This window comes from Nomascus leucogenys, chromosome 17, assembly GCF_006542625.1.
Source record: "Nomascus leucogenys isolate Asia chromosome 17, Asia_NLE_v1, whole genome shotgun sequence".
NCBI classification, from domain to species: domain Eukaryota; kingdom Metazoa; phylum Chordata; class Mammalia; order Primates; family Hylobatidae; genus Nomascus; species Nomascus leucogenys.
In genome coordinates, this window is record NC_044397.1 from 48,366,731 (window position 1) to 48,438,819 (window position 72,089).

At 40.9% G+C, this 72,089-nt stretch overlaps 1 protein-coding gene and 1 pseudogene across 2 annotated transcripts; both read right to left on the reverse strand.

The window, feature by feature from the left end:
* Window positions 1-5,572: 5,572 nt before the first annotated feature.
* Window positions 5,573-49,061, reverse strand: ZNF736 (zinc finger protein 736). Of its 2 annotated transcripts, none has more exons than XM_030797559.1 (4): window positions 48,864-49,061; window positions 25,709-25,835; window positions 25,111-25,206; window positions 5,573-14,107 (listed from the first exon to the last, which is right to left on the reverse strand). In XM_030797559.1, the coding sequence occupies exons 1-4, from the start codon at window positions 48,864-48,866 to the stop codon at window positions 13,050-13,052; spliced, it is 1,284 nt and encodes a 427-aa protein (XP_030653419.1). In that variant the 5' UTR covers window positions 48,867-49,061; the 3' UTR covers window positions 5,573-13,049. The 2 variants fall into 2 exon arrangements, with proteins under 2 accessions (XP_030653419.1, XP_030653420.1); XM_030797560.1 differs by having other exon boundaries at window positions 12,232-14,083; window positions 48,864-49,022.
* On the reverse strand, window positions 5,981-6,553 carry LOC115831008 (annotated as a pseudogene).
* Window positions 49,062-72,089: the final 23,028 nt, after the last annotated feature.

The following is a 72,089-nucleotide window of genomic DNA, read 5'->3' on the forward strand; positions in this document are numbered from 1 at the left end:
GCCTAATCTTTCCTAGTCATGTGACAAGAACCCATTTTTGCTGAAGGAAAGTTCTGCAACATGAGGATTTGGAACCCTCATTTAAGATAAGCTTAGTATATGCATGTGGGTCTCTTTCTGGCTTCTGTTTCAACATTTTTCTGTCTTTATGCCAACACCACAGTATTTTGATTACTGTAAATTTGCAATATATTTTTAAACAAAAAAAGAATAATGCCTCTGAGTTTATTATTCATTTCCAGGTTGTTTGGCTACTTGTGGTTTTTTTGAGTGTTTATAGAAATTATAGGGCAATATTTTGGTGGCTCACTCCTGTGATCCCAGAACTTTGGGAAGCCAAGGCAGGTGGGTTGCTTGAGCCCAGGAGTTTGAGACCAGCTTGGGCAATATGGTGAAACCCCGTCTCCACAAAAAATACAAAAACTTGCTGAGCCTGGTGGCATGCACCTGCAGTCCCAGTTACTTGTAAGGCTGAGGTGAGAAAATCAATTGAGCTTGAGAGGTCAAGGCTACAGTGAGCCACGATTATGACACTGCACTGCAGCCTGGGTGACACAACTAAATATTGACTCAAACATTCTAGAATATTTTAGTACTTCTGCAAAAAGTACCATTGGTTTTTTTTGAAAGAGATCTCATTGATTTGTAGATCATTTCAAATACCATTAATGTCTGAAGAAATCTGCATGTTCTAACTCTTGAAAAATAGTATGCTAAAGAATTTGTCGAGTTTTCATATATATGCAGGCATGCTAGTTTTCTTTTGGCTTTTAACCTCCAGTTATATTTCATTGTAGTCACAAATAATACTTTTTATGATTACCATTTGTTTATGCTAAAACTTGCATTCCAGCTTAGAAGTTTGCCTATCTTAGAATACGTGCCATATGCAATTAGAAATACTATGTATTATGCTATTGTCGAGTGAAATGTTTTGTAGATTATTCCCAGGTCTTATTTTTAACTTTTTATTTCTCTCTGCATTTGCCTTTATCTTTATTTTCTCTTTTTTATTTACTTTCTTTTCTATTAATTTTATTTCTATTTTTTTCTCATTACATTCTAATTTCAAATTTTCTAGAATTTTTCATTTGTAATGTTTTAATTTCTTGTATCTTTTATTTCCATTCATATCCCCTCATATTATTTTTCTCCATGTTTTTCTCATTCTTAAAATCTTCTTATTTTATTGCAAATTATTCCATTTGTTCACTTCTCTTGTTTTTATTGTATTTTATCTTCATCTTCATTTTATTTTCACTGATCTTAATTACATTTTTCTTTATTTCAGTTTGTCCTTACTATTTTTCAATTACTTTAAATTTATTTTTAAATTTTATTTTCTTTCTCTTGATTTGTTTCACTTTATTTTTCTGTATTTTGCTTTGTAAAACAGAAGGGATGAGCTATTTTAGATTGACCTAGCCATAGTGGTCAAGACTCATTTGCTGAGGCTCTCTGGCAGCCACTCTACCCCAGGAGTCTCCAACCCAGGGTATAGCCAGGGCCTCCTAGCGAGATTGCTAAGATCCCTCAGCAGATCTTTCATTGCTACAGGCCCATCTAGCATTCAGTGTCACGGGCCATTTCTGCTGCTTTCTGGAGCCCCCTGTAAGCCTTAGTGTTGCTAGGCCAAGACCCTGACTGCCTCTTTGTGTCCCAGTGGATCCCCCACACATAATCCAGGGCACTGACTTCTTTCCCAGGAGAGGGCCACACCCACTCCACTGCACCAGGGCATGTCTGGACCATATGTGTGTCTTTTCTTTGTTATAATTTTTTTGTTTTTTGAGATGGAGTCTTGCTCTGTCACCCAGGGTGGAGTGCAGTGATGTGATCTCAGCTCACTGCAAACTGCAATCTGTGCCTCCCAGGTTCAAGTGATTCTCCTGCCTCAGCCTCCCAAGTAGCTGGGATTACAGGTGTCTGCCACCACAACCAGCTATTTTTTTTTCTTTTTGTATTTTTAGTAGAGACAGGGTTTCACCATGTTGGCCAGGCTGGTTTCAAACTCCTAACCTCAGGTGATCCACCTGCCTCAGCCTCCAAAAAAAGTGCTGGGATTACATGTGTCAGCCACTACGCCCAGTTGAGAAAAAAAAAATTTTTATCTTGACATATAACAGACTTATTATGAAAACGTCAGCTTTATTGGTAGATATACATGCAAATATATGCAAAAATGCTAATCATGTGAGATGAACATTTCTACATTTTATTTAATGATTTCATAGAGTTGCTATTTTACCCTTTCCTGTCTTTATATGTTCAATGGGAAAATCCTCAGTGAAGACTCCTCAGTATGACAGACAAAATGTGCAATCTAATCACTGATAGATGCAGTGAAGTAACTTCTGGTTTTCATTTGGAGCTCTCACAGCTAGGATTAAAAACCCTTGGTTGTAAACTCACATGATGAGGAGTTATAGTATGCTGTCCTCTTCTGCACATTTGTCTGCAGTCATAATTTTTTCTACTTGCCAAGGGAGAAAGTGGGAAATTCTTTCCCTCAGACCTACTCATCTCCCTTTCATAGGTTTTCAGGTTGTGTACTGTCCAGATTGCTTAGAAGCTCATGATCACAGAGGTCGTCATTTGTCAAGAGAAAGCTTTGTTGCAGGATTAAGTGAAGGTGTTTACCACTCAGGGCCTATGGTTCCTCCAGAGGCAGGATGAACTTAAAAATCATTCCTGAATCCAGAAAGGAATGACAGAAGTTGGGGGCTGCCCACAGGAGAAAGAAAAATGCTCCCTTTTGCTTTCCAAGTGGTCACTGCTTATTCTGGCATTAATCATGCTTCTGACCACGATGTGTTTCTTAGTCATCTTTCTTGGTATTCCACTGATTGTGCATCTAAGGAAAAGAGGCCTGGATGAGAGTGGTAAAGAGAACAACTGCATCCTTATATAGCTGATGCCTTGGTGAGCTTTGAAGCACACTGAGCAGAGTCTGAAATCCTTCCTCACTATGGGGTAAGTTGTGTCAAATTCGACTCCCATGGAAATGGCACCAGGTTCAAGATGTCAAAGAAGAGACTCAGAACCAGTGAATGAGATATGGAGTTTTACTGGGGACTTACATAGAGAGAAGGTCCAGTGTCAGCGGGCTTAGCAGGATAACCATGCCCACATGCAAAAAGCATGCAGTTTCTATAGCATTTTTATTTAGCACTTTTTTCTGAATAACCTTTCACCTGTCAGACTTCCCTTAGCAAAAAAGGAATGGCCTCAATCCCGTGTGGCCTGTGTTCCATGCCACAGGATGGGAAAGACCAGGGGCTCAGATGTTCCTCATAGATAAAAAAAATAATCTCCAGATTGGCCCCTACTAAATTTTTTAGCTTAAAACTCTGAACATTCAGAAGCATTTTTTTATACATGGTCAGTCTCCAGGTATGCCCAAGTCAAGTTAACACTGTCAGTTGCATCCATCATACAGGCTGATTCAGGCAGTAGAGGTTCTTCTTCCTGAGACTCTAGATTCAAAAGTTTTTGCTTTTTCTTGAATCATTGGGTTGACAGTTTACTAAAAGGCCTGATGTGTGTGCCCATTGCTGGTACAGTTGTCTAAGTTAATGAGATGTCTTCATAGTTGGTAGGGCCTGTTCCTGTTACAGGTGTGACTGGGTGTGTACAAGCTGCTGGGGTGCCTCTTCTCCACTTTCATTGGACCATGACATTCTGGGGCCCTAGTTCCACTATTTTCCAAGGTGGGACATGCTGAACCAGACCCTGGAATTGTGGTTCAAGGTGACCAGGCTGAGGCTGCTCTTTAAAAGGCAGAACTGCCAGGTCTGTGTCTTATTTTCCTTGTCATTCTAATGTATCTTTTGGCATGGTGACCAGAAAAGAGTCTGTGACAGCCCTCCTGCTAGGGTTGGTACTATTTATACATGACTCTTAAGTGTCAAGGTAGGTTGAGAGATCTCTCTTCCTGGCACAGCCTGAGTAGGCTAGAACACCGTGACCCTTAATGCTTGGTTCATACAGTCTTCAGAGGAATTTCAAAAACCACAGGATGTGGGGGGCAGAGAAAGAGCTGGTACAAATGACAAGTTGCAGGTGAAATAATTGGAGCCAGGAAGAGAATGGGACCTGCTTGGGACAGTACACACACTGCCTGGGTACAGCTGAACAGTCAAGCCAGTTCTCTGATTTGGGCCTTGTGCAGTGGGATTAACAGGCCCACTTCCGCTCTGGCCTGGATGCTGAACACTTTGGTTCTAGGCCAAAAGTGAATTCTGGACTCAGGAATTCCAGTTGGGTTTCACAGGCCAGTGGAGTGAGGAGGCCCAGGTGGCCCCACAAAAGTGGCTGTGGGTAGGCTTACCCACATGACTGGTTGCTTCTGTGCCTACACTCACAAGAAAGAGAGATCTTCTTCCTCAAAAGCAAGCCCAGGGAGATTTGAGGCTCATGGGAGCAAATGAAGAAAACAGGTGATGCCTTAGCCCAGTGCTTTTGCCCCTCCTGGCTTGTGGCTTTGGGGGCTCAAATTGCTCATCAGAAAAATAGGCAATGAAAGCCTCTCAGTGATTGGCTGCTCATCCCTTTTACCAGGACACTGCACAGTGCTCACTCTGCAGCTCTAGGTACAGCCTGTGCTTCAAAAAGCTGGGGGATCTCTGGGCTGAGTTCAGGGCCGAGAGGGTTCTCCCCCTCAGGGACTCCTCCTGTCTACCCCTCTGTGCCCACCTGACAGCTCACCATGTCTGCTGTATGCTACCGTTATTGCATGCTCTTTCCAAGCCCATGTCTCCCTGGGTTGGCTTGGGGCACATGCCCACTGAAGCCCAGGTGGCCTGACCATCCCTCCTCCAATGTACAGCCTCAGGCAGATGCCACCCAGGTTTTCTCCTAGAATGTGATCTCAGGGGATCGCAGTAGCATATTCTGCTCTAACTTATTGACTAGTTAATCAGTAAGTCACTTAATGTGCCAAGATGGGTGTGGGCCTTGACACTCTTGATCTCCTTCCTCTAGTGGGGCTGCACTGGGGGTTGCCATCCTGATTTCTTGGTGGAAAAAGCTAGCAGGCGAGGCAGGACTCAATGGCCAGGGACAAGACAGAGCACCGTGGCTGGCCTCACCCAGGGCCCTCTGAGGCTCCTGCATGCAGGAGGGCTCCATGGAGCCCCAGACCCCTTTTCTAGGATGGTGCCCACAGCCCCTTCCTGGACCTTCAAGAAGGGCCTACTCTTTCTGCAACCTGTACCTACTGGTCTCTAGAAGGTGAGCATTCATTTATCTTTGTGGACATGGCCTTCTGCTTCATTTCCATAAGAAATGCCTAGGGAATCCTGGGCCTGTGCCAGAGGTTCTCTAAGTGTCAAAGTCAGTAAGAGTCTCAAGAATATAATAGTACTTTCTGCACATTACTATCTCAGGGTTACTTTTGCCCAAAAATGTGTAAAAACAAATATTAAGATTTTTATCCTTTACATTATCTTAATTAGGTCATCATACAAACCTTTTATTTTCCTCCCAATCATTGAATTTTTGTTTTCTTCTTTGTTCAAATCGTTATCTGCTTTAGAGGAAAAAACTTAAAAAAAAAATGCTACACAAATACTAACAGCTAACAGCAATTTATTTAAAATGTAATTAGATTTCTTAAATAAGTAAATAATTTAAGTAAACTTAGTTTATATTACTTGTATAAATTATTTTACATCTCACCCTCAATCTTAAAAAAAAATTTAGCTAGGTATGCAATTCAAAATTGATAGATTTTTTTAAAAATAGGCAACTTAAAAACATTTTATTGGACAAGATGGGTAATATTAATTCTCAAATATTTTATCTTAGAAATCAACACACTTGACAATTGATATTCATAGTATCTATGAAAGCGACATTCTGAACGTGCTTTTATACTTGCCAAAAACTTAAGAGAAAAAAATCTATTCTGGCCTTCAGTAGTAAAACTTAGATTAAAGAAATAACATTAAATTTACTGGCTAAATTACCCACAAAAACTGAAATAGATTCATTTACTTGTTCTTTATCTTTCAGCATCTGATAATGAACAGATTTTAAGACGTTCAGAATCTGCTTCAGTATAGCAATAAGGCCAAACAGCTCTTGTGAAAGAATCATTAAAATACACAGAACAAACCTATCATTTATATTACTTTAAAAAATCACCCAATTCATAGTCCAAAAGAATACCAACCTTACTGGATTTTACTACTGGCAGAAGGTGGGTTTTCTCAGGACCTGATGCAGCATAACCACTCTATATATCATCCAATTGCCCCCAGATTAATCCAGAACTGAAGGCTGATCCTGCCAGGTCCTAAGAAGACAGTCTTGACACACACATAATTTCCATTTAGGCTTGTTTCCCACCTCTACCTCCCAGTAATGTCTGTCAGAACTACACTTCTGACAGCCCAGGAAAGCAGGGCAGAAATAAAATCTCCTTGGGTTATAACATACATTTGGTTTTGTTCTTCCATCACACAGCTTTTCTATCCTCGGAGACAGTAAGTTGAGGATGTGCTGTGTTAAGATCTAAAATCGAGGACAGGTGCGGTGGCTCACCCATGTATTCCCAGCACTTTGGAAGGCTGAGATGGGTGGATCATGAGGTCAGGAGATCAAGACCATCCTGGCTAACATGGTGAAACCCCATCTCTACTAAAAATACAAAAAATTAGCTGGGCCTGGTGATGGGCACCAGTAGTCTCAGCTATTCGGGAGGGTGAGGCAGGAGAATTGCTTGAACCTGGGAGGCGGAGGTTGCAGTGAGCTGAGATCATGCCACTAAACACCAGCTTGGGTGACAGAGCGAGACTCCATCTCAAAAAGAGAAAAAAAAAAAATCTAGAATTAAATCTACTTGAAATGGCTTGATAGTTCTGTCTAAGACAGAATATAGAGGAGGAAGACTAAAACCATATTTTATATTTTGTTAATCTATATGAAAAGAGTTAGGGCATTTTAGGTTTCAATACCTGTGGTGCATACTCTTAACGTGTCAGCAATTCCAGGTTTGACTGCATAGAATTGGCCTCTACCTCCTCCAGTAGATGTTTAAATGTAGAAACATAATCTGAAAATTTTACAAGGTTTTCACTTAGTTTTGCTAAAATGTCCATCTCTTCATCTTGTTTCAATTGTGAGAGTCAATTGTGCGGCATGGATACAATTATGCTCTCTTCATATGCAGAATTAATGTCATTTTTTTTTACTATAGATATTTTCCATTTTTCACCTGAGACCACAGGCTAATTTCAAAAAGAATATTTACTTCTAATTATGTAGCTTCTATTACATAGCTAGTATTGTCTGTTTACTTCATGTATATGCTAAAAAGACCTCATGAATTATGAAACGTTCAACTGTTTACTTAAATTGGCCCAATAAATTTAATAAACTCAATTATGTCAATTTTATAAAGTAAAATGAACAATAAAAATTGGAATAGCATTCTCTAAATGAAACAAAATATAAAATATACTAAATAACATACAATACACGCACTATGAAATTACTCACGTGAAAATTATTTTGTGAACACCATTAAATTTTATCAAAGTCACTTTTATAATCTCTGAGGGGATTATACAAAGAATGTTTTATGAAATTAGATGAAAATTACATATTATGTCTATGGTGAGCAACAGACAAACAGACAAACAACAAAAAAAGAGAATTTGCACAAGACGATTCTAAGCCAGGAGCAATAACATTTTAGATAAATCAATTTAATACACAGCAGAGAAAACAGATTTGCTTTCAAAATCTTTGAAGTTTCTGGTTTGCTGGTAAGTGATCAACACTTGTAAAATTATCTGTTTCATTCTAATATTTTTATTTTCTTCTCAAAGTAGGTACACAACCATAAACACATAAGATTACTTTCTCTATAAATCTGTTACATTTAAAGTTTATTTTACAGTTATATATCTATACATTTAAATCCATGTAAACCAAAACTAAAGGTCTGTATGTGTTTAGCAGACCAGAGAAGTCATATGTTCAACAGAAAAAAAGTAGGATAAAATTTTGTAAATAGTTGTTCAGAATTCAGAAACATATAGCTTCAATTATAATCTTGGTTATAACCATCATAATAACCTGTAGTTACAAGAAAACAAAAATGTAAGTTGTAGAAACCATATTCTCTAAATTATTTTAAGTTAAAGACCACTGACAAAGGGATCACTAGAGATGTTAGTCCACTGTCACCCAATAGTATATTGTTACCTACAACCTTGGGTTAAGATGGGATAAATTAACATCAATGGCAAGATACACATTCAATGTAAAATAGCCTTAACACAATAACAACAATTTTGGTTTATTAAAACAAATTAAGTTCACACATTGTCATTAAAAAGGCATTTTGAAATTCACTGTATTTTAATTACCTTAATTTGCAAATGGTAAGGCAATTTCCTTCTAAAATTCAAATTGTTTCTCTTACTAAGCAGATTATTATCCTGATCACTTACCACACTCCTATCATCCTGTCACTTACGATACTGCTGTAAACTAACTACTAAGTGGCCTTTCCACTTAGAATTTCTTCATGTATCTTAGATTTCAGTTTACTTAATCTTCCATGGAAAAGTATATAAATCTGTCCATCTAATATAGAAGAACCTCTCATAACTCTGGTGCAGCAACCACTGACCATGTTCTTTCACATAAATTCTAGAAATGAAGACACAGCATCAAATGTAAGAGTTAAATTACATCAAAATTTGCTTTTGAAAAATACTGAATCCTTTTAATATAAAAAAGTAGGTTCCTTTTAGAGAAAAGTGATCGAGATTGCTGATTAGAAGCAGCTAGACTGTGTAGTTCTCATAGACAGTAATGCAAGGTATACATAAATACAGCACCTGCAACTGAAACATCCAGGTACTTACATTGAGAATAATCAAAGAAACAACTTATGGAGAATGGAGTAAAGCCAGGCAGGACAATGGGCCACTGGGGAAGAACATGGAGCCAAGGGAACCTCCCCACCCAGTAAAGCAGTGAGTGCATGTGTGACCCTAGAAACCCATGATTCTCCCACAGATCTCTGCAACCTTCAGGTGAGGAGATACCCTCATGAACCCACTTCACCAAGGCCTTCAGTTTAACACACAGAGCTACATGAAGTCTCAGAGCAGCCACTCAGGCCTGTGCAGATTCAAGAGCCTTAGATACTGGCTTTCCAGAAAAAGTAACTGCAACTCGAGCAAAGCAGGAGGTTACACCCCTGAACATACCCATAGGAAAGAGGCAGAATCCAGGGGGCTGATAGTGATGGTCTGTGGGACTCACTTCAACAATGCCTCACACAGTAAGACCTACTGGCTTAGAGTCCAGCCAACCATTGGTAGCAGCACTGCACCTCCCTGGGATGGAGCTACCAGAAAGAGGAGTGGGCCACCATCTTTGCTGCTTGGGCAACTTAGCCATTCCTGCCTTCAGGCTTTGAAGAGCCCAAGCTGACCGGGGTGCAGAAAGGATCTCCTAGCACAGTACAGGTGCTCTAAAAAGACATGGACAGACTGCCTGTTAAAGCAGGTCCCCCGTTTCCTTCCTTCTCACTGGAAAGTACTTCCCAATGAGGGTCTCCAGCTACCACCACCAGTGCTCTTTGGTTGATGGAGTTTTGAAACCCCTTTGGGATACAGTTCCTAGAGGGAGGAGTGAGCTGCCATTTTTGCTGTTTGTGTGAGTTAGCTGTTCCAGCCTTCTGGCTTTGGAGAATCCAAATAAACTGGGGGTGGAAGTGGTACCTCTGAACAGCAGAGCTGTCCTACAAAAATATGGCTAGACTGCTTTCTTAAGTGGGTCCCCAATCATGTTTTCCTCACTGGGTAAGACCTTCAACAGGGGCTTCCAGCTACCTCCTACAGGTGCTTTTGGGCTGGAAACAGGTCTATACCTACCTGGGATGGCACTCCCAGAGAAAAGGGCATGCTGCCATTGTTGCTGTTTTGCAGCATTTAGTGGTGATAACTTCCAGTACTGGAAAATCTGAGGTGAGTAGAAACTGCAGTGGACACCCAGCATACTGCAGCAGCCCTTCAGAAGTGGTCAGACTGTTACGTGAGCGCCTGTTCTCATATATTCTCATGAGGCAGGTTCGCCAGGCCTGGGCCACTAGCCAATCATTGCCAGAGCTATCGAGCCAGTAGCAACTTAGCAACTCCCTGGACAGAGCATCCAGGGGCCTCTGCAGTACAACTGTCCTTGCTACCCTCAGACTAATAAAAAATCCAAAACCCTAAGTGCCTTACTCACACCTCAAACTGCAGTTTACTCAAGGAGAGGAAGCCAGCCCATTGTCCATGGGTCCCACAAACTACCCACTGCTCCTCACCAGACAGTAAAATCCTAACTTAGCCAAAAGTAGAGATCCTCCATCCTGGGCTGGCTGCACTGAGTAATTGCTGACCTACAGCTCTCTGAGATGTAGCCCCCAGAAGACAAGAAAAGAGATGAGGCAGCAAGCCAGCTCATGTGGTGGCCAGAGGGTTTGGTGCAAGAGCTTGTGCCGTAAAGTGTGGCCAGTGATGGCCATTTCTCTAGGCTCAACTTTCTCCCATAAGAGACTTTAGCCCTAGGGGAACTGTTGGGCCTAATTTCTGCAGGATGGTCTTGCAAATCAGAAGAAGCTGGTCCAACTGAGCACTCTTTGGTCTGCTGGCCTCTCCCAGGGACCCAGTCTGGCCACAGCTGCTTACGGGGCAGTCTCAGGTACCCTGGAAGCTCATACCAGAGCATCTGCACTGGAGGGACATGCCTGACTCATGAAGAGCTCCAGCAAGGCAGCCCCTATGACTGCACCAGCCCACATTTCTTCCCCATACTGCAGCTTCCTGCAATACCATGGCAACTCCCCATATTTCTTTGCTGGCACATGTCTGCAAAGGAATGTTTGGCTTTGCTTGCCCCACGAGCAAATGGGAATGCAATATGCCCCGCCACCCCCAGCAACTGCCATTGTAGATGAAACTTTGGTGGGCAGAGAGCCAGAAAACTCCACCCCTGCCTTTGTGCTAACACTGTGCAGAGAACAGGGTATCCTCCCACACTCTGAACAATCACTCCTTCTTGGGGGGCACAGAGAAGGCATCAAAACCTTTACTGGCTAGTATCCTGCCCCAAGCCAACACCACCTTTAGTGCAACAGCACGCAGTCTCCAACAGGTATCCCCCACTCCCCTCCCAGCTGCTTTGCTCCTGCCACTGAGGTGAATACCCAAAGACAGGCAGAAACCCCATATCCCCTAGCACTCTGCTCCAGCAATAGCACCTTAGTCCCACAGAATCGCAAACTCCAAATCTCAAGGAGCCAGAGAACACAGTTGGGGCACAAAACAAGTCCCCCGGAGTTAGAGTATGCAGACTCGGGTTGTGAGCTGAGCACTGCCCACCCACCACCACCATCAAACAAAACAAAACAAATAAACCTCCCAGGAACAAAGCCTGTTGGCTGCATCCATCTTATACCACAATCAAATACTCAAGACCATCAAATAGAATTAAAAAAAAAAAAAAGCCCATTCAAAGGTCAGCAACCTCAAAGATATACCCACAAAGATAAGACAAAATCAGTGCAAAGATAAAAACACAAAAAGCCAGAGTGGACTTCTTTCATCCAAATGACCAAATTACGTTTCCAGCAAGGCCTAAGATGACAGAAGTAGAATTCAGAATATGGGTAGAAATAAACTTCACTGAGTTACAAAAGTAAGTTGCAACCCAATGCAAGGAAGGAAAAAAAAATTGCAGGAACTGATGGAAAAAACAGCCAGTCTGGAGAAAAAATGTGGCCGACCTGATAGAACTGAAAAACACAATACAAAACCTTTATAATGTAATCACAAATATTAACAGCAGAATAGGTCAAGCAGAGGAAAGAATCTCAGAGCTTCAAGACTGGCTTTCTGAAATAAGACAGATAAGAACAGTGAAAAAAGAATAAAGAGGAATGAACAAAACCTCTAAGAAATACGGGATTATGTAAAGAAACCAAATCTATGATGCAAGAGATTGCCTGAAAGTGATGGGGAGAATGAAAACAACTTGAAATACATATTTCAGGATAACATCCATGAGAACTTCCCCAACCTAGAGAGGCCAACATTCAAATGCAGGAAATGTGGAGAACCCCAGTAAGATACCCCACGAGAAGGTCATCCTCAAGACACATAATCATGAGATTCTCCAAGGTCAAAATGAAAGAAAAAATATGTTAAAGGCAGCTAGAGAGAAAAGCCAGGTCACTTCTAAAAAGAAGCTCATGAGAAAAACAACAAATCTTTCAGCTGAAATCCTACAAGTCAAAAGAGATTAGGGGTCAATATTCAACATTCTTAAAAAAAGCATTCCAACACAGAATTTCATATCTGACCAAGGAAAGCTTCAGAAGTAAAAAATATATATGATCCTATTCAGATAAGCAAATGCTGAGAAAATCTGTTACTACAGGATCTGTCTTAAAAGAGCTTCTGAAAAAAGCATTAAATAAGAAAAAGACTATTACCAGTCACTACAAAAGCACACTAAAGTATACAAACTGCGGACACTATAAAGCAACCACAGAAACAAATGTGCAAAATAGCCAGCTAAGATCCTAATAACAGAATCCAATCCACACATATGAATACTAACCTTAAATGTAAATGGGCTAAATACTCAAATTAAAACACAGATGGCAAGCTGAAAAAAGAATCAAGATCTAATGGTATGCTTTAATCGAGACACCCATCTCAAATAAGCTCAAAATAAAGGGAAAAAGAAAAGCCTACCAAGCAAATAGAAAACAAGAAGCAGGGGTTGCAATCCTAGTTTCTGACAAAACAGACTTGAAATTAACATAGATTAAAAAAAAAAAGAAGGGCATTACATAATAGCAAAGGGCTATATATGCACCCAACATATAAGCAACCAGATTATAAAGTAAGTTCTTAGAGACCCTCTAAGATGATAAATGTTCTTCCACTGTCATTACATTTATACTGCATTTGTTCAGTATTAAATTTCAGATGTTGAACACAGTATGAGGACTTGGTAAAGGCTTTTCCACATTTTTAACACTTGTGGAGCTTCTCTCTAGTATGAATTCTCTTATGTCTGATGAGGTGTGAGAACCAGCTTGATGCTTTGCCACATTCTTCACATTTGTAGGGTTTCTCTCCAGTGTGAATTCTCTTATGATTAGTCAGGTCTGAGAAGCACTTAAAAGTTTTGCCACATTCTTCACATTTGTAAGGTCTCTCTTCCATATGAATTCTCTTGTGGTTAAAAAGGGTTGACGAGCGGGTAAAGGCTTTGCCACATTCTTCACAGATGTAGGGTTTCTCTCCAGTATGAATTCTCTTATGTTTACTAAGGGCCGAGAACCACTTAAAAGCTTTTCCACATTCATTACATTTGTAGGGTTTGTCTCCAGTATGAATTATCTTATGTTTAGCAAGGTCTGAGAACCACCTATAGGCTTTGTTACATTCTTCACATTTGTAGGGTTTCTCTCCAGTATGAATTCTCTTATGATTAGTAAGGTCTGAGAAGCACTTAAAGGCTTTGCCACATTCTTCACATTTGTAGGGTCTGTCTCCAGTATGATTTCTCTTGTGCTTAATAAGGGTTGAGGAGCAGGTAAAAGTTTTGCCACATCCTTCACATTTGTAAGGTTTCTCTCCAGTATGAACTCTCTTATGTTCAGTAAGGTTTGAAAACTTTTTAAAGGCTTTGCCACATTCTTCACATTTGTAGCATCTCTCTGCAGTATGAATTTTCTTATGTCTAGTAAAATCTGAGAACAACCTACAGTCTTTGCCACATTCTTCACATTTGTAGCATTTCTCTCTGCTAAAAATGTCTTTTTGTTCAGTGAAGATTGAGCACAACTGAAAAGCTCTGCCACATTTATTACATTGACAGGTTTTGCTATGGGTAGTTGATAAACATTGATGAAGGCCATTATAACTGCTTTTCTGCCCCTTGCAATTACCCACACTTTGGTTGTCTTTCTTTAAATGTAAATTATTAAGGTCACAGCTTCTATATTTTCTCAGAATCACTTTTCGAAATGCATCTTTCATGTCATGCTCCGGCAATATCTCTGCAGTAAAATGGAAAGAGCCAGCTGGAGAAAAAAAATAAAATTCTCCCTCATTAGACTCAGGTGAATATACTTCACAAATACATAATTATACAAAGCGCATTAACAAAATGACAATAAAATACCACAGGCTCTATATTCTTATAGACATACAAACCTAACAGAAATATACTGACCAAAATGCCTTTGCAAGAAGTCTAAGAACCAGTTAAGCATTTGTGGCACACCAAGTGAGCAAAATGCCAAGAACCACATAGAAATGTAATAAAAGTATTTCATATTTACCCACCACAGCCATTCTTCATCCTATGATGACTCTAACTATAGACTCCAAACTCCTGTCTTCCCCCTCCAAAAATAAATAAAATAGTGGCACATGTGTCCATGCTTCTGGCTTATTGAGATCTTACCAAAGACTAATTTCTATATTCCATGACAGTGTTGAAAGGAAAGGTGGTATACATTGACAGTTTCAGAGAGCTGAGACCAAAGGTAAATGACTGTTAAAAGAGAAGAAAGACTTCAGTATCATAGACAGACAATGGGTATAGCAAGTGACTAAGGGATCTCAATAAGAAACATAGTGAATGGCCATGAGTGGTGGCTCACACTTGTAATCCCAGCACTTTGGGAGGATGAGGCAGGTGGACCACCTGAGGTCAGATGTTCAAGACCAGACAAGCCAACATGGTGAAACCTTGTCTCAACTAAAAATACAAAAACTAGCAGGGTGTGGTGGCAGATGCCTGTAATCCCAGCTACTTGGGAGGCTAAGGCAGAAGAACGGAGAATCGCTTGAACTCAGGAGGTGGGGGTTGCAATGAGCCAAGCTCGTAACATTGCACTCCAGTCTGGGCAACAAGAGTAACACTCAAAAACAAAACATGAGGAATATTTTTTAACTAAAAAACACACAAGCTCAGAGAAAACATTCACAGAACAGGCTTGAGAGACTCCAAGAATCTCTAGCCTAAAAAATTGGTATCATATTTGCTCAGACAAAAGTCACTTAATACAGATTTTGACATGTGGCTTTTTATTATACAAATTGCAACATTACAACATATACAAAACATCAAGATAATATGGCTCAAAGATAAAAATGAATATCCAGAAATCAATTTAAAAAAGGAGATGTAAAAATTACGTGAAACAATTTGAATTAAAGTCTTGATCTATTTTTTAAAAGAAAAAAATAAATTACCCTAGAAAATCAAAATTACATCTCAATGATGCTCAATTAGTAAAATAGAGGTTAAAAAAATGAAATAACAAAAATGAAACCAACAAAAAGATAAAAAGCACAGAAAGAAATAAAAATTGTGTAGTGGAACTACAAAAAAAGACTAATATGCACTTCAACATTAGTAAAAAATATAAGAAAATCAAGAAGCTCAGCAAATTTCAACTAAGATTAACACAAAGAGATTTCTAACAAGACATAACATAAGCAATGTTTTAGAAGTCGCAGACAAGAAGAGAATCTGGAATTCAGGAAGAAGAAAGAGATGTGGTATTTATATGCATGCTTCTGCAAGATTACGAGTAAATTTAACAACATAAATCTTTCAGGCAAGAAGGGAGTAGGATGACATAGTTAAAGCACTGGAAAAAAAAAAAGTCTAAGCAAGAATACTATATCCAGCAAAGGTATCCTTCAAAATGAAAAAAAAATCTAACTATATCATGATATATATCAAGATCTATATCAAGATCTAACTATATCATGTCTTCAAGAGATTCACTTTAGATCCAATAAAAAAACGACTGAAAATGGCAGGATGAAAAATAGATTTTATGCAAGTGTTAACCAAATGAGAGGAGAAGAGGCAACAATTAAGTTGAAAACTGTCATATTTCACATAATTTACTTTAAGTCAAAATTGACAAGAGACAAAGTAGGACATTCAATTATAGTAAGAGGGTTCATTCACTGAGAACCTATAAATACAAGACAGTTTTCCCAAACACATAAAATACACATTGACGGAATTGAAGCAAAAATAGACAGCAATATAATAATGGAAGGATACATCAACATCCCACTTTCACTAATAAATAAAGCAAGACAGAATATCAATGAGGGAACAAAAAACTTGAATGCACTATAAAATAATTACACCTAACAAATGTATACAGACAGCAGAATACACATTCTTTTCAATAGCTCATGAAACATTTTCCTAGATGGATGACCTGTGGCACCACAAAAGTCTTAACAATTTTTTTAATTGAAATTTTATGGACAATTATTTATGGTCCAAATGGAATGATTTGAACTAGTTAGAAATCAGTTAACAGAAGAAAAGCTGAAAAATTCAAAAAGCATAAAAATTAACACACCTTTTTTTTTTTTAAGATGGAGTATTGCTCTGTCACCAGACTGGAGTGCAGTGGCACGATCTCGGCTCACTGCAACCTCCACCTCCTGGGTTCATGTGATTCCCCTGCCTCAGCCTCCCCTCCCAAGTAGCTGGGACTACAGGCACGCACCACCAAGCCCAGCTAATTTTTTGTATTTTAGTAGAGACAAGGTTTCACCATGTTGGCCAGGATGGTCTCGATCTCCTTACCTTATGATGTGCCCAACTTGGCCTCCCAAAGTGCTGGGATGACAGGCATGAGCCACCGCACCCAACAAACACACTTTTGAGCATGCTCTTTTTCAAGGGTTGGAAGACATAATATTGTGAAGATGTCCATGCTGCTTAAAGTGACCCACACGTTCAACACACCCACCCCTTTTTCAATTTTAAATTTTACTTTTCCTGGCCGGGCATGGTGGCTCACGCCTGTAATCCCAGCACTTTGGGAGGCCGAGGCAGACGGATCATGAGATCAGGAGATTGAGACCATCCTGGCTAACATAGTGAAACCCCGTCTCCACTAAAAAAAAAAAAAATTAGCCAGGCGCAGTGGCGAGCACCTGTAGTCCCAGCTACTCCAGAGGCTGAGGCAGAAGAATGGTGTGAACTCGGGAGGCAGAGCTTGCAGTGAGCCGAGATCATACCACTGCACTCCAGCCTGGGCGACAGAACGAGACTCCATCTCAAAAAAAATATATAAAAAATAAAATAAATTTTACTTTTCCAAAAAGAAAAAAACCCCACAAAATTACGTAAGGTCTCAAGGGAACATGAAAAGCCTGACAATCTTTAAAAAGAAGAAAAATATTGGAAGCCTTATGCTTAACAATTTCCAAACACAAAACAAACCTACAGCAATCAAAGCACTTTGGTACTGGTATAAAGGTAGAACACCAAAGTAATGAAACACAATGCAGCACAGATATAAACTCTTTAATATATGGTCAAGTGAGTTATTTGTACACCATATTGAAGCATTATCCACAAAAGCCAATAGGTAAAAGCAATTTAAACTTTCCTTACCAAATGAATTGATAAATATAATTTAAAATACAAAAAAGGGAATATTAATCAGCTTTTTAACAGCAGGAAATCTTCTAATATTTATTATAAAGACAAATTTTGAAGACCACATGCCAAATTAGTAAGCCAGCCACACACACAAAAACACTGTATGAATCTACTTACATGGAATATCTAAAATAGTTACATCCTTAAAAACAGAAAATAGAATGATGTTTGTAAAGGGCCAGACAATGGGAAAAATGAGTAGTGGATTCATGTGTATAGCATATTTCTTTTACAAAAATAAAATGTTCTAAAGATATGTTGTTAAAAATGTCAATATACTTAACAAAGCTGAACTATATACCTGAAAATATTAAAGAGTATACATTTTTTATTTTTTAGACAGAGTTTTGCTCTTGAAGCCCAGGCTGGAGTGCAGTGGTGCCGTCTCGGCTCACTGCAACCTCTGCCTCCCAGGTTCAAGTGATTCTTCTGCCTCAGCATCTGCAGGAGCTGGGATTACAGGTGCACACCACCACACCTGGCTAATTTTATACTTTTACTAGAGACGGGGTTTTGCCATGTTGGCCAGGCTGGTCTTGAACTTCTGACCTCAGGTGATCTGCCCGCCTTCGCCTCCCAAAGTGAAGGGATTACAGGTGTGAGCCACCATGCTCGGCCCTTGTATTTCTTACAATTAAGAATAAAACAATCATTGACTACTAACAACAACAACAAAAAGCAAATATACAAGTCATAAAATAGGGGTAATATTTACACAGGCAAACAAACACAGAAATAATTATATTGGCAACATATGTATGATTGATTAATATCTGACTTTTGTCCAAACGTTTTAATGTGTACAGAGTTGAATTATTGTCATACAAAATTATGATACATAAATAAAAACTAAAAACACAATTAATTAACGTGACATAGCCTACTGTAAAACATAAGCCACTAAAATATAAAATGGTGGAACAAAATTTAACAAAAAAATTAACCAAAAAATATTGAATCAACATAGTGTACTACTAAACAATAATTATTCTAGATAGCCATGCATTTTAACTGTGACTGCACATATTTTGGTATTTTGTTTAATTTCAACTTTTCCTATAGATTCAGAGGCCACATGTCTAGGTTTGTTACATGGGTATATTATGTATTGCTAAGGTTTGGAATAACTGCTACTACTACTCAGGTAGATAGCACAGTACCCCATAGGTAGCTTTTCGGGCCTTGTCTCTTTCCTCCCTTCCTCCTCTAGTGGTCCCCAGTGTCTATTGTTTTCATTTTTATATCCATGTATACCCAATATTTAGCTCTCACTTATAAGTAAGAACATGCAGTATTTGTCTTTCTGGGGTTTTTTTTCCATTAATTTACTTAAGTTAATGGCTTTCAGCTGCATCAGTGTTGCTACAAAGAACATAATTTTTTTTGGCTGTGTAGTATTTCAATGTGTATATAGGTACCACATATTCTTTATCCAGTCCACCACTGGTGGGCAACTAGATTGATTTCATGTCATTGCTGTTGAAGACAATAAAGTTTGAATCACTAGTATACAGTGAAAGCAGTAACATTTTATAGAAAATGCATTATAATCATTCATAAAAAGCTTTGATGAGAAAATATGAATAGGTACTTAAATAATACTAGACATACTTATTATGTCATTAATGTATAGCTGCTATTTTTGCACAAAATGTAAAGGCAAGGCGACCTTTGGAAGCAAAGCATTACATACTAAATAATATAAACAACATAAATACAGTACAACATGGTATAAAATAAAATAATTAGAAATAAATTTATACAATCACATAAAGTTTGAGAAAAGTTGATGAAAATGCTAGTAACTTTTTGTATGCAGTAAACTTAAACATATAAATCAAAGATTATAATATATGGTGTGCCTATTATCTAGTTCACTTTTTATATAACATGTATTTGAGCACATTACTTCAGAACTTGTGAAATTACAGGCATAGTTGTTACACACAAATCAGAAAGAAAAACATATATATAAGACACAGCCCTAGTAGTCTTCATAGTAAAGATAAAATTATAAAATAATAGTTATTAAGAAATAGGTAACAATTTGGAATTTATTATGTGCTGGACAGTGTTCTAAGTAACCTATGGTATTAGTGTTTTTAGGAATTCTGTGAGGTGAGTAGATAAAATCAACTATTCCACAGTAGAGGCATTTGTCATATAGAATTTAAATTTCTAAGTTTAGTTCCTGCTAAGAAAAATATACTTTTGAAGTAAAATAGATGTTTAGATTTTCTTGTACTTAATCAGATGCTTTGTGCTCTGATAAAAGTTCTCACTTTCATTTTCTGTATGATCAACTGACTGGAAATTATAAAGCAGAAACATGTAACATCTGTCCCGGGCCTCTCTCAAATCTCTTAACCAAATCTCCCTACTCCTCTCACAGATGTCTAACATAACTATGCACAGATTTTTAAAAAACAGCTCCAAAAATTTGGACAAATTTTCCAGATCCCTCAAAGCAATAGAAGAGCAGTTAGATTATTTAGATCCTTACAACATAAAAAGGAGTTGTCTCTCACCGTGAATGCACCAGCAGATTAAATGGATAGAAGACTTAAAGAATTCAAAAGCTTAATAAGCATACATCAAAAAATTGTCCTCCATGACAGTAAGAGGCTTTTCAAGAATAGCCTCCCAATCCACATTTTAAACTCTTGTTTTCTCCTTCACTTTTGGACCTTTCATATGTGTTATCTGCTAAATCATTCATACCTATCTGAGTGTATGGCTATTCTTTCCACTCATTTCACATTCCAGTCCAGTAATACTTTCTATGCTGCAAAAGGTAACCAGGTCTAGCTTAAAGACTTCCAACACAACTGTTCTTTCCTTCAACAGCAATTGGTCTAAGTAAAACACAATCAACTCCCAGTATTATCCTCAGGAGAAATCTAAAACAATGGGTCTGTTTAAAGTTCTGATTAATAGAGTCTGTCTCCCTTAATATGAAAATGATGGAGTAATGAGAATTATAGTTTGTATCTGCTAGAAGGTGAATGTTGTTATAATACTAGAGGAACTGCCATGCCACAGTCATCTAAGGAAGCAAAGGATTATAGAATCTGACAAGAAAATGAGGAAAAATCTCTTTAACTTAGAAATTACACACAAAAGTCCAAAGACATAACTGAGAACATGTTTGTGAAGCACTAAAAAATCTATAGCCTGGCTCATTGCTACAGCCATTCTTGAAGCAAGTCTTTATAGATTAGATGGCTGTTTTTAAGCTTTCAAATTTCATAAAAGGATCACATAACATAAAAAAAAGACAGAAAACATACCCCACTTGAAGAAATAAATTTCCAAAACTCAATCCTTAAGAAAAGATCTTTGCATTATCTGACAAAGATGTCAAAATAATGAGACTAAGTATGCTCAATAACAAAAATAGAACAAAGATTTTAAAAAAAGAACCCAGTAGAAATTGTGGCAGAAAAATAATTGTTGAAAAATTTTGTAGAGTCACAACAGAATTAATGATCAGAAAACAAAAATCAGAAAACTAAAGACATATTATTTATAAACATTGAGTCATGAAAAAAGTAAAACAAAAAAAGTTGAAAAACATCAACATGGAATATGTAACTTATTAGATATGATTAAGGAGACCAATGTATTCATGAAAGGAGTCTTTGAAGAAGAATGCAGGGGAAAAGTCATAGAAAGGTTATTTGAAGAAAAAAGGGACTCACTAAGAACTTCCTAAATTTCAAAGTGATGAAAAAAAATGCTACCCCAGGGATACTTAATCTGGGAGAAATTTACTTTAAAAATAAGACAAAAATAAAGACTTTCTAATATGAACCAAAGGTAAGGGTATTCATTACCCCTAGAAGAGTCTTATAAGAACTACTACATGGAGTCCATTATGTTGACAGACATGGTGGTTCACACCTGTAATCCTAGCAACTTTGTAGGCTGAGGCAGAAGAAGAATCATTTTAGGCTGCGAGTTTGAGACCAGCCTGGGTGATATAGTGAGACTCCTTCTCAAAGAAGAGACCTTGATAATAATTTTGTTTTTCAGGGACAGGGTTTTAAAACCTGCTAGAACTAAAGATTGATTGGAGTCATTTTGAAAAGGCAGGTCCTCATATAGGTGGCAAACTTGAAAACCCTTGGTCTTTGGCTACAGGTCAAGAAATGGTTCAACTATTTTGACTTAAAATTCTGTAGTGACTCCATAACCATCTCTAGCTCCTTCCAGCCGTAGCCTAGGAGTGGTTCTGCATATCCAGAGACCCAGGGAAAGATGCCTATTTGTGGTTATAGCAGTAGGTCTGCAGAACTTGGCCTTTACTGTGCTCTCTGAAACAGTTCAGTGACTCAGTTTCAGCACTGAGAGTCACAGTCTGTGGCAAGTTCTGCCAACCTAAGTATTCAAAGAGTTACTTGGGGAAATCTTGCCACATACTCAGTAAGAAACACACATCAGGCACACCATATACCAGCCGTACTGCAGAACACTGCCCTAGTGCTGGCCCTACAGATCAAAGTCCTAAAGGCAATTCAGTCTGCCAAGAAGTAAGACAGGATTAACAACTATCCAGTCTCCTGGTAACAAACCCACTAAAGGCAAACTCCACAACAGACCAAGAAGCAGTCAAGCAACCCACGTATAACCCCTCTCCACTGCATACCCAAAAAGATTCTATCAGCTAATTGACCCAAGAGAAGATTTGTACCTGCTGAGAGCAGTCTATAAAATTGGAAAATTTAGATTCAATAAATGCCCTATTAAAATTTTAGTAAAATTTTTCAAAGTAATAGAAAATTCAATCTTAAAATTTATATGGAATTACAAGAAACGCTGAATATCCAAAGCAGTTTTGAGGATTAAAAACAAAGCTAGAGGCATTATACTTTCTGATTTTAAACCACATCTGAAGACTACTGTAATAAAAACAGGATGATGTGTGCATAAAAATGCACACCGACATCAGTGGAGCAGAATGGAGAGCCCAGAAACAAATCCATCCATGTAAGATCAACTCATCTTTGACACTGAGCCACTGAGAATGCATAATGCAGAAAGTACAGTCTCTTCCATGCTTGGGACTGGGAAAAGGGAATACCCACAAGTAAAAGAATAAAATTAGACCACTTTTCTTATAATATTTAAAAATTAACTAAATATAAAATAAAGACTCTAATGCTAATGACATAAATTCTTAATAATCCTAAAAGAAAACATATGAAGAAACCTTGATATTGGTCTTGAAGTGAATTTTTGGATACGACAGCAAAAGTACAGCAATAAAAGCAAATATAAACAAATTAAACTGCATCAAACTAAAACACTTCTGTAGAACCAAGAAAAAATAGAATAAGAAAACCATATCTGGTAGGTGGTTAGTATCAAAAATATATAAGAAACTCATGCAAATAAAAGGCAACAACTATAATAGTAATAATAACAAAATTTAAAAATAAGCCAAGGACTAAATAAATGTTTACAAATGAAAACATACAGTTGGGCAACAGGTATATAGAAAGGTGCTCAATGTCACCAATCCGGCAGATGCAAATTAAATTCATTGTGAGATATTACTTTATACCTGTTAGGACTGCTAATATCAAGAAGAAGATGTATAACAAGCGTTGACAAGAATATATTAAAGAAAAGATGCTGTACAATTTTGGTGACGTGCAATTTTTTTAGAGACATTATGAAAGCTAGTGTGTACGTTCCTTTGAAATTTTTTTAATAGTACTACTTACTATACAATTCAGCTATCTCATTTCTGCATATACAATAAATTTACTATCTCAAAGCAATACCTGCACCTCCATGTTCATTGAAACATTTTTCACAATTGTCAAGATATGAAAGCAATCTAAGTGTTTGTGGAAACTGACTGTACAAAAAAAAAACATGGTATATATACAAAATAGAATATTAATCAGCCATAAAAAATAATAAAACTCTGCCATTTCTACAACATGGATGGACCTAGATGACGTTATGCCAAGTGAAATAGCACAGAAACAAAAATACTGTATGATCTCACTTCTATGGAGAATATAATAAGGTTGGACTCCTAGAAGAAGAGAGTATAGAGGTGAGTGCTAGGCCCTGGAGGTGGAGAAAGTAGAGTATGTTGTTCAAATGGTACAAATTTTCAGTTAAAAGGCAAACAAGTTATGGTAACCTAAGGTACAGCTTTATGACTACCGAAAGTAATACTGTTATGTATGCTGAAAATTTGCTGAGAGATCTTAATTGTTCTCACTACAAAAAAGGTAACTTGTAAGGTCATAAATGTGTTTGTTCATTAATTTGACTGTATTAATCATTTCTTTATGTATACACATATAAAATCAATACATTGTATACAATACATAGGTATTCAATTATTATTTGTGAAAAAATTCGCGTTACTGGGATTATATGTGTGTCATACACATGCATATATAAATGTGTTTATATATATACATATGAATGACACAATCACAGTAAGCTTTATACTAAATAAAATCACAAAATGATGTTATTTAAAATAAAGTTAAAATTGAGAGTTTAATATGGACTCAGCAGGCCGGGCGCAGTGGCTCATACCTGTAATCCCAGCACTTTGGGAGGCCAAGGCAGGCAGATCACCTGAGGTTGGGAGTTCGAGACCAGCCTGACCAATATGGAGAAACCCCGTCTCTACTAAAAATACAAAATTAGCCAGGTGTGGTGGCACATGCCTGTAATCCCAGCTACTAGGGAGGCTGAGGCAGAAGAATCACTTGAACCTGGGAGGTGGAGGTTGCAGGGAGCCGAGATCGCACCATTGCACTCCAGCTTGGGCAACAAGAGCAAAACTCTGTCTCAAAAAACAGAAAACAAAACAAAACAAAAAATACTCAGCAATGTTTTAAGCTCCCCAATGACAGAGTATATTTAATAAACATATGAAGTAGATACACTGAACTATATTACATACAGTTGAGGAATTTGGCCATATTTCCCAACATTTGTTTATATGAAAAGAACAACATTTGAAGTAACACAATTTTAGAGTTTGTTTCATTTAGGGAGATGCTTAGTGTTTTGATATAATTACTGAGCATAAATTTCTGTAAAATCACATTTGAAGGCTCCATAGAATAGAAAATTATAAAGCAGGAAGTATACATCTTTTTGTGGTGTTCCTGGGATTTCTGATCCAAATTGTAATACCACCAAAACTTATATATTTAGACATTATCCAAAAACAGAACTTAAAAAATGGTTTAATATAGTTTCTCAAAAATACAGATATTGCTGTTTCCCCAAAGCAATGGAAAAGCAGTCAAATCACACATTTTCTGTCAAGCCATGAAAGACTTTCATTATTGCTGTAAACTAAAAACAAAACAAAACAAAACACACACACACACACACACATATTACTGAAGGGAAGTACAGTGCTTGGAAAATTCACAAGAATGGGACAAAAAATGCCCCTATGTTAAAGCAAAAGAAAGAAATGAAGGTTTCTCAGAAACCATTTCCACTGGAGCAGAGCTTCTGGAAGCATGTTTAAAGGTCTGGCTTCCTCCTTGACATTGGAAACTGCCATTTGTGTCATTTGCTTCATTCACTCCCACCTACCTGGGTGTTTGGCTACTGCCTCCTGTCTCTTCACTTTCCAGGGCTCTTTTCTTTGCTCCAGACAGGTCATCAAGTCTGGCTTAAAGATAGCAAGACCTGTTTTATTAGAAAAAAATAACATGACTCTTGCTAGGATAATCCGATTACCAATCTAGTACTGTGCTCAGTAGAGAAGAGAGAACATTATAGAAGACTCTAGAAAATTAATTTCAATATACTGTTTCCTAACAGAAACTTTAGAATATTTAGAAAGTATTTTAAATTTGTGGTTCTTAGCTCTATTACCCAGTAATACTGAATCAAAAATCAGCTGTGAAAATTGCATTTTTAGGTGTGGGTAACAATATTTTATGCTACTAAATTTCTGATATTACCACTAATTTAGACTGAAGTATACAGATGAGCTCAAAAAAGGGAAAGATTAATGTTAAGATGAAACATCTTGAAAATTATATTTTCTACCTCAACAGATACCCAATTTTTTCTTTTTGAAGCAGGATTCTGAAACTCATTTATGCAAAGCAGAACCTCCAAAAGAACCAGAAGAAAATAAAATATTTAATGTAGAATATGAGTTGTATATTGAAGTTATTCTCACCCAAGGAGACCAGGTTTCCATAGTTCTCTAACATCACATCCCTATACAAACGCTGCTGAGCAGAGTCCAGGCATTCCCACTCTTCTGGGGAGAATTCTATGGCCACATCCCTGAATGTCAACACTCCCTGGAAAACAAAACATATTTACCAAGTGACCATAGAAAGAATTCTTGATTTGACATCAGGTAAAATGACAGTAAAGAGAGCTGGTTCTGACTGATGTGAGTTACTGGAGTTATCCAATAGGATACTTTCTAGCACAGAAATATTCTCTAGTGTATTTTTAACTCTGAGAAAAGATGGCATAAGATCATGAAACCAGTGTATGTGCAATACTTTTCTTGATGATACAGTATAAAATAAAGGACATTAACACAGGCATGTACATTTCTTAATGCTGTATTTACATAATACAAGAAAAGTTGTCTATAGCTCCCATATGGAAACTTCATGGTGAGTTAAAAGCATACTTCTCAAATCTTATTGTGTACAGCAATGAACAGGAGATCTTGTTAAAACCTAGATTTTGACTCTGAAGATCTAGGGTAAAGCTTGAGTTTCCAAATTTGTAAGAAGTTTGCCAGTGGTATCGTTGCTTCTGGCCCAAGGAGAATATTTTGTCAAAAATTCAGTAAGTGGCACAGCCTAGGTTTTTTTGACCAATAAAGAAAGACGAGAGTCTTCATTTTCCATAGCAAACGATATGCAAAGAGAAGGTAGGAAGAAAGAAGAGCTGTCAGATTAAACATGGCTTAACCTTGTTTTTGCACATCACTTGATAAAACTCCCCAAGGTACCTATTAATAGAGAAAAATAATTAACTGCAGAGTGAAAAGTATCTGTCAGAGAGCATATTTACCAAGTAAATAAATTAAGATCAACTATATTAAAAGAAATTTGTATCAGGTGCTGATTAACAAAGAAGGATACAAGACTACTGTGCTATTATTAACATTAACACAAAAAAGGGTCAACTTAATCTGAGTCGAGTCACGAGGAAACAATCAGTTTTAAGCAAAATGTAAGCTACAAATATCTCCCATGTTCTGTAAGCTCTAAGTTTTGGTTAAACTTTTTTTTTTTTTTAAACTTTAAGTTCTGGGATACATGTGCAGAATGTGCAGGTTTGTTATATAGGTATACATGTGTCATGGTGGATTGCTGCACCTATCAACCCATCATCTAGGTTTTAAGCCCCACATGCATTAGGTATTTGTCCTAATGCTCTCCCTCCCATTGCTCCCATCTGCTGACAGGCCCTGGTGTGTGAGGTTTCCCTCCCTGTGTCCATGTGTTCTCACTGTTCAAATCCTACTTATGAGTGAGAACATGCGGTGTTTGGTTTTCTGTTCCTGTGTTAGTTTGTTAGTTTGCTGAGAATGATGGTTCCAGCTTCATCCACGTCCCGGCAAAGGACATGAACTCATTCCTTTTTATGGCTGCATAGTATTCCATGGTGTATATGTGCCACATTTTCTTTATCCAGTCTATCATTGATGGGCATTTGGGTTGGTTGCAAGTCTTTGCTATTGTAAATAGTGCTGCAGTAAACATACGTGTGCACGTGTCTTTATAGTAGAATGATTTATAATCCTTTGTGCATATACCCAGTAATGAGATTGCCGGGTCAAATGGTATTTCTGGTTCTAGATCCTTGAGGAATCACCACACTGTCTTCCACAATGGTTGAACTAATTTACACTCCCAACAGTGTAAAAGCATTCCTATTTCTCCACATCCTCGCCAGTATCTGTTTCCTGACTTTTTAATGCTCGCCATTCTAACTGGTGTGAGATAGTATCTCATTGTGGTTTTGATTTGCATTCCTCTAATGACCAGTGATGATGAACTTTTATGTTTGTTGGCTGCATAAATGTCTTCTTTTGAGAAGTGTCTGTTCACATCCCTCGCCCACTTTTTGATGGGGTTGCTTTTTTCTTGTAAATTTGTTTAAGTTCCTTGTTGATTCTGGGTATTTGCCCTTTGTCAGATGGATAGATTGCAAAAATTTTTTCCCATTCTGTAGGCTGCCTGTTCACTCTGATGACAGTTTCTTTTGCTACGCAGAAGCTCTTTGGTTTAATTAGATCCCATTTGTCAATTTTGGCTTTTGTTGCCATTGCTTTTGGTGTTTTAGTCATGAAGTCTTTGCCCACGCCTATGTCCTAAACGGTACTACCTAGGTTTTCTTCTAGGGTTTTCATGGTTTTAGGTTTTACATTTAAGTCTTTAATCCATCTTGAGTTAATTTTTGTATAAGGTGTAAGGAAGGGGGGTCCAGTTTCTGTTTTCTGCATATGGCTAGCCGGTTTTCCAAGCACCATTTATTAAATAGGGAATCCATTCCCCATTGCTTATTTTTGTCAGGTTTGTCAAAGATAAGATGGTTGTATATGTGTGGTGTTATTTCTGAGGCCTCTGTTCTGTTACATTGGTCTATATATCTGTTTTGGTACCAGTACCATGCTGTTTTGGTTACTGTAGCCTTGTAGTATAGTTTGAAGTCAGGTAGTGTGATGCCTCCAGCTTTGTTCTTTTTGCTTATGACTGTGTTGACTATATGGGCTCTTTTTTGGTTCCATATGAAATTTAAAGTATTTTTTCTAATTCTGTGAAGAAAATCAATAGTAGCGTGATGGGAACAGCATCGAATCTATAAATTACTTTGGGTAGTATTGCCATTTTCATGATATGGATTCTTCCTATCCATGAGCATGGATTTTTTTTCCATTTGTTTGTGTCCTCTTTTATTTCCTTGCTTTAGCATCCTAGAGAGAAGTCTCTTCTATTTTTTATTCAGAACTTTCTGAGTTATCCTGGGCAATAAAGACCATTCTCATTAAATGTGCATTTTTCTAAGCAGTTTCGTATAGGTTTAATGGAAGCTAAACAGTACATGGTCTCCTTCTTCACTGATAACCGAAGACCTGATCCCATCTCAAACAGGAATCTTGGGCCTCCACGCCCTTCCATGTTGGACAGCCACAAAAGAAACATTTGTAATGTTGCAGGTATAAATTCATGGTGACAATTTTTTCACGGCTTATTAAAAGCTGGGATGTAGGGAATAAGGAGAAGGCTCTGGTATATAAGGAAAATGTATTTCTCAGAGCCCCTTGACTATCATGAGAATAAAAAGTGAAAAAGGAGTTAAACTGATAAGGCAAAACATCACAAGTAGCATGTTGCGTGAAGTCAGGGACCCTGAATGGAGGGAACAACTGGAGCTGCGGCAGAGGAACATGAATTGTGAAAATTTCATGGACATTTATCAGTTCCCAAATAATACTTTTGTAATTTCTTATGCCTGTCTTTAATCTCTTAATCTGTTATCTTCGTAAGCTGAGGATGTACGTCACCTCAGGACCACTGTGATAATTGTGTTAACCGTACAAATTGATTGTAAAACATGTGTGTTTAAACAATATGAAATCATTGCACCTTGAAGAAGAACAGAATAACAGCAATTTTTAGGGAACAAGGGAAGACAACCATAAGGTCTGAGTGCCTGCGGGGTCAGGCAAAAAGAGCCATATTTTTCTTCTTGCAGAGAGCCTATAAACAGGCATGCAAGTAGGAGAGATATCGCTAAATTCTTTTCCTAGCAAGGAATATTAATACTAATACCCTGAGAAAGGAATGCACTCCTGGGGGGAGGTCTATAAATGGCAGCTCTGGGAGTGTCTGTCTTGTGTGGTTGAGATAAGGACTGAGATACACCCTGGTTTCCTGCAGTACCCTCAGGCTTATTAGGGTGGGGAAAAACTCTGCCCCGGTAAATTTGTGGTCAGACCGGTTCTCTGCTCTTGAAACCTGTTTTCTGTTGTTTAAGATGTTTATCAAGACAATATGTGCACAGCTGAACCCAGACCCTTATCGGTTCTGTTTTGCCTTTTGTCCTGTTGCGTCAGAAGCATGTGATCTTTGTCCTGCTTTGTGCCCTTCGAAGCATGTGATCTTTGTACCTACTCCCTGTTTTACACCCCCTCCCCTTTTGAAACCCTTAATAAAAACTTGCTAGTCTGAGACTCAGGTGGGTATCACAGTCCTACCGATATGTGATGTCACCCCTGGTGGCCCAGCTGTAAAATTCCTCTTTTTGTACTCTTTCTCTTTATTTCTCAGCCGGCCGACACTTATGGAAAATAGAAAGACCCCATGTTGAAATACTGGGGGCAGGTTCCCCCGATAGTAGAGAAGTAAACATTTGCAAGTTCTACACACATGATATTTCAGAAGAAAAAGTGGACAGTCTCTGACCTGAGCCACATTCACCTCAGAATAAGCCATTTCTTTCTTTTTCTCCTTCTCTGTGATCCCTTTCCAGTGTGATTATCTGCACAAATTACACCTGTTTCTTGAGAATATGCCTTTGAAGTATGAGCAAAACTCCTTCCCCTGAAACCACCACACCCACAGGCAGAAGGACCTAGAATTGCAGATAAAGTCTGCCTTTGTCCTTTATCACAAGAGAGGTTCAGAACCAGTAAAGTCCTACATAAAAACCAAAATGTGAGTTTCCCCTTTCCAACACTCAGTTGCCTTTCTCTGCCACAGATGCCAGAAATTTCTACTGCAGTAATGGGAATATGGGCCACACTGACCTGCCCCTACCAAATCCAAGCAGAGCAGTCTCTATGATCTTCATTTGGAACTAAAGCTAAACTCACCTCTCGTGAATGTATCTGAAAGCACTCGTGATTGACCCTGGGCTCACCTTAGCCTCACTAGCCTCACATGTGGCACTTAATTCAAACAACATGGCTGCAGGGGAAGTGGAGCAAGATGACTAAATAGCACCCTCCAGCAATCATCCCCCAGATAAAACACCAAATAGAATGACCATCCAAATAAGAAGCATCTTCATAAGAGCAAAAAACTCTGGGGAGTGCTCACAGGACCTAGTTTTAGCATCAAATCAAAGAGGCATTGAAGAGGGTAAAAAAGAAAGCCGTTAATTGCCAACAGCAGCCCTCCTCCATTCCCTGGCAGTGCAGCTCGGCAGAGAGAGAAAATCCGCACTCTCCCTTACAGAAGGGAGAGTGCGGTGATTGTGAGACTGTGCAGTAAAACTCAGTGCTGCCTGTCATAGCAGAAAGCAGCATGGGGCAGAATTCAGCCAGAGCCTACAGACGGAGCACTCGGACTAGCCCTAGTCAGAGAGGAATTGTCCATTTCAGTAATCAAAACCTGAGTTTCAGGTAGCCCCACCACCATGGGCTAAAGCACTCTGGGGTTCTAAATAAACTTGAAAGGCAGTCTAAGCCACTGGGACTGCAACTCCTGGGCAAATCCTGGTGCTTTGCTAGGCTCAGAGCCAGAAAACTTGAGGTGCATGTGACCTTGTGAGATGCCAACTGGGATGGCCAAGAAAGTGCCTGCATTACCCTTACCCTAGGCACAGGCAGTGCAGTTCACAGCTCCAGGAGAAAATCTTTCTTTCTACTTGAGGAAAGAGAGAAGAGTTAAAAAGAAACTTTGTCCTGCAACTGGGACATCATCTCAGCCACAGTAGAATATGGCACCAGAAAAAGCCCTGAGGCCCCTATTCTAGGACTTAGTTCCTGAGTGACAGTTCTAGACATACCCTGGGCCAGAAGAGAACACACTGCCTTGAAGGGAAGGTATCAGTTTTGGCAGGATTCATCACCTGCTGAGTAAAGAGCCCTTGGGCCTTGAATAAACACCAGCAGTAACCAGTAAGCAGTAACTTGCTGCAGCCCTTTGGCTGGTGAGACCCAGTGCAGTGCAATCCAAGCTGCCGCAGCCATGTGGAGAGACTCCTGCTTGAGGAAAAGAGAGGGAAGAAGAAGAGACTTTGTCTTGAAGCTTGATTACCAGCTCAGCCATAGTGGGGTAGCCGTAAGAAGATAGCTCCTGAGGTCTCTGATTTCAGGCCTTGGCTCCTGGATGACATTTCTGGAACGACCCTAGGTCAGAAAAAAACCCACTTCCCGGCCGGGCGCGGTGGCTCACGCCTGTAATCCCAGCACTTTGGGAGGCTGAGGCGGGCGGATCACAAGGTCAGGAGATGGAGACCAACCTGGCTAACATGGTGAAACCCCGTCTCCACTAAAAAATACAAAAAAATTAGCCGACGCGGTGGTGGACGCCTGTAGTCCCAGCTACTTGGGAGGCTGAGGCAAGAGAATGGCGGGTACCCGGGAGGCAGAGCTTGCAGTGAGCCAAGATTGCTCCACTGCACTCCAACCCGGGCTACAGAGCGAGACTCCGTCTCAAAAACAAAACAAAACAAAAAAACCCCACTTCCCTGAAACAAAAGAAGCAGGCTTGGCAGAGTTCACCACAAGCTGACCGAAGACCCCTTAGGTCTTGAGTGGATATCAGCAGTAGCCTAGCAGTACTTGTTGTGGACTCTGGGTGGTGGTGGCCATGGGGAGTGGCTTCTTATGCTTGATAAAGGAGAAAAAAGAGTAGGAAGGATGTTGTCTCATGGCCTCGGTGCCAGCTAAGCCACAGCAGAATAGGGCACCAAGTAAATTCCTAAGGTTTCTGACTCCATGTTCTTGCTACCAAAGGCATTTTGCTACCCCCAGCCCAGAGCTCACCGTCCTGAAGGAAAGGACATGAGCCTGGCTGGATTCACCACCTACTGAAGAGAACTTGGGTCTTGAGTGAACATCTGCAGTAGCTAGGTAGTGGTCACCGTGGGCCTTATGTGAGAGCCAGTCCTGTGCTAGCTTGGGGTCTGACTTAGTGTAGTCCTAGTGACGGTGGCCACAGGGGTGCTTGTGTTACACCCACCTCAGCTCCAGGCAGCTTAGCATGGAGAGAGAGAGAAATTCCATTCATTTGGCAGAATGTAAAAAAATAGAAAGAGTCTGCCTGGTAACCCAGAGACTCTCTTGGATCTTAACTATGACCACCAAAGTGGTACCTCTACAAGTCTGCAAGCATCACAGTGTTATTTAGGTTGGGGTGCCCCCTAATGCAGATATGACTGCAATGATCAAAGACTTAGATTACAACACTCAATTCCCTTTGAATACTTGGAAAGCCTTTCTAAGAAGGACAGGTATTAAAAAGCCCAGAATGCAAAAACTAAAATAAATACCTAACTCATTAATGCCCAGACTTCAATGAACATCCACAAAAATTAAGACTATTCAGGAAAACACAACCTCATTAAATGAGCTAAATAAGGCACTAGTGTGCAAATCCTGAGACAGAGATATGTAACCTTTCAGACAGGAAATTCAAAAAAGCTCAGCAAAATTCAAAATAACAAAAAAAAAAGAAGAAATTCAGAATCTGATCCAATAAACTTGATAAATTGATTAAAATCATTTTGAAGAATCTAGCAAAAATTCTGGTGCCGAAAATTCAAAAGACATTGAAGAATGCATTAGTCTCTCAACAGCAGAACTGATGAAGCAGAAGAATTAGTGAGTTTGAACACAGGTTATTTGAAAAGATACAGTGAGATGAGACCAAAAAAAAAAAAGCCTCAAGAGGGCAACTCTAAGAAATATGGCCTTAAAGAGGAGGAAGAGAAAATGTTCTGGGTAGAAAGTTTACTCAAAGGGATAACTAGAACTTCCCATACCTAAAAAAAAAGTATTAATATTCAAGTACAAGAAGGTTATAGAATACCAAGCACAATTCACTTAAATATGACTGCCTGAAGTTTTTTTTTTTTTTTTAGACAGAGTCTCGCTCTGTCACCCAGGCTGGAGTGCAGTTGCACAATCTCGGCTCACTGCAAGCTCCACCTCCCAGGTTCATGCCATTCTCCTGCCTCAGCCTCCCAAGTAGCTGGGACTACAGGCGCCCACCACCACGCTTGGCTAATTTTTTGTATTTTTTAAGTAGAGATAGGGTTTCACCGTGTTAGTCAGGATGGTCTCAATCTCCTGACTTCGTGATCCGCCCGCCTCAGACTCCCAAAGTGCTGGGATTACAGGTGTGAGCCATCGCGCCCGGCCGACTACCTGAAGATCTTTAATAAAACTCTCAAAGGTCAAAGATAAAGGATTCTAAAAGCAGCAAGAGAAAAGAAACAAATAACATTCAAACAAGCACCAATATGTTTGACAGTGGACTCTTCAGTGGAAATCTTACAGGCCAGGAGATGGAAATCTTACAGGCCAGAACTTTTATCCTAGAATAATACATCCAGCAAAAATATTCTTCTACCATAAAAAAAAAAAAACTGACAAACAAGCTGAGAGATTTTATTAACACCCCCAGACCTGTCCCACAAAAAATGCTAAAGGCAGTTCTTCAATCTAAATGAATAGGACATTAATGAGCAATAAGAAAACATGTGGTGCAAAACTCACTGGCAATATGAAGGACACAGACAAAGACAAAATTTCTAGTACTATAAATGTGGTGTGTAAACTATTCATATTTTGAGAAGACTAAAAGATTAGTCTATAACTACTTGTAATCATGAAAAGTAATAACTCTTTCTCTACCTCCTTAAGGCCATAACTCACATTTCTAGTTTTGAGGCAGTTATAGTTATTAAAAATACTAACCACAACAAGTTTAAGACATAGACAGTATAAGATATAAATACAAACAATAAAATGTTAAAAAGTTGGGAGATAAACTGTAGTTATTAGTTTTCTCTTTGCTTTCTTGTTTGTTCATTTTTACAATATGTGTTAAGTTGCCATCAGTTTAAAATAATCGGTTATGTTACCTGCAAGCCTCATGGTAACCTCAAATAAAAAACCTGTAATAGACACACATAGATAAAATCAAAAAATTAAAACGTACCACTAGAAAAAATCGTCTTTACTAAAAGAAAGACAGGATGAATGGGAGAGCAAAAAGGAGAGAAAAGACCACAAAACAGCAAGAAAGCAGGTAACAGAATGGCAGGTGTAAGTCTTTATTTATTAATAACAACACTGAATATAAATTAACTCCCCAATCAAAAGACACAAATTGACCAAATGAGTTAAAACAAACAAACAAATAAAAAAAACCAAGACCCGACAATTTGTTTCTTACAAGACACACACTTCACATAAGACACAGAAAGACTGAAAATAAAGGGATAGAAAAAGATATTTCACGCAAATGGAAACCAAAAAAGAGGAGGAATAGCTATGTTAAACAAAACAGACTTTAAGACAAAAACTATAAAAACAGACAACAAAAGTTATTATAATAAAGTGGCCAATTCAGCAAGAGAATACAACAACTGCAAATTTATATGCACCTAACATTGGAGAACTCAAACATACGAAGCAAATATTAGAGCTAAAGAGAGAGAGATCAACCCTAATACAAAAGAGACTTTCAACAGTAGACAGATCATCCAGATAGTAAAATCAACAAATAAACATTGAACTTAATCTGCACTATGAACCAAATAGACCTAATAGAAATTTACAAAGCATTTCATCAAAAAGCTACAGAATACAAATGCTACACTTTAGCTCCTGGATTATTCTAAAGGATGGACCATAAGCTAGGTCACAAAATAACTCTTAAAATAATCTCCCCCCAAATAAGATTATATCAAGTATTTTCTCTGATGATAATAGAATAAAACTAGTAATCACTAACAGAAAAAACTTTGGAAACTATACAAAACACAGGGAAATTAAAATATGCTCCTGAATGACTAGTAGGCCAATAAGGAATTTAGGAAAAAAATTTAAAATGTTCTTGAAACAAATGAAAATGAAAACATAACAAAACTATGAATACAATGAAAGAAGTACTAAGAAGGTTTATAGCAGTAAGTGCCTACATCAAAAAAAGTTAAAAAAAATCTCCAAATAAACTATTGATGTATCATACAGAACTAGAAAAGAGCAAACCAAACCCAAAATTAGAAGGAAAAAATAAAAACTATAGCAGAAATAAATGAATATAAAAACAAAAATTCAAAAGAAACATAATGAAAAGTTAGTTTTTTGAAAAGATAAAATTTACAAAACATTAGCCCATTGGCTAAAGATTTGGGATTCAGGGTCCCACGGTGTTTGAATTACTTTCAGGTCTGAAGGTGCCAAGTGCATTGAAAGACAGGGCTGGAATGGCTGATTGCTGTGCTGTGAAGCTATTTTTCTACAAATCTGGCTGAAGTGCTCTGGAAGGGACTGTGTATTAAAAATAGGCAGATAAATATTCTGCCTGCAGATTTTGGGGCAAGCCAAAGAGAGAAAAGCCTCTCTGAACTAAAGCCTTGTGTGTACCTCCTGTGTTTATATCCTGTCTGGTAATTCTGTACAGTGTTTGGAAAACATAATTAAAAACAAAATTATCTCCAACTTCAGAGACACTCTAAAATGGTAGAAGAGAAAGAAAATTGTTTTTTTACATAATTAAACCACAATGTGATATCCATCATAGGCAATCTGCTGAGGTTACAAAAGCAGAAATAAAAATCACCATATTTAGTCTTTAAGTAGAAGACTTAACGGCATAATTTGTCATATATAGTTCATCCTAAATTAATCGGGTAATTGAGAAGCCTATATGTGTATTGGGTATATTCAATGAAAATTTAAATTGGCTATATTCAAAAGCAAAATAAGCTTTCCTTGGCTTCATAATATTTTATGAAGTTACCTACTGTAGGACAGAAAGGTAATCCATTTACATTTCAATGCAATGGTTTCCAGGTCCTAGAGAAAGACATTTCTAAGTTAAAAAGGCTGACAACGTCCTATTTAACTATTTAAATGATGTACATATATTTAATAGAGATACAAAATAAATTTACATATAAAATTTTTCTAAAATTATTTTTTAAAAAGAGAGCAAAATGTCTTTTTTATCTTCAAGTTTGACAATGTAAGTCTGGTATGTCTAATTTTTATTTGCCCTTACAACAGCCAAGTCTAAGACCATGACCTTGAACTCATGGACATCTGATTTCCAGTAGGCATTTGAATCAGGCACCCGAGGAGTGGCATTGGGTACAATTTGTTCACATGAAAGAGGGTTTAGTCAGGAAGTAAAGGCAGAAGAGAGATGCTATGAAGGACTGTTAATCTGAAATAATCTGAATAATCAATAAAGCCTCAAAATCCAATTTTAGAGTTTATTCAAGTGAAAAGCTAGAAATAGTCATCCAGGAGACAAAAGCGCTAGTGAAATAAGTTGAGTGCTTCATAGGTGAAAGTTAAGTTCTTATTTCTACAGGCAAAAAACAAATTTAACAAGACTACAACAGTTTCTATACAAGGCCAGCTTAAGATTTACAAAAAATTAATTGGTTACAGTATTTTTCCAACTTTTTTTTTTTTACAACTGGTTTTTCTTTCCTTTTCAACCTAAGCGTGTATTTAACATTTCATCTTAAGACAATGCAATAGCCATAGGTAAGAGGGAGGTTAATCTATAACGAAAGTCAATAGTGAAGGGGAAAGAGGTCTTCCATAGGGCACTTTGGCCATTTACAACACCTGACAAAAGAATGCAGATGTAGAAGTAGGTGTAATCCACAAACAGAAAAACAGCTGCCTTGTTACTGCTGCCTGTCATATTACCCAGATTTTGTACTTACATTCCTTTAAGGCCCAGAATAATTTAGAGTATCAAACAGCTTAAATTTTGAATTATTTAGTTTCATAGGACCTATGGGCAGGGGAAAGTCCAGTTAGTGGAAAGACTAATTTGTGCTACAGATAGTGGCTCAGAAAGGGTTAGGCTCTGGCTTATTTCTGTGTCTATGCAGGTAAATGAGACTATGATCAGGTGACTCAGAAGCCCAGTTGACTGGATGGAGCAGGTTGTTGCCACAGATTTAGCGTCTGAGGACAGGGATAAGTCTAAAGTCCTCTAGGCACTTGTATCTGGCTGAAAACTCTGGGAGCAAAGAAAATGTGGATGCAATTTGTAAGCATGGAGATTTGTCCCAAGAGGGTTGTGAGCACATTATTATATAGTGTGCATGTGTCCAGGGGGGCAAAATCACATACTGGTAGCTAAATGGGAGAAGGAGTCTGCCCTCATAACTCACTTCCTATGTGTCCTCAGTTCCTGTTGACCTTGGGAGAAACGTGGTATCACAGAACAATTTACAGTGACAGTCTGTGTGCAATAGAGCAGAACCTCCCTTTTCTGAGACACCTGGAGTCTCCCTTCAGCCCAGGGCCTGCCTGACACATGCTGAGTGATTCACAGGCACGCACATGTCCTTGGCTCCTCTTATGTTATTTGTTGTAGATGATTGACTCAAGTGTCAAAAACATGAACAAAACAACTCCATTTCCTTTTGAGTAACCCAGGGCATATTGTCAGAAATTATTATAGCATGAGCATGAAGATATTTTTATCCCAGCTTTGTTGGAAAATGAACAAATTAAAACAAATTAGGAACAATGGATATGTGGTAGGAACAGATGGAAGCCTTTGACAATTATGCCATGAATCCATATTTTTAATATCTAAGTAATAAAGCAGAATATAACTGCATTAAGAGATAAGATTATGTTTTCAAATAGTTTGTATGTGTTTACTATGAATTTTTGTGCCACAAATATCCCCTGCTTTTAGGTATTTATTTTTTTACTTTTTTAAAAAAATCAACTTTTAAGTTCCGGGGTACATATGCAGGATGTGCAGGTTTGTTACACAGGTAAATGTGTGTCATGGTACTTTGCTGCACAGATCAACCCATCATCCAGGTATTAAGCTCAGCACCCATTAGCTGTTCTTCCTGATGCTTTCTCTCCCCCTGACAGGCCCCAGGGTGTGTTGTTCCCCCAATGTGTCCATGTATCTCATCATTCAGTTTCCACTTATTAGTATGAGAGCAAGCAGCATTTGGTTTTCTGTTCCTGTGTTAAGTTTGCTGAGAATAGCGGCTTCCAGCTCCATCAACGTCCCTGTCAAGGACATGATCTTTTTCCTTCTTATGCCTGCATAGTATTCCATGGTATATATCTACCACATTTTCTTTATCCAGTCTACTGTTGAAAGCAATGTAGGTTAATTCCATGTCTTTGCTATTGTGAATAGTATTCTTTTTGTTTGTTTTACTTTTAAAAACAATATACTGCTTAAGGTTAATTGAAAAAATACATTTTTGAAATATACTTTGAGAGTACGGAACCTATTGAAATATAATCACAAGTGTTTCGTGCTCAACAAGCAACTTTAGCTTAATATTTGTTATGAATATTTGTTGACTGTGTTTCAAAATTTCTTATCTGGTATTTTTAAAAAATGTTTATTACTTCAAATTAGTGCCCATAATATGGTAAAGATACAAGAGATTTCAAATAAAAAAGAACTCACAGAATTTATGTTTCGAGGAAAATGTCACAGCTGTAATTGGTTAGAATTTACATAAAGGCAGATGTCTTTATACAAACACATAAGACAGAAAAGCAGAGAAAAACTGTGGTTTGCACCAGGCAAGATAAGGAAAAAAAGAAGGAGCTAAAGAAGGGAATCCTGATAAACAGTGTAGTTAAAGACTGTTAAGTTTAGGTGGCCCTAGAAAGGCCTAAGAATTAGGAGGTTTTAGTAATTAAGTAATAGAGAGTGACTAAGTAGTTTTGTAAAGAGTAAACAGAAAGACATACATTTTTTATAGAATTAAAATGTTGATGGTCCTACTAGACTATTATCTAATCTATTCCAATAATTGACATATTCTTATTACTGTTATCTCAGTTAATTACACTAATAAATATTTTAATTTTCAAGTCAGGATATTACTTCTGTCTCTTAACATACTCAACAATAAATAATCTGTTATTATTATTATTTCTGTTTCACAGACAAGAGCTGTGAGACACAAAGAGGCTGTGTAACTTATAAAAGTTGACTTTTTAATTGTGGGAATAAGTTTCAGGTCCTTTTTAAAGCGAACTTTCTTCTCTATTAGATGTCTTTTGTCACATTCTCAGCTGTAATTTTAGAAATGTCTGTATCTTCACTCCTGCTCACACTGTATTTTGATGTCACAAGTTACTATCTTAACACTTCTTAGAACAGTGCTTGGCATATCGTACATAGCATTATCAAACATGATTCCCAAAGGAAAAAAATAAAAACATAATTTCTATTTGTAGATGATATACTATACCTAGAAACTCAAGAGATTCAACAAATACCAAGATTTAGCATAGTGGCAGCATAAAAAATAAACCTGTTTATAAAATAAATATAAAAATTGATGTTCTATCATATTGAGATACCACTTGACACACATGAGAATGGCTATTATACGAAAAACAACAGCATAATCCCTAAAAGAACAAGCAGTAAAAAGAAGAGGGAGAAATTAGAATGATGTTTAACTCCTGGTGCAAATGTAAAATGGTGTAGCCACTATAAAAAACAATGTGGACATTTCTTAAAAAAAAAAAAAAAACATAAAATGTAACTTCTTCTATGTTTAGAACATAGAATTATATGATCCAGCTATTTCACTGCTAAATTCATAGACTGTAGTTCAACAACATATAGCTTATCACTAATCAATGTTATTTCTGCAAACCAACGAGAATTCCTGACAATGGCCAACTACTTATTCTGCTTCTTACTTTATAAACCGTATTGGCCGGGCGCGGTGGCTCACGCTTGTAATCCCAGCACTGTGGGAGGCCGAGGCGGGCGGATCACGAGGTCAGGAGATCGAGACCACGGTGAAACCCCATCTCTACTAAAAATACAAAAAAAAATTTGCCGGGCGTGGTGGCGGGCGCCTGTGGTCCCAGCTACTCGGAGAGGCTGAGGCAGGAGAATGGCGTGAACCCCGGGGGACGGAGCCTGCAGTGAGCCAAGATCGCGCCACTGCACTCCAGCCTGGGTGAAAGAGCGAGACTCCTTCTCAAAAAATAAAATAAATAAATAAATAAATAAATAAATAAACCGTATTAAAAAGGCCAAAGTTCGTATCTTAGGTAACATGCATCTGAGTCTTCTAGGCAGCTGTCCTCACCTTGGCTGAAGTAAATTCTTTTTCTTTTTTTGAGACGGAGTCTTGCTCTGTTGCCCTGGCTGGAGTGCAGTGGCACAATCTTGGCTCACTGCAAGCTCCGTCTCCTGGGTTCATGCCATTCTCCTGCCTCAGCCTCCCGAGTAGCTGGGACTACAGGTGCCCACCACCACGCCTGGCTCATTTTTTGTATTTTTAGTAGCGATGGGGTTTCATCGTGTTAGCCAGGATGGTCTCGATCTCCTGACCTCGTGATCCGCCCACCTCGGCCTCCCAAAGTGCTGGGATTACAGGCATGAGCCACTGCGCCTGGCAGTAAATTCTTTAAAATTTTATTTTTTTGCCCCTGCTTCTTCCTTTAGATTGATATTTCTGGTGCTGTAAGCAGGATTCAGAGGGACACCAACCATCCAACATCCCTCTTGAACTCAGAAACTAGCCAATGAGAACTCCTTGTATTCTTCCAGCTCCCAGTACATCATTGAGTGTAAGGGGTGAGTCCTCCTGAATTCAGATCTCCCTACTATTTCGTGAGGTCAAGACTCTGCTTGAGCTGTTCTTTTCAACCCTCACTTTCTAGAAAAAAGATTTCCATTTTTGGCTAAAGTCAGGAGATTTTAATTTCAATATTTTTAACTGCTTTCTCTGCTTCTGTCTCAAGACAGAAAATCTGGGTTATAATACTGGCAGTCTAGCCCTGGTGGTTTTACTTCTTTTGTTCTAAAATTAGGTAACATGCTTTAAAAAACACAGCTGTTTTAGCCTGAGCGACAGAGCGAGACTCCATCTCAAAAAAAAAAACAAAAAAACAAAAAAAACACAGCTGTTTTCTATTGCTTCTAATTTGAACTTGACTTTTTGGGACCTTCAAATCAAAAGGTGCATGGGAGTGAATTCTCTCATCCCAAAGAGAAAAGGCAATTTCTTTAACTGACTCATTTGGGTGCTCTAGGCAACTAGAGACTTTGTAGAGGTGTTAGGATGATTTTCAATGCTGTGTACCAGTTTCACAGGGTCTTCCCAAAAGAAAAACACCTGCAGAGACCTTTAACTAAGCTGGAAGGTAAACATAAGCATTGCTCACCCAGCATTATAATCAGCAACTCTCGGTTGACACCTTGAGGAGTGATGCTCATACACAGCACACTTAGACCTGGTACACTGTTCTGGCCATGATCACCTTTGAAAAGTTTCTAAATTATGGAAAACTGATCATCAAAACCATTCTTTTCCTTCTAGGTAATATCCCTTAGAAACATAAGCTGAACTTATGTGTAATACCTATAGAGCTTCATCTTGCAAATGCCTGGGTAAATGGACCAACATGACTTCAGGTGACCCCAAAATGCAATGACAAAAATGAAGGTCTTATGACATTTCTAAATTAATATATTTCCATGCACAATTGGAAATGGCAGGTTTTAGAATGAAATTTAATGAAAGGCCTTCTTTCTGTTTTGCCTGGCTACATTCTAATAAGAGATTTCAAGGTACAATTTAAGAGGGCTCTTTCACTTCCTCAAAAGAAAACCTTTTAAATGTTCAAACTGCCTGTTTGATTGCTGCAGAATTTACAATACATACTTTAACTTTTTCCAGTCTTTTCTTGGACTCTCGGAGATGTAAATCTTACCATGTATTTGAAATGTTAACAACCAGAGAATTAGCAAAACAGCATTCTAGCTGAGATCAAATTGGAAAAAAAAATTGAAGATTTTTTAGACCAAACCTCAAAATTTTATTTCTCAATGAATTATCTCTAGCTTAGGCAAAATACATTACATACATAATAATTAATTACTAATGTATTTGTTTTTATTATTTGATTTTTGCTCTTGACCTTCTGGAGTCCACATTTGTAAACTTGTCTACTCCCATAGACAGCTTTCCTTCTCCTGTTTTACCAACCATTTCTTAAAATCTTGTGTCTGGCCTTTGTGGGTAGATGGTAAGCTGAGAAGTTGAGATACTAAAAAATGTGGCCTGAAAATATAGATTGCAACCCATCTGCAGTAAACTGTTCTTAGGAGAAGTTTTGATTACAGAAGAGCTACAGTTTTTTTGTTATTTCTCTGAAGTTTTAAAGTCATACAGGATTTCTTGGATTTGGCCTCATGAATGTTTGTGTTGGTTTTTAGTCACAAGTTCAGGTATGCCTTTAACTTAAAATTTCAGTTTATATTTAGAGTGTAATAGAAACTTTTGTTGTTTTGTTTGTTTAGTCTTCTCTCTGGAACTAAATAAAACCATATACTGTGGTTTGGAAAAAAGAAAACTGTTTACTGAAAAATTTCAAAGAGAAACAGCTTTGAAGAGTGATTACCCTAGGCCTCCAGTAAACAAAAATGCCCCATCTCCAAAATTCCTTCTTGATGTAAATTCTTGATGAAAGAAAAAGACAAGTAAAGAAATGTTTTTGTCTGAGCGTGGTGGCTCACACCTGCAATCCCAGCACTTGGGAGGCAGAGGCAGGCAGATCACGAGGTCAGGAGTTTGAGACCAGCCTGGCCAACATGGTGAAACCCCGTCCCTACTAAAAATACAAAAAATCAGCCAGGCATGGTGGCAGGCACCTGTAATCCCAGCTACTTGGGAGGCTGAGGCAGGAGAATTGCTTGAACCCGGGAGGCGGAGGTTGCAGTGAGCCGAGACCACTTGACTCCACTCTAGCCTGGGCAACAGAGCAAGACTCTGTCTCAAAAAAAAAGGAAGAAATGTTTTCTATTTACCTGGGTAAAATCTAATTTTAAAAAATTTAAAAGCTCTACAGTCAAAAGTCCATTTATTTAAAATTGACAGGCAGATATATATATACACACACACACATACATACACATATTTTATATGTATACACACACACACATACATATACATACATATTTGAGGCCTATGGTTTTCCCATATAAGGTCTTTAGTTAACTGAATTTCTCTCTCCCTAAACTAGCATCTCTATGTGCCTGTTTCTTCTCTTGCCAACATGATTTTTGCCAAGGATAATGTAAAACTTTACTGGCCTTTTGGAAAACAAAATCTCAAACTGTCTCCTCTGGAATTAATTCTTCCATTTACTTCTATCTGTCTCATGTTCCACTTAAAACCTTTTTTCCCTATAGAGGACAACTAAAGGAAACTTCCAGCAGCCTGAGACCCCTTGAAGAGCACAGATAAAGCACCACAGGCTTTTCCTTTTTGGCAGGGTACCTCTGTTTTTCCTCATGAAGCCCCCAGAGTTGTGGGTAAACAGGTTCTTTTGAGGTCTGAAGCTCTACTCCCTTTTACAATGAACTCCCTCTCTAGGGCTTTTAGATACAAACATGAGTAAGTTATATGTTGTGTCTACATGTATATATGTCTATAAATGTCTTTGTGTATTATCTACATGGTACTGAATTAACTTAAAGATAACTGCTCATGAATTAAAAAAATAAGCCCAATATTTTTAAGAATATGTGAATTGAGTAAATCTTTTGGTAAACATGACTAGTTTAATATTGTTAGTTTAATTTAAAAAAAGTCTTTTGACTTCTCAGCAAAATATGTATATATTTAAGTTAATTGCTTTTATGATACTTGCCCAACACAGTAATATAAAAATGGATAATAGGAAGTTTAACTTTAGATGAGTAGATTAGTCTGTTTCATGAGATTTTACAAAAATAATTGTTAAGAATAAATAAAACATGGCCGGGCGCGTTGGCTCACGCTTGTAATCCCAGCACTTTGGGAGGCTGAGGCGGGCGGATCACGAGGTCAGGAGATCGAGACCACGGTGAAACCCTGTCTCTACTAAAAATACAAAAAAATTAGCCGGGCGTGGTGGCGGGCGCCTGTAGTCCCAGCTACTCGGAGAGGCTGAGGCAGGAGAATGGCGTGAACCCGGGAGGCGGAGGTTGCAGTGAGCCGAGATTGCGCCACTGCACTCCAGCCTGGGCGACAGAGCGAGACTCCGTCTCAAAAAAAAAAAAAAAAAAAAAAAAAAAAAGAATAAATAAAACATGTAAATGGGACAAAAGTTTATAAGCATACAATACTAATTGTTTTGTAATGTGTTTAAACAGTTTCTCAAATCTTTACGGAAACTATACTCGTAGACTGTTGCTAAGCTATATTAAATGATGGCTATTCATTAAACATCTAAGTTATCTCCAAGTAAGACAAAATGCTAAGATATTAATTTTTAAATATAAGTTTAAGCTAAATATTTTTTGTTTCTTCACAGAAACAAAAGATATTTAGATCTGTTGTATGTTCTATTCCACATTAAAAATGTTTCCATTTAAAATCCTATGTGTCTAAAAATTATAAAATATATATTTATAAAATTTTAGTACATGACTAATAGTTAAAATTGCTTACTTCTCAGGCTTTCACTATAAATTAAGATTATTCAAAGTTAAAATTCTGCCTAAGATTAATAACTAAAACTATTGTTAAGGAGGGAAACAACTTTACATAACACTGTACAAAGAAAATGTGTTTCTTGATGAAAAAAATATTTTAGAAACAGACGTGAGGATGTGGCTTTTCTTAAAGAAAAGGCAATCTTGCTGAGTTTAGAGGTTATTTAAAAAATACATAAAATCGAGAGAAAAAAGATAAAGAAAATGAGGTAAACTTAATGGATATAGAAAGCTGGAGAAAGAAAGAGGAAAATAAAATTTTAAGGGGTTATAAAAGGTTTATAGAAATCTTGTATGGTCAAAGCTGATTGAGATTGAATACATCTGTTTATAATGCTTTCCTAAAATTAGCTTTAATATTAATAATATAAAAATAAAATTTGATTTTCTATTTTTATGAAGAAGATTTACTCCAAATTTGTTGGAAGGAACCATATTAGATTTTCTTGGCCAGTACCTGTGCCACTAAATTGAAGGGTAATGTCTTTTAAAATATCTGGTCACTGATCTCTCTATACATAGCTCTGAAAAAACCCAGCACTGGACAAATTCTCTCTTAACTTTTCCACAGGCATGGCCACCAATCTGTTTTAGATTAAGATTCTATTTGAAAAAAATCTGCTAATTATCTGCCTGGCTTTCAAAAAACAGCTTCATTCATTTTATTGGAAAAAACGTTTTTGCCTTGGTGAGGTGTCACCTCCCATGAACATATGATTAAAAATATTTTTATAAGCTTAGAAAAAATTACTGATAAAACTGTTACATCCACTGCAGCTCAAAAAAAAGCTACTGATTCACTGACTACGATTATACTAGACAATCATATTGCTTTAGGTTATATATATTACCTGAGCAAAGATATGTATGTATGGTGGGAAATATCTTTTTATTGTGTACACATAAATACTTCCTATGAAGTAGAAATTTTTTTAAAAAATGAGTTGGCCACTGTCACAAATCCTCCACCCTGTACAAGACAGAAACTGATGTTTTCAGGAATGTTTTGTAATTTACGTGTTAATCTACCACACTTTCTTGTAGAAATGTATTTATTTTTCTGCAGGCATCATAAGAGAGACATTTCCTCTGTCTTTTCCCAGGTAGCATTCCCAAAGCTAAGCCCTGGGATTCTGTTTGAAATCATGCTTAATAGAACAGACCTCAGAATCTTACTACACTCACTGTGTGAAATATAAAAGGTAAATGAGAATTTTCAACCAATGGAATATAAACTATTTTTTTCTAAAATCTACCTCTTTTCTCTTAGAAAACATTTTTTTTTAAATCTTTCAAGCTCTAATGATAAAATCCATTATACAATTAATGAAAAACTGAAGTTGAAATAACTGAACATATATATTGAAGGTGACAAAACACAGGGAGAAGTAGTGCTGACTGGAACACAGATGTATTAGACTCATGTGTCAATCACTTGAGATTCTCCCACCCCCATTCTGCTCACTAAAGTACATGATCATCACTCTCCCAAAAGACACTGCACTTGCCCCCTGTGTGACAGATGTGTATTTTGCTTTGCAAATTTATACACTCCCTCACTAGGGTGGATCTTTCCTGTACTTTGAGACAGTTATTCTCCTTCACAAGCCTGAGAGAAACCAGAGGGCAAGATGCATTTGTGCCTTTTCCCCTCAATACCAGCACCTGATTGGTTGACCACCAATGTGTCTGCAAGAAATGAAAACTAGGATTGAGGGGAAGAAAATCTTAGTGTTAAAGCAGTTAGCTTTTTAGAGGAAGGGAATTTAGTATCAGGAAACTGCTCTCAGCACGAGGGCATCCAGCTGCTCCCCTGAGAGGCTCCACCCAATACTTCAGGCTCTTCTCTGAAAGGAGATGACCCAGGGGCTAATGTTTGCTAGACACTCCAAGAGACATGGTCCTTGTGGGTATCTTGGATCATCCCCAGAAAGTTGTAATACCTGGACCAGGAAAATACAGGAGAGTGGCTGAGGACACATCACCCTGCAAAGGTTCCAAAGACATTCTGGGAAGGCGCACGTGCCTAGAGAAGATGAGAGGAGACGCGCAGTGTCAGGTGATTACTCTTTGCTTTTCTGTCCTGTGAAATATGCACAGACTAACATATTAAAAAGAGCCACCCACGGCTCTGTTAAACAAAAATAAACAAAATGCCACATCTGTTTTAAAATTAAATAAAGAACTGATAGTTCATAATGTGATTTGGAGAGGGATAGTTGGCATTTGGGAATGTGGGAAAGAAATTGGAAATTTAGAATTTTATACGGTCCCTAGAACAGTTAGGCTGGGAGAACAGTTTTAGATTTGAGACCCTGCTTGCCAAACATTTGAAAAATGCAGAGAAAACCAACGTCCCTGTGGAGCATTAAAATAATTAAATAGCTAGCAATTAGGCTGAAGTGGCCATGGTGCCCTGGGATTCTGCCTAAGGAAACCTAACTACGTCGAAGGAATTTCTGGTAAATTACTAACTTTGAGAAAAAATAACAACAACAACAACAACAAAACAACTTAGGCTTAACCAACCACAAGCTGCCAATAAAAAGCTCTAATTACATAACCAGGACATTTCCACCGGAGGGCTGCAAATACAATACCTAACTGTAACCAATCAAATATTGAATCTGGTTTGCTTCCTCATACCTCTTAAAAAAAAAAAAAGCCTTTTGTTCCAAGACCCTCCTTTGAGCCCCCAAACAAATCATAGCTGGGTGTTCTCTGATTCATAAATTGCTGTTTGTGCAAATAAACTATTTGTATTAATCGCTTCTGGCATTACTATAAATACCTCAGACTGGGTAATTTATAAGAGGATTAATTGGCTCATGGTTCCACAGGCTGTATAGAAAGCATAACACCAGCGTCTGCTTCTGGGGAGGTCCCACCCAGAAAGCTTAAAATCATGGATGAAGGTGAAGCAAGAGCTTGAAAAGGAGGCAAGGTGGGGTGCTGTACACTTTTAAATGATGAACTTCAGGGAACTCACTCACTATTGAGAGGACAATGCCAAGAGGAATGGTGCTAAACTATTCATGAGAAATCCGCGCTCATAATCCTTCCACCAGGCCCCACCTCCAACATGGGGGATTACATTTAAATAGGAGATTTGAGCTGGAAAACACATCCAAACTATATCCTAAAGTTGCCTCAATTTAGGCTAGGGTGGTGGCTCATGCATGTAATCCCGGCACTTTAGGAGGCCCGAGGCGGGCGGATCACCTGAGACCTGAGCTCAGGGAGTTCGAGACCAGCCTGAGCAACATGGCAAAAGCCCATCTCTAAAAAAACAAACAAAACAGGCGTGGTGGCGCACCCCTCTAGTCCTAGCTACTTGGGGGCCTGGGGTGAGAGGATCATCTGAGCCCAGGAGGTGGAGGCTGCAGTGAGCCGAAATGCACTTTAGCCTGGGCAACAGAGTGAGACACTGTCTCAAAAATAAATAAATAAATAAAGGGCCACAATTTTATTTTTAAAAGGAGAAAGGAGGGACTAGGGACCCCACGGCCCACTGCTTCTTCCACAGAGGAACTCCAGACCCTAAATGAGGATTCCCGTCTTATGACACTTCCATCATTCCCACACAATCTGGAGGACCGAGACTCGAGGTTGCGGCACAGAGCTGCCCAGAAAGGGCTCTGAGCTGGGGAGAAATTCGAGTTTATGGACAAAACAAGACGTAGGGTTTTGGCTGCTGGCTCAGCCCCTAATCTGCGATGGAGGGAAATGAGGATTGAGCAGTGGCCGCGGGGACTCGGGGATGCAGACTCCAGAGCGACCGCGAGAAGGCCCAGATACCACCGCAGCCGGTTCCGGCCGGATTCAAACAGCCTCTTCCCCATTCTCGGGACACCCACTCCACGCACTCACCATTTCCCAGCTTCCAGATGTTCCGCCGTCCTCCCTATGGATCTCCCAGTACTTGCAGGTCACAGGATAACAGAAGCTATGGTAGAGTCACCGAGGAACTCCAGTAACGCAGGAGATGTAACAGTGGAGACGCGAACTGGGATCAGAGCCCGGAAGCTAGGAGACAAAGGCCCCGCCATATTGAAGAGGCCGCCTCTTCCTCTGTAGCTGCGCACCTGATTGGACAGCTTCACGCTAGCGCCAGTGATTGGCTAGGTCTCCAGGCCCCACCCATTTCAATCCTAAGTGACAGAAGATGTAATCAGACACTGCGCTGAATGAGGCAAGAGTGATAGGTTTTTGCCTGCAGCATATTCAGGCGAGTCCTCCCTGTGCTGGGGGCCTGGCCCTGCCTGAGAGACATTTGTATTTAACCTTGCATATATGATTATATCACTTTCTGATTATATTTACGTGTGTGTGTATATATTACATTCTGAATTACAGTTCTGTGTATGCTGCAGACCCTGTCTCAGCATCCTGTCTTTCCCTTTAGCTGCAGGAGATGAAAGTCCTCCAGGAGATGCAGCTGCACTAGCTGGTTGCAGACAGTTATCACCTTCAGTCTGTGAAGTAATTTTGGGTCTGCTTCCAATTAATGGAGTGTCTCAGTGAGACTGAGTGGTGAGGGCCTAGCAGATTGGTTAGAGGTGCCACTCGCCCAGGCCTCCCAAAACACCGTGTCTCTTTCCCACCAAAGCTGAGCCTGCCTGAGGACCTAAACAAGCATAGAGAACCAGGATGGGACCCTAATCAGGGATAGTGCTGGGCTGTGGGGTAAAGTCAGCTAGGTCAGGGCCTCCAGGTGCGGGGAGGAGCCGGCCTCTTCTGTAGGGCCCCGGGCAAGTCACTGCCCTCTTTGGGCCTCTGTTTTCTTATCCAAAAAATGTAGGGATGATGAGCCTCACAGGGTAATGATGAGCTTCAAAGGAGAAAAGAAATTTGAGAGTGCTTGTGCCTGGCTCTTCCTGAGAGAGATGATGATGATAACAATGGTAAGGACTACATATAACTTGAGTCCTCACGAGGCCCAGTGAGGTAGGTGTGGTTCCCATCACACTTTCAAGTTGAGAAACAGTCTCAGGGAGGCCTGGCTGCATGCCCAAGGTTCCACACACAGTGAGTGTTGCAGCAGGGAGTGAATCTAGAATCAGAGCTTACTGGAGGTGGCAGGAGCACTGGACCAGCTTACTCACACCAGTTATCCAGGGTACCAGGTCAGTGTAACTGGGCATAACTGGGTGAAGGGAGCCTAATATCACCGACCTTGTCCTTGACCCTGGCAGGTGAAGACACCCAAGTTGGCCATCCTAGAGAAGAAACCACAGAGAGCCCGGATGAGGCTAAAGCAGCAAAAAGGCAGTGTCCCTGTGATGGGGAGGAGCGCCGGGGAGTCAGAGGGAAGAGCTCCTCCCTCCCAGCTGGAGGCCTCCACATCAAAAGAGCAAGGGGCCTTTCTCTCTCAGCCCTTCCCTCCTGTGGCAACAGTCCCTGAAATGCCTCTATAAGAGAAATCAGAGTAAAGGCCTGGAAGAGCTGGGCTGAGTGGATTTGGGAAATGGTGGCGCTAGGGACCACATAACATGGTGACTTGTTAAAATCTCACCACAGAGTTAACAAGGGAGTGCTTCATGTTTTTGGAGGCCAGCTAGGAAGAGGGGAGAGAGTTGGGGAGAGGCAGCTGCGAGTCTTTGGCTTTTTCAAGTAAAAGATGTGGATAGGAGAGTCCAGGAGACAGGGGCTTATGAGATTTCAGGAACAGGCCTTGAATGGACACCCAAAAGTGGATAGTCATCCCCATCACCACCCGATAGCACAGGGTGTTGCTGACTTTCACCTCCCCACTCTCTCCCAATGTTGCCCCAGCTGCTCACCTTCCTTTTCTTTCTGGGTGTTATATTTCCCTAGAAGTCAGCCAATGTTCATCAGAAAGGCCTCTTGGACCCTGACTAGGTCCCCTCCCCACACATACTGCATTATTGCCGGGGCCACCAGGATCAGGGGATGTGCACAAAGCAGGACTTGGGTCTGCATCAGGTTCCGGGGTTCAAAGGGGACAATGGGAGCTGAGGCTCAGGGACCTCCCACCCCAACTCTCTTTGATGACAGACATAAAAACTGAGGGCTCCCATTAAAAAAAGTGCTCAGCCAGGCCAGGCACGGTGGCTCACACCTGTAATCCCAGCACTTTGGGAGGCTGAGGCAGGTGGATCACAAGGTCAGGAGTTCGAGACCAGCCTGGCCAAGATGGCAAAACCCCGTCTCTACTAAAAGTACAAAAATTAGCTAGGCATGGTGGTGGGCACCTGTAATCCCAGCTACTAGGGAGGCTGAGGCAGAGAATTGCTTGAACCTGGGAGGCAGAGTTTGCAGTGAGCCAAGATCACGCCACTGCACTCCAGCCTGGGCGACAGAAGAGGCTCCATCTCAAAAAAAACAAAAACAAAACAAAACAAAAAAACAAAAAAAACAAAAGTGCTCAGCCACATACGAGCTGCCTGCCCTTGGAGAGGCCTAAGTGTACTATCCTTCTATTGGCACCATCTGAGGGAGAGTCTGAGTCCAGCTCAGGCAAAACCTCACTGGGCTTTGCCAGCAGGCAGCTCTGCAGCTTCACCACTCTGGGAACAGAGACTGGTGGCTGATGTGGAATCTTCAACATTCATAGGGAAGAGGGGCCTGATGCCTCAGCTCACAGAGGCAGCTGTGAGGCTCTCATGAGAGGAAGTTTGCCAAGTGCTGAGATCTAAGGGTGTAGTCCTGGATTCTCTTCTCCCAAGCCTCAGGATTTTGGTTCCAGCCCTGCCCATCCCAGGCTCACTCCCATCCATATAATCCTTTCTGGCAGGGTCTGCCATCACCAGATAACTGGAAAATGTGCCCAGGATGGAGGCAACACCCTGTGCCGTCGGGTGGTGATGGGGATGACTACTCACTTTTGGGTGTCCATTCAAGGCCTGTCCCCTGAAATCTCATAATCCCTTGTCTCCTGGATCCTCCTATCCACATCTTCCACTTGTCCCTCCCTTTAGCTGCAGGAGATCAAAGTTCTCCAGGAGATGCAGCTGCTTCAGCTGTCTGTAGACAATTACCACCTTCAGCCTGTGGAGCAATTTTGGGTCTGCCTCCAGTTAATGAAGTGGCTCAGTGAGACTGAGAGGTGAGGGTCCAGCAGATCAGCACAGGTTACAGAGAATATTTATTTTGGGTCAGCTGCCAAGAGCCTGTGGCCATGGCACCCTGCTGCATGGTGACCCCTGGGGCCCAGCACTCCAGCTGGGCAGGCACTGGGAAGGAGACTAGGGGTGTGGCTCCTACATAGAGGCCTCACATCTGCCTCTATGACTTGTAGCTACAACCTGTCCTGCCAGCTGGATCGCTTATCCCAGTAGGCCAGCAACTCCTTAAGGCCATGGAGAACATGCCATGATGAATCTTAGGAGACACTGACTGCCTGGACCAGCAGGAGCAAAGTGCCTTAGGGCTCAGTGACATTTGGGCTAGGCATGGGATCCAGGTGTCAGACAGCTACACTGGGCCCCCAGCTCCACCACTGACCAGCCCTGTGACTGGGGCAGAGGGCTCACTGCTATGGTACTTGAGGCCCCATTGTCATAAATATAATGTACACTGCCAATTCCTTTTTCTCATTTATCTGTTTATTTATAATCAACAGGTACTACTGATCTCTGTTGGTGTTTTTATTGAAAATTAATAAGCATGTGGTACATTTTTTATCATTCTTCCTCATGATTTCTTTACTATATGATTCTTCTCATGTGTGGTACTTAAGAGTAGTTAAATTCACAGAAACACAAAGTAGGAGAGTGTTTCCCAAGGGCTACAGGGAGAACAAGGAGTTGTTGTTTAATGGGTACAGTTTCAGTTTCAAAAAATGGAATATGCTTTTTATATATGGAAATGATGGTAGCAAAATAATGAGTGTACTCAATTCATCTCAACTGAAACCTTTAAAATGGTTAAAATAGTTAATTTTATGTGTATTTTAACACAATGTATAAAATTATTTTAAATTTTTATATTATTTTTTAAGAGACAGAGTCTTGCTCTGTTACCCAGACGGGAGTGGCGGAGTGCAATTATCGTTTCCTGCAGCCTTGAACTCATGGCTCAACTGATCTTTCTGCCTCAGCCTTCTGAGTAGCTGGAATAACAGGCACATGCCACTGTGCCTGGCTAATTTTTAATTTTTTTGTAGAGAGAGGGTCTCACTCTATTGCCCAGGCTGGTCTAAAATTCCCAGCCACAAGTGATCCTCCCACCTTAACCTCCTAAAATATTTTAGGCTGAGCATGTTGGCTCATGCCTGTAATCTCAGTGCTTACATATCTACAGCAGGATTGATGAATACTACAAATATGATGTACAAAAGAAAGTATATGTAAAAGTATACATACTATATAATATCATTTATGTAAAATCCAAAAAGAATATAAAATTGAGGTTTTGGTTTTCAGTAATAGTGGAGTAGTTTGTTGAACACTACTCTTACAAATAATGGTAAAATCTGGATACAATGTCATATATCGTTATATAGAAACACACATCTATATATCATACATATGATATATGTGGGGATAAGAAGTGAATGATAATTTTAGCTGTGCCCACTGAAAGGGAGACAGGTATTTGAATTTGAATCCACCAAATTAACTCCCTCTTCAAAAATTAACAACGCTCTTCAAAGAAATACAACAGGATCCAGAGTCTCTGTAAGCATTATTTATAGTTTTTAAAATACAATTTTAAAATTTAAGAGACATGAGAAGAAACACAAAAATGTTATGCATACACAAGATAAAACATAGGCATTAGAAGCTATCCCCAAAATGTCCAAGATGTTGTTATCAGCAGTCAAGTATTTGAGAGCAGCCATTAAAACTATACTCATGGGGTGAAGAAAAACATTCTCATAATGAATGAATACATGTGGAATCTCAGCAGAGAAATGCACATTATTAAAAAGAACCAAATAGAAAGATAATGAAATTTTTAAATAGTACTTTTAGGTTGATTCATAGTTTAGAAAAAGAACAACAGAAATTACTCAATTTGAAAAAAAGAGTAAAAAAAGTTTGAAGAAAATGAACAGAGTCTTACCAATCTGTGGGCAGATTGTGTCCCAGAAAGAGTGAAGGGACCGAAAAATTAAATGGGGTGCAAAAGTAACAATTAATAGCTGAAAACTTGCAAAAATTGGTCAAACCCCCACATTTTATATCCAAGCAGTCAACAAATTCCAAAAAGAAAATCCAAGTAAAATCATACAAAGGCCATATTGTGATTTAAGAAACTGGCCAGAAAGGGCTTCCAATTGACTTTCTAAAATTTCTAATTTTTACTAATTATAATGATGGAAAATAGGTTATCCTTGAGAGATTTATCTAGGAGAAAGTCTCACATATCACACACAGATGACTAAGGGTTATTAAAGGCAGATGACTTTCTAGCCTTGTTTTAGAGTTTTAATTTCTTACCTTGGAAATAAATTTGTTTCTTACAAATTTTGTAGTAAAAGTGATTCTCCAGAAAGATGTGCCCAGGATATTCTCTCCTGCTGCATTCTCCCTTCACAGAATTGAAGCTGTGCGTACTTCAATTTCAGAAACGTACAGTATGAATTACTTAGTTAATCTGAAAAACTAAAAGAAAAACATGAATTAAGATAATTACTGTTATGTTCCTTCAGCAAATTACTAAAAGTGGTTCCCGAGAGATATTTAAAAATGAATATTAAAAGTGTTTTTAAGGGAGCCCTATTCAGGGCAAAAAGACATTGTACGTTACCTCAGTACACAAACTTGCCTAATGTTTTGGGAAGGACCTAGGGTCCTGTTTTGTCCTTTTGGCCCGTGTTAACACTAGGACACCTGATTCCTGGGAACCAGCCTGTGTGGGAGTCACAGAGTGGTGGATGTGGCTCCCAAAGTGGCTTAAAGGGGTCCCTTCTCTGTGCAGTTGAGTATTCTGATTGTATGAAGGAGTCAGTCCTTTCCCCTGTGACGTTTTCTCCTCCTTATTACAGTGGCAGGCGCATCCCTGCGAGAGGTCTGACCCAGGTGTGTAGGCCAAGCAGCCAGCCTGGAAATCCAATGGGGTGTTCTTGGGGTACAGAGGAGGATCTGTGACAGTCCAGAGAGACAGAAAGGAAAAGGTGGCTTTGAGGAGGTAAGTGCAAAGATACCAGAGATAGGGTATTGTCATTTTAGGCAGTTAATTGACGGTTTCACTTACCAGGGAGCTCCCATCATGGGCTCCCAAAACGCCTGACAACTGCTAGACCAGCGGGCCATTAGTTCCACCTTTACGGAGGGGCTGCACTATGCATCTCTGAAAGCCGCGTGGGACAGAGGAAGGGGCAGGGATGAGGGAAAGGACGGGGTGAGGGAAGGAAGGGAGGGTAAACCTAACTACGGCAACCTTGAGCAGGCTGGAAGAGGCTTCTTCAGGTAGGGGTGATGTCACAATCACAGGTTGAGATCAGCTGCCCGGGCCACGCTGGCTCCCCGCAGGCAGGCGAGATTTGGGAACAGGCAGGATCCTCTCCGCATGGGAGAACAGTTCTAGACGCGCAGACGGGCGGAGTCCAAACGGGTGCCATCACCGTACATCCTGGGAGCTGTAGTCTCTTAACCGCTCGTAGCCCGTTGGTGGCAAGGCGACAGTATTACAATCCCAGCATGCGCAAGTCTGGAGGCGGTGCGAAGCCCCGGGGACACGGCGGTGCGCGCCTCGCTAGACATGCTGAGAGTTGTAGTCTCTTAACCGCTCGCAGTCCCTAGGTTGCAGGACTGCAGGACTACAATCCCGGCATGCTCCGGGCTCGGGGTTTGGGCATAGCCTTAGAAAGAGAGGCCGGGCGGCAGGGCCCGGTGGTTTTCGCCTGTAATCCCAGCTCTCTGGGAAGCCGACGCGGGCGGATCACGAGGTCAGGAAATCGAGACTATCCTGGCTAACACGGTGAAACCCCGTCTCTACTAAAAATACAAAAAATTAGCCGCGCGTGGTGGCGGGCGCCTGTAGTCCCAAACTACTCGGGAGGCTGAGGCAGGAGGATCTCTTGAACCCCGGAGGCGGAGCTTGCAGTGAGCCGAGATCGCGCCACTGCACTCTAGCCTGGGCGACAGAGGGAGACTCCGTCTCAAAAAAAAAAAAAAAAAAAAAAGAAGAAGAAGAAGAAGAAAGAGAGGCAGGGCGCTGCGCACCTCGCCAGGCGTGCGGGGACGTTGTAGTCTCTTAACGACTCCCGGCTCTTTGGTCGCCTGGCTGCAGGACTACAATTCCAGCAGGCACCGGGCTCAGTGGGAGGGGCAGGGTGGTGTGGACCTGGCAAAGCAGTGCTGCCCGCTCACCCCTTGCTGCCCCCCCTCCATGGGGAGTGAGTTTGGAGAGAGATATGAGGGATAAATCTGGGCTTTTGCCCAAATCTGGCAGGTCCCACCTCCGGCTGAGCAGCTCGGTTTCCTCTCTTTATCCTTACCCGCTGGTCTTTCCATGGCATCGCGCCTCCTCCAGCCCATGGAGCCGCCTGCTTTCCTAAACTACTACAGAAACTGGCCTGATGTCTGTCTGAGACATTGTACATTGTGTCACCCGCCTCTGCTTACTCCAGGCAGAGCGCCAGTTCAGCAGCATTTGGGAGAAACTTGCTGCCTGGGCCGCCCGTATACAACTTCAACTTTGCAGTGGGTAACATGGGCTGTGGTTTGGTGAAAATGTCAACCTCACTGACCCCTTTTTCGTGGAAGTAGAAGTCGAGACATGAGGGACAGTAATTATTGGCCTACCCGGGATCTGCTAAAAGCAGAGGAGAAAGCCCCAATGTTTCCAGGCAGGTGTCTGGTGGGTCATTTTCACCAACCCATTTAAGGGGCTAGGCTTCCAAAAATCAACCTAAAGGTGATGATTGTTTTGATATTTTACACATGTAATCATGGCCTCATCTCACCTTAGACCTGACTGGCCAGTGTCTCAAAGACATAGATGGTGACCAGCTCTCTCTGGAACAGTTGGCACTCCAGGTTTGTGGGAGCAACTTTCAAGGTGTAGATCATTTGGAAGGCATTTGAACCTGTGAGGTTTAACATCTCTGCTTTGGATGGAACACGCATGACCTTCTGCAGTCAGGGATGTAACTGAACTTGCTGGGACTGATCTGTTGAAATGTTCTGTCTAGATAGTGGAGTCATCCAGGAGCACTTCTGCTTCCATGTAGCCTCTTAATAATTGATGTCCCTAAAATACTAAGTACTCAGAAACAGTTACTTTTGGCGGGGCACGGTGGCTCACACCTGTAATCCCAGCACTTTGGGAGGCCAAGGCGGGTGGATCACCTGAGGCCAGGAGTTTGAGACCAGCCTGGCCAACATGGTGAAACCCCATCTCTACTAAAAATACAAAAATTAGCTGGGCATGGTAGTGTGTGCCTGTAATCTCAGCTACATGGGAGGATGAGGCAGGAGGTGGAGGTTGCAGTGATCTGAGGTTGCACCACTGCACTCCAGCCTGGGTGACAGAGCAAGACTCCATCTCAGAAAAAAAGAGAAAGTTACTTTCAGAAAGTTGGTACCAGCTTTCTTGTTTTTATATCTAATCTATAATAATCCGGGTGTTAATCTACAGGAAAGTAATAGTGCATTCATGTCACACATTCCAATAGTTTTTCATTTGTGTTTTGTGAATGTGGTACACTATCAAAAAAATGATAAAACATGATTGTGATCATGGAAATCTATTACTGTACTTGTGAAACTTGTGAAGAATTTACCACTTCAGGATTAATTACACCTGGATTCATCACTGCCTTTGTAAAGAAAGGAAGAGAAACCATGTGTCATCCATGCAGGTGACAAGATGAGGAAGTATAGGGAGATGACAGCACAATACTAGGGCTCTAGTCTTTTTTTTTTTTTCTTTGAGATGGAGTCTCATTCTGTCACCCAGGTTGGAGTGAAGTGGTGCAATCTCAGCTCACTGCAAACTCCGCCTCCCGGGTTCATGCAATTTTCCTGCCTCAGCCTCCCAAGTAGCTGGGTTTGCAGGCATTTGCCATCATGCCCAGCTAATTTTTGTGTATTTAGTAGAGACAAGGCTTCATGATGTTGGCCAGGCTGGTCTCAAACTCCTGACCTCAGGTGATCCACCCTCCTCGGCCTCCCAACCTGCTGGGGTTACAGGCGTGAGCCACCACGCCAGCCGGGTGCTGCTCTTTTTAAAAGTAAGGTCCTTAGTGACAGTCTGTGTGGTAAAGTGCTTGCATCCCTCCCCTATCCCTCAGTATTCTCACCCTACTCCCTGTTCCCTCTTTAGGTAAGGGTGTCTGATTACCCTTGCTCAAAAGTGTTGAAAGGGAATGTTGTAACGTGAACCTATGCATCATTTTAAAATGAGGATTAACGGAGAGGAGTCTTGGGACCTGTGTTTAGATGCACTGCTGTTTGGTGTGTGGCTGCCAAGACACTGTGCTGTCAGCCATCTCACGGCAGCTGTCTGAGAAGATTGGTCCTGATGCAGCCACAGCTGCTGTGCACGGAGCAGGAGCTCCTTGCAATTTGGTGTCTTCTGGTTAGATTTTGTGGCTCCTCTGCTCTCCCATTCCTGGTACTAACTGCCGGGTTGCGTGGTTTGTTCCACTTTTTTCCTGTTAACCTGTTGTGTAACTGTATTTCACAGGGTCTTTAGGGATTCTACCCTTACTAGACTAGTCACTGGACATTGGCCAGGTACTTATCTTGCTGGAGCCCCCATGCTCATTCTCTCCAGTGGAGCTGTGAAGAATTCAACTTACTTGTCAGTCTTCTCATTCGGATATTGCTGGACTATTTATGAATCTGGGAATCGTGTCTTTGGTCTCATCGACATTATCTCTTTTATGTATTTTGAAGTCTGATACCTTTTTGCTTTGTTTTGTTTGACACAGAGTCTTGCTCTGTTGCCCAGGCTGGAGTGCAGTGGCAGGATCTCGGCTCACTGCAACCTCTGCCTCCTGGGTTCAAGTGATTCTCCTACCTCAGCCTCCTGGAGTATCTAAGACTACAGGTGCCCACCACTACCATGCCCAGCTAATTTTTGTATTTTTAGTAGAGACAGGGTTTCCCCATTTTGGCCAGGCTGGTCTCGAACTCCTGACCTCAGGTGATCCGTCTGTCTCGGCCTCCCAAAGTGCTGGGATCACAGGCATGAGCCACTGCACCTGGCCACTGATACTATTTTATTAATAATGTGGACACTTGCAGTAACCACCATTTTTAAATATTAGTGAATTTAGGTTGGGCACGGTGGCTCACGCCTGTGCCACTTTACTCCAGCCTAGGCGACAGAGCGAGATTCTGTCTCAAAAAAAAAAAAAAAAAAGATTTTAACTCTGGCAACAGTTTGATGAAGTAGGCATAGATCCCCATTTTACAGGTTAGAAAACTGACACCCAGAGGTTGAGTCATTTCATTAACACCACACAAGTTTTTGGAGCATTTCAAATCTTAACCTAGAAATCTTTCTCTAGGATATTTAAGCATATCTCATATTCTACTTTGTTTCTCACTGCCAGAGTCCCAAAGGGTACAGATCTCATTCTCACTCCATTTTCCTCTTGTCGATACAAAACTGGCAAAAAATAGCCTCATGGGGAGGGAGGAAACTAGTTGGAGCTGGGCCTTCCCTTTTCTATTTCTTACCTTGATAATTGTTAGTTTTTTTGGGTGAGCTGGAGAAGTGACGGAGCCTGGCCAGTCCTCACCTTTAAAGTTTATTATGTAAAGCTAATCCACTTACTTTTTGCAGGTGTGATTATTCTATTCTTTCTTTTTTTTTTTTTTTTTGAGACAGGTGGAGTCCTGCTCTTTTCACCCATGCTGGAGTGTGATGGTGTAATCTTGGCTTATTGCAACCTCTGCCTCCTGGGTTCAAGAGATTCTCCTACTTCAGCCACCTGAGTAGCTGGGATTACAGGCGTCTGTCATCATACCCGGCCAACTTTTTGTATTTTTAGTAGAGATGGAGTTTCACCATGTTGGCCAGACTGGTTTCAAACCCCTGACCTCAGGTGATCCCCCCGCCTAAGCCTCCCAAAGTGCTGGGATTACAGGCATGAGCCACAGCGCCCAGACTTACCCTAATTATTTTTCTGGGTTTTCTCTTATAAGTTCCTGCTGTGCATTAAAATACAATGCAAATATTGATGAAAATAAAACTTTTGCCTTCCTAATAAATGGTAAAACACTCTTTTTTTCTTTTTTTTTGACAGAATATCCCTCTTGTTGCGCAGGCTGGAGTGCAATGGCGTGACCTCGGCTCACTGCAACCTCTGCCTCCTGGGTTTAAGCAATTCTCCTGCCTCAGTCTCTCGAGTAGCTGGGACTACAGGAACGTACCACCATGCCCAGCTAATTTTTGTATTTTTTCTAGAGACAGGGCTTTGCTATGTTGGCCAGGCTGGTCTTGAGCTCCTGACCTCAGGTGATCCACCTGCTTCAGCCTCCCAAATTGCTGGGATTATAGGCTTGTTTGGGCGGAGTTCCAGATCTGGGCTATCATGGAACATAACAGGGACCCTTCATGGGGACAGCAAGAAGATTCACTGACCTAATTCAGAGGAAGGAGGAGCCTGGCCTTCAAAATTACTATGACCATCAGAATGCCCTAGGAGATCAAAGAAATAATGGAGTGGGTGTGAGACCTTTTACAAATGTGTGCACTCAAGCAGTGCAGAGACAAACCTCCCGGTGGGTAATCAGAGTTCAGACCCCACTTCTACCCTCACAGAAGTCTCATTTGGATTTTTGGCTGCTGTCAAAGACCTGCCGGTTAGGATTCCAAGCCTCTTTTTTGAGTCGTAGCTCTTGTAGTAGACAGAATTTCTAAAATGGTTCCCCAAAGATGTCCAAATCTCGGGAACTTCTGAATATGATGGGATTTCAGTCCCATGATTGTGTTATGTTTCAAGATAGGAAGATTATCCAGGTCAGCCTGGCCTAACTATGCAGGCCTTTGAGAGCACAGAGCTTTCTCTAAGTCAGAGATTCAAAGTAGGAGGGAAATTCGATGTGCTTTTGCTGACTTGGAAGATGGAGGGGGCAATTTGAGAAAAATGTGGGGAAACTTCTACTTACAGAGAGTGGGTCCTAGCTAGCAGCGAGCAAGGGAACAAGGATCCCAGTCCTACAACCATGAGGAATTGGAAATTGGCAACAATCAGAATGGGTTTAGAAATGGGTTCTTCCCAGCACCTCTAGATGAGAGCCCAGACTGTTTGATACTCTGATTTTAGCGTTTTGAAAACCAAAGCAGAGAGCCCAACGGAGCCTGCCGTACTCTGAACCATAAGTTCTACAGAACCATGAGCTAATAAATGGGTGTGTTCTTAGCCACTAATTTTGTGGTGACCTGTTACGGAGCAATAGAAGACTAATATGCCTCTCATGCCCTGTGCAGGGTTGACCTCAGCAGCACCTTCTAGGTCTAGGGGACTCATGGAATATATTCTTTTTTTTTTTTTCCTGAGACAGTCTTGCTCTGTCACCCAGGCTAGAGTTCAGTGGTATGACCTTAGCTCACTGCAACCTCCGCCTCCCAGGTTCAAGCGATTCTCCTGCCTCAGCCTCTTGAGTAGCTGGGATTACAGGTGCACACCACCACGCCTGGCTAATTTTTGTATTTTTAGTAGAGACAGGGTTTTACCATATTGGCCAGGCTGGTCTCGAACTCCTGACCTTAAGCGATCTGCCCATCTCGACCTCCCAAAGTGCTGGGATTACAGGCGTGAGCCACCACACCCAGTCTTTGACTCTATTTCTTGGGTCCTGCCTTTAAGAGGTGTTGTGACATACCTTTGGGTTAATCACTTAGGAATGTGACTTCTGTTCCCTAGGACCTGTCTACAAGCAACATTGTAACATATTTCTGAGCCCATCACATGGATAACGTGACCCTTCTCTTTTTGTCCTGCCCCAAGTGAAGATTGTGACATGTCACCAGGCCCTTTGTCTAGGCAATATGACTCTTCTCTCCTGTCTGGGCCCTGATTACAAGGGGGATTGTGACAATCACTGGGCCCATCGCATAGATAATATGACTTTCTCTTCCTGCCTGGGCCTTTTCTACAGAAAACATTAAGACATCACTGGGCCAAGCACCCACATGATGTCACTTGCCTGCCTGCATTCTGCCTACGGTGGGTATTGTGACATATCCCTGGCACAGAACCAAGGTAATGTGACTCACCTACCTGGTTCCTGCCCACTGATGGGATTGTGACATATACCTAGGCCCAGCTCACAGGCGTGATGATAACTGTCATACGTGGACCCAGCCAATAAGAGAGATTTTTGCTCTTAGGCTTATTACAACAGGTATGCTTCTGGGTATTCTACATATAGAGAGGTCACAGACTGTTAGGACACTCATGCATATTTTGTAAAGACCTTGGGTGGTACAAAGATGTTGTAACAGGCCAGTGCACATGTGAAATTGTGACTCCCATAGGCATCCCCGGCCAATGATTAAGATTTTCACCCTCAATGCATGCATTCAGCCCACTCTTGAGGTTCTCAATCTCACACCTGGTAGCAGTCAAAATTTGGAATTGTGACTCTCATATGGGGATTTGATTGACAGGTAAAATTATAACTTTTTTTTTTTTGAGACGGAGTCTCTCTGTCGCTCAGGCTGGAGTGCAGTGGCACGATCTCAGCACACTGCAACCTCCACCTCCCGAATTCAAGTGATTCTCCTGCCTCAGCTCTTGGACAAAACTTCAGCACTCCTGCTAGAGTGTGTCTGCCCTACTGAGACACTGTGCACAGGTGGAGTTGAGGCTCTTATGTATGGATCCTGTCCACCGTTGAGATTGTGAATTGCATGCGTAGACTCAACTCACAGGAGGTGTTGACTCACAAACCTCCAGATGGGACATGTGCAAGATTAGAAATTTTATTTCTGGATCTTTTTGCAAGTGCGATTGTGACACCTACCTTTGCCTAGCACCTGACTGCCTTTACTTTTTTGCCTGGGCCCAGCCTATAGTTGAAATTGTGACATATACTTGGGATACATAGATGATATGCTGCTCCTGCCTGGGCCCTGCCTTCAGGAGAAATTGTTACATATCTCTGGGCCAATCACCTGGTGATGTGAGTCTCCCTTTCTTTCTAGGCCCAGCTTACAGAAGGCATTGTGACAGATCTCTGGGCTCATTACCTAGGAGATGTGACTCTACACTCCAGGTTGGGCCGAGCCCCACTGAAGATTGTGACATATTACTGAGCCCATAAACTAGGTGACATGACTGTGCTCCCTGGCCTAAGGCATAATTAAAGGGGACGTTGAGACATATTGCTGTGCCCAGCACCTATGTGATGTGACCCTCCTTTACTGCCCAGGCTGTGCCTAAAAGAAATTGTTACATATCGTGGAGCCAAGATCCCAGTTGATTTAACTTTCCTCCTGGGCCCTGCTGACATGGGAAATATTGGCATATTCCTTGCCTAGCACTCAGGTGATGTGAACTTCTGCCTGGTCCCTGCCCATATGTGAGATTGTGACATATACCTAAGCCCAACTCACAGGCATAATGATGACTCTCTTACCTGGACCAAGACAATAGAAAATATTTTGACTCTTCTAAATAGGCTTATGGAAATAGACAATTTACTGGGTCTTTTACTTGTAGAAAGATCAGAGATTACAACACTCATGCATATTTTATAAAGTTCCTGAGTGGCACAGAGAGTGTCATAACAGGGCTGAGCACACAGGTGGGATGGTGACTCTCATGGGCACAGCCAACAGTCAGGATTGTCACTTTGCCATATGGACACAGCGCAGTCACTGCTAAGCTTCTGAATCCTATGCTCAGAGACAGTCAAAAGTTGGAACTGTGACTCTTATATGTGAATCTGTTCCACAAAAAAAGATGATGACTCTCAAATATTCAGCACACGTGTGAAGCTGTTACTATTCTACCAGGAAAAAGTCTGCAGGGGTCTTGGGGCTCTCAAGCAGGAATCCAGGTCACCACTGAGATTCTGACTTGCAAACTTGTACCCAACTCACAAGTGTTTACTCCCATACCTGGTGTTGGGACCAATGTGACATTGTGAATCTAATCTCTGGACATTCCTACAGGTGTGATTGTTCGTATACCTTTGCCCAGCTTGTGAGATTTGATTATTTTGCCTGGATAAAACCAACAAATGAGACAGTGACATATATTTGGGCGATACACCTTGGTGATATTACTCTCCTGTCTTGGCCCTTTTCTTAGGGGAAATTTGGACATATCTCCGGACCTATCACCTAGGTTATGTTACCATCTTTTTCTGCCTGAACCTTGTCCATAGGGGAAATTGTGATATATTTTTAGACCCATCCCCTAGGTGACGTCATTCTTCCCTTCTGCCTGGGTCCTGCTTCCAGTAAGGATTGTAACATATCGCTGGATCCTGCACCCAAATGATGTTACCCTCCTGCCTGGGCCATGCCGACAGTGGGAATTGTGACATGTTTCTGGGCCCAATATATAAGTGATGTGACTATCATTTTATGTCCACAGAAGGCGTTGTAACGTATCACTAAGCCCAGCACTCAGGTGATTTGGCTTTCCTCCATGGCACTGCACACAAGAAGAATGTTGACATATTCCTGGCCCAGAATTCAGGTGATGCACACCCAGAGGTGAAATTGTTACATATACCCAGGCCCAGTTAGCAGACATGATAATGACTCTCATACGTAGATCCAGCCAAAACAACAGATTTTTTACTCTCCTGGCTAGACTTAGGGACACAGGTAAGGTTCTGGGTTTTCTTATAAAAGGTCACAGGAGATTATGACACAAATATTTTATAAAGCCCTTGGGTGGTATGAGCTGTGTCATAACATGGTCCAACACGCAGGTGAGATTGTGACTCCCATAGGTGCACCCAGCCGACAATGGGATTGTCACCCTTAAACCTAGACACAGCCCACTGGCGAGGTTATAAATCTCACATATGGATGCAGACCACAGTTGGAATCGTGACTGTCATATGTGGATTTGGCCACAGGTCAAAGGGAAGTCATTTCTTGACTAACTCACAGACACAGTGTTGTCTCTTACACTGGAACCAAGCTAATAGAAGAGACGTTGACTCTCATTGTTATGCTTGGGAAAATGGGGATGGTTCTGGGTTTTCTACTTGTACAAAGGTCACAAAAAATCACAACACATACAACATAAAAATCACATACAGCATAATGCCCTGTGGTGGTACAGAGTGTGTCAACACAGCCCAATACAAAGTTGAGACTTATACGCACAGCCAGCTGACAGTAAGAATTGTCACCTGCACACATGGGCAGATCCCACTAGTGACATCCTGACTTTGCCTTGTGGACACAGTTCACAGTTGAAATTGTGACTGTCATATATGGATCTGACCACAGGTAAGATTGTGACTCATTTCTGGACCCAGCTCACAAATATAGTGATGACTCTCATACCTGGACCCAGACAAGATAAATTATGTTGACTTCTGCCTGGGCTTAGGGTAACGGGTAAGATCTTGGATTCATAAAAACAAAGTTCTCAGAGCAGAATTCCACTCTCAAGCATGTTGTGTGACGACCTCAGATGGTACAAAGAGTGTCATAACAGAGCCAAAAACATAGAGGAAACTGTGAATCTCGTATGCATACCCAGCCAACAATAAGGATGGTCACTCTCCCATATAGACACAGCTCACTGTTGAGGTTCTGAATCTCACACTCAGAGGCAATGAAAAGTTGAAAGTTTGACTCACATACATGCATCTCGTCAACAGGTAGGATAGTGACTCTGAGACCAAGATTCAGCACCCTAGTGAGGCTGTGCCTGTCTTATGGGGACTCTGTTTGCAGGTGGAGATGGAGCTCTCATGCACGGATCCTGTCCAGTGTTAAGACTCTGTCTCATGTATTTGGATGCAACTCACCAGAGGTGTTGACTCTCAGACCTAAAGCTGGGAAATATATAGAATTGTGAATTTTATTCCTGAACCTTCCCACAGGTGTGATTGTGGCATATACTTTCACACAGCATCTAATTTATTTTACAGTTTGTTTGAACTTAGCCAACTGTTGGGACTGTGACATATACCTGGACCAAGTTCCTAGGTGATGTAACTCTCCAGCCTGGGACTTACCACACGGTACGTTGTGACATATCTTTGGACTTATCACCTGTGTGATGTGACTCTACTGTCTTGTCTTGGCCTCCACTGGGGATTGTGACATATTTCTGTGCCCAGTACCTAAGTTATGTGACTCTTCTTTCCTGCTTGTGCCTTTAGAAGTGATTGTGACATATTGCTGGGCCAAGAACCTAGGTGATGTGACTCTCCTGTCTTGGCCCTGCCTTCAGGGGAAATTGTGACGTGACTCTGGGCTTATTACCTAGATGATGTGACTCTCATGTGCTGCATGGGCAAGCCCAAAGGGGTCATTGTGACATATCTCTGGGCACATCAAAGAAATGGTGTAATTTTTCTCTCATGCCAGGACTCTAGTCTCAGTAGGGATTGTAACATATCACTGGGCCCATAACCTATGTAATGTGATTCTAGTATCCTGCTTGGGCCCTGCTTACAGGAAAGATTGTGACATATGGCTGGGCCCATCACCTAGTTAATGTGACTCTCCTTTTCTTCCTGTGCCCTGCCCTCAGTGGAGATTGTGACAAATTTCTGGGCCAATCAGCTGTGCAATATGACTCTGCTCTTTCCTAGGCCCTGCTATCAGGGAGCATTGTGACATATCGCCAGGCTCAGCACCTAGGTGATGTGACTCTTCTTGCTGCCTGGGCCCTACTTACAGAAGGGATTTTGATGTATTGCTGAACCAAGAATTCAGATGATGTGACTCTCCTGCCTGTGCCCTGTCTACAGTGGGCATTGTGACATATCATTGGGTCTAGCACCCAGGTGATGTGAATCTCCTGCCTTGTTCCTGCCCACAGGTGAAATTGTGGCATATACCTGGGTCCAGATCACAGGCACAATGATGACTCTCTTACCTGGACACAGCCAGTGGGAGATATTTTGACTTTTGTAGCCAGGCTTAGGGCCACAGGTAATGTCCTGGGTCTCTTACTTGTATAAAATTTACAGAACATTACAACACTCAGGACTATCATAGGAAGCCCTAGAGTGATACAGAGTGTTTATAACAGGGCCTAGCTAACAGCTGAGATTGTGACTCTTGTATGCAGACCCAGCTGACAGGCTCTTCATTCTTACATATAAATAGAGCCTACGAATGAGGCACCTAATCTCACACATAAAAACAGTTGCAAGTTGGATTTGTTACTCCCATATGTGGATCTGGTTTCCAGGTGGTTTGGTGACTCTGGAACCATGATTCAGCAGACCTGTGAGGCTGTGAGTTCCCTATCGGAACACAATCTGCAGGTGAGATTGGGGCTGTTGTGCATGGATTTGTGCATTGTTGAGACTGTAACTCCTTTACTTGAACCCCACTCACAGGAGGGGTTGCCTCTCACACATGAAGCCAGGACTCATATGAAACTGTGAAACTTATTTCTGTACATCCCCAAGTGTGTGATTGGGAAATATACCTTTGCCCCAGAACCTGAGTGATTTGACTCTTTCCTAGGCCCAGCCCACAGATAAAATTGTGACATATACCTGGACCACCCACCTAAGTAATGTGAAACTGCTTCCTGGGCTCTGCCCGTCAAGGGCATTTTTACATTTCACTGCGACCAGCATCCACCCAGGTGCTGGGACTCCCCTGCCTGCTCCCTGCCTACAAAGAGCATTGTGACTTATTTCTGGGTTCATTATGTAGGTGATGTGACTTCATTCTACTGCCTTGGCTCTGCGCTTAGCGTGCACTGTGACATTTAGCTGGGTACTGCACTCAGGTAATGTGATTCTCCTGACTGAGTTCTTCCTACAGGAAGCATTGGAACAGATCACTTAGCCCAGCATCTAGGTGATGGGATTCCCCTCTCTTGCCTGGTTCCTGCCCACTGGAGAGATTGTGACCCATTGCTGAGCACAGCAGCAAGGTGATGTCACTCTCCTGCCTTGGCTGTGCCCATGAGGGCCACTGTGACACATGTCTAGGCTAATTACTTAGGTGAAGTGGGTCTCCTTTCCTGCCTAAGCTCTGCCTACAGGGGGGATTTTGATATGTCACTGGTCCCAGCAGCCAGGTGATGCGACTCTTCTGCCAGGGTCCTGCCTACAAGGGGGATTGTGACATATCTCTGGACCAGCGCCCAAGCGATGTGTCTTTTCTGGCCTCTCCCTCCCCACAGATTGTATTGTGTCATATACCTGGGACCAAATTACAAGCACAATGATGAATCTTTTACCTGGAGTCAAGACATGAGCAGGATGATGGAACTTATCACTGGACCTTTCCACAGTGTTATTATGACATATGCCTTTGTCCAACATGTGGTGATTTGACTCTCCAGACTGGGCCAAGTTCACAAATAGAATTGTGCCATATACTTGGGCCAAGAACCTAATAGGTGTGACTCTTGTGCCTGGGCCCTGCTCTCAGAAAGATAGTGACATTACACTGCACCCAGCACCTAAGACATGTGATTCTCCTCTTCTACATGGGGCCTGCCTATAGCAAGACTTCTGACATATCAATGGGCTCAGCACTCAGGTGATGTGACTGTCATTTTTCTTCCTGGGCCCTGCCCACATGGATAATTGTGACGTATCACTGGCCCCAACTATCAGGTGATGTGACTCTTTTGTCTGGGACCTGTCAACAAAGGGCATTGTGACATACTTCTTTTTTTCCCCCCCCAGACACAGTCTTGCTCTGTCACCCAGGCTGGAGTGCAGTGGTGTGATCTCAGCTCCCTGCAACCTCTGTCTTCCAGATTCAAGTGATTCTCCTGCCTCAGCCTCGTAAGTTGCTGGGACTACAGGCATGCGCCACCATGCCTGGCTAATTTTTTTGTATTTTTAGTAGAGACGGGATTTTACTATGTTGGCCAGGCTTGTCTCAAACTCCAGGCCTCAAATGATCCACCCACCTTGACCTCCCAAAGTGCTGGGATTACAGGCATAAGCCAGAGCTCCTGGCGTGACATATTTATAAGCTCAGCACTGAAGTGCTGTGACTCTCCTGACTGGGCCCTCCCCACGAGGAGAATTGTGACATATCCCTGGGCCCAGTCCCTTAGGCCACATGACCCTCCTTTTTTACATAGGCCCAGCCCACAAAAGTAATTGTGACATATCACTGGGCCCAGCATCCAAGAGATGTTATTTTTCTGCCTAGGCCCTGCCAACAGAAATACTTTTTTCATATCCCTGCTTCAGCACCAGGTGATGTAACATGTTTCCTGGTTCACACCCACAGGTGTGATTTTGACATATACCTTTTCCTAGCACCTGAGCGATTTGCCACTTTAGTCTGGGCTAATCCCACAAATAGAATTGTGACATATACCTGGCACAGGCACCTAGGTGATGTAACTCTTGCCTTGGTGCTGTCCTCAGAGGGGATTGTAATATATCACTGGGCCCAGCACCCGGTGATGTGGCTTATGTCATTTTCCCTGGGCCCTGCCCCAGTGGGGATTGTAAATATCCTTGGGCCCTGTATCCATGTGAAGTGACCTGGGCCCTACCCACAGAGGCATTGTGACATCTCTGGGCCCATCCCTTAGGTGGTTTAATTCTCCTTTTGTGCCCAAGTGCTGCCTTCAGGAGGGATTGTGACATATGCCTGGACCAAGCGCTTAGATGATGTGACACTCGTGCATGAGCCCTGCCCTAAGGGGATATTTTTACATGTTGCTGAACTCAGCATCTAGGCGATGTGACTCTACTCTCCTGTGTGGACCCTGCCCACAGGGGGCATTAAATCATTTCACTCGGCTCAGCACCAAGAAGTTGTTACTCTGCTACTGGGACCTCTCCCACAGGGGACACCTAGATGATGTGATTTTTCTTCATGGTTCCTGCCCAGAGTTCAAATTGTGACATATATCTGGGCCCAAAACACAGGTTAAGGTAATAACTCTCATACCTGGACCAAGACAACAGAAATTTGACTCCTGTAGCTAGGCTTAGAACAATGGGTACATATTCCTGACCCAGCTCCCAGGTGATATGACCCTCCTACCTGGTTAGTGCTCACAGGTGGGATTGTTACCTATGTTTGGACTCAGCTCACAGGCGTGGTGGTGACTCTCATACCAACAAAAAAAAATATTGACTCGTACCTCAAAATAGAAAATCAGGTAAGATCATGAGTCCATACCAGAATGAAGTGCTCAGAGCTGATTGCAACTTTCATGCATATCATATAAAGCTCTCCAGTGGTACAGAGAGTGTCATAACAGAGCCCAGCACACAGCTATGATTGTGACCCTCATATGTACACCCAGCTGACAGTAAGGATTGTCAGTCTACCATGTGAACACAGCACACTGTTGAGGTTCTGAATCTCATAACCGGAGACAGTCAAAAGTTGGAACTGTGATCCTCGTATGTGAATGCAGTCCACAGGTTGGATGGTGACTCTGATACCAGGATTAAACACACCTAATAGGCTGTGATTTTTCTACCAAGACATAGTGTGCAGGTATGATTGGGGTTCTCATGCACAAATAAAGTCCAATGTTAAGATTGTGACTCATGTATTTGAACCCAACTCACAGGAGATGTTGACTCTCATACCTGGAGCTGAGACGTGCTGGATTGTGAATCTCATGTTTGGATTTTACCGAAGGTGTGATTGTGACATATACCTTTGTCTAACATCTGAGTAATGTGACTCTCATGTGTGGGCCCAGCACACATCAGATGGGATTGTTACATACACCTGGGCCAAGCACTTAGGTGATGTGACTCTCCTGCCAGGGCGAGCCCTGTAGTAAGGAGGATTTTAACATATTGCTGTACTCAGCACCTAGGTGATGTGATTTTTCTTCCTGGTACCTGCCCAAAGTTCAAATTGTGACATATATCTGGGCCCAAAACATAGGTAAGGTAATAACTCTCATATCTGGACTAAGACAATAGAGAGATTTTGCCTCTAGTAGATAAGCTTAGAACAATGGGTATGCCCAGGGTCTCCTACCTGTACAAAGTACACAGAAGACTATAACACTAAAAGATACCATATAAAGTCCTCAGGCTATACACAGAGTGTCATAACTGGACCCAACACAGAGATAAGTTTACTCCTCTCCTATGCACACCCAGCTGACAGGATTGTCACCCTCACACATGGACAGAGACCAATGGTGAGATCCTGAATCTCACTTGTAGGCACAGTTTACAGTTGGAATTGTACCTATTATATGTAGATCCAGCCACAGATAAGATGATGACTCATTTCTGAACCTAGCTTACAGGCAAGGTGATAACTTTCATACTTGAACCCAGCCAATAAGAGAAGTATCGACTCTTGTGCCTGGGCTTAATTAAGCCCATGGGTAGTATCATGGGATTATACCACCACTAAAGTTTCAGAGCAGGCTGAAACTCTCACACATACCCTATTAAGCTTTCTGTGGTACAAGGAGTGTAATAACAGGGCCTAGCACACAGGTGAGATTGTTACCCTTGTATGTATACCCAGCCAACAGTAAGAACTTACACCCTCTCACATAAACACAGCCCACTGAATTTTACATCTGAAGGAAGTTGAAAGGTGACATTGTGACTCTTCTGTGTGGATCTGGTCCACAGTTAGGAGGGTGACTCTCAAACTAAGATTCAGCACAACTGTGAGCATGTGGCTACCCTACTGAGACACTGTTCACAGATGGAGTTGAGGCTCTCATTCACGGATCCTGTCCACCATTGAGATTCTGTCTCACATACTTGGACAAAACTCACAGAAGGTGTTGACTCTTATACCTGAACCCTGAAAATGTGTGGGACTATGAATCTTATTCACAGGGCTTCCTGCGGGTGTAACATATACTTTTGCCCAGCAGCTGATTGATTTTTCTGTCCTATGGAAGCCTAGCCAACAATTGGAGTTGAGATTACGAAATATACCTGAACCAGGCCCCTAGGTGATGTGAGTCTCTGACCTGGGCTCAGCCCACAGGGGACATTGTGACATGTCTCTGGGCCCATCACTTAAGTGATGTGACTCTACTTTCTTGCTTATGTTCTGCCTCCATTAAGGATTTTGACATGT

Coding starts and splice junctions, on each gene's coding strand:
- ZNF736 (XM_030797559.1), bottom strand. Junction 25,207..25,708: donor TGGAAACCTGGTCTCCTTGG/GTGAGAATAACT, acceptor CTAATAAAACAG/GTCTTGCTATCTTTAAGCCA. Junction 14,108..25,110: donor GGCAGTAGCCAAACACCCAG/GTAGGTGGGAGT, acceptor TTTTTTCTCCAG/CTGGCTCTTTCCATTTTACT.